The 72,089-nt window shown below is 38.7% G+C and overlaps 2 protein-coding genes across 2 annotated transcripts in view; one reads left to right on the top strand and one right to left on the bottom strand.

Moving 5' to 3' along the window:
• Positions 1-6,975, top strand: part of LOC753742 — an 11,202-nt gene extending 4,227 nt beyond the window's left edge. Inside the window, exons 7-13 of the mRNA XM_030980188.1 lie at positions 1-453; positions 1,145-1,276; positions 1,614-1,733; positions 2,256-2,435; positions 4,019-4,202; positions 4,679-4,917; positions 6,337-6,975. The exon at positions 1-453 is cut by the window's left edge and continues 120 nt beyond it. Coding sequence (XP_030836048.1) covers positions 1-453; positions 1,145-1,276; positions 1,614-1,733; positions 2,256-2,435; positions 4,019-4,202; positions 4,679-4,917; positions 6,337-6,518 — 1,490 coding nt within the window. The 3' untranslated portion in view covers positions 6,519-6,975. The remainder of the gene's footprint in view (positions 454-1,144; positions 1,277-1,613; positions 1,734-2,255; positions 2,436-4,018; positions 4,203-4,678; positions 4,918-6,336) is intronic.
• Positions 6,976-11,724: 4,749 nt separating this feature from the next.
• On the bottom strand, positions 11,725-32,777 carry LOC115918502 (carbohydrate sulfotransferase 14-like). Its single transcript, XM_030980885.1, has 2 exons — positions 31,506-32,777; positions 11,725-15,763 (listed from the first exon to the last, which is right to left on the bottom strand). The coding sequence occupies exons 1-2, from the start codon at positions 32,130-32,132 to the stop codon at positions 14,933-14,935; spliced, it is 1,458 nt and encodes a 485-aa protein (XP_030836745.1). The 5' UTR covers positions 32,133-32,777; the 3' UTR covers positions 11,725-14,932.
• Positions 32,778-72,089: the final 39,312 nt, after the last annotated feature.

Raw genomic sequence — 72,089 nt, 5'->3', positions numbered from 1 at the left:
CCCCTACTCCCCCTCCGACCGGACTTACCGTGTTGACCATGGACGGTTCGACCCAGCAGGCTTTGCTCCCTAACGTACAGGTTCGGATAATCAGACCGGCCATCGAAATTTTCCCCGTGACGACAACGACGATCTCCCCGATTACGAATTCCTCAATGACAAACTCGTCGATGGCGAATTCCTCGATGACGATTTCCTCGATGACGAATTCCTCGATGACGAATACCTCGATGACGGACTCGTCAATGACGAATTCCTCGATGACGAACTCGTCGACAGGGAACTCATCCATGACGAACTCCTCGACGGTGAATGACTCGTTGATCACTGCTTACACCACCGGGGACGGCCTTGCTTTGCTGGATATACCCTTAGACGAGCCCGTCATCGTCGTGGCCTCCAAGACGGGGTATCTGGAGACATCATTCACCTACTGCTTCCAACCAGGAGTGAGTAAGTATGCACTTTGATAATGAATGGAAACAAACCTTGTGTAACACTATCGTGGATTGACAATCAACGTCATTAGGCTGGTTCCACGATCAGCCAGTGCAATGAAATCTCGATTTCCTTCAAACTCTTACTGAGTGAAAATATAGTAACATTGAAGGTAGCAGAGAGTCCAAAAACCCTGTTAACTTCGCGTTGCGTCAACGGCGCTCTGTTGTCCTTATTTGCTCATGGACGGTCATAATGACTGCGTTTATCATCTAACTCTCTCATCAAAATGACGACTAATTTCTAACGGGCTCTAATACGGCGATTAGTTGTTTCTCCACTGCAGTGTCTCATACGAACATGGAATGAGGATGCACACATTATGTTGCTTTAGGGAGATGATTAGAAGGTTGTTTCGCATAACTACGCCCCTTTGTGTCGAGGACGCAAAGAGAGTACTGTTAAAGTGATTGAGGTCGCAATAACGTCCTAATGCCAGATCCCTTAAGTGCTCTAAATAAAATACGGTTCAACATCATAGGAATAAGGGATTATTATCTTTGTGGCAAGACAAGGGAAATATTTAGAACAAACCAAAACATAAATCAACAACAGGGCTGAGAAAGTGGAACCAAACTAGCATATAGGCAGTATGCCATTCCTTTAATATTAAGTCAAATATTCGATTTCATGTTCTTTCTTTCAGAAAATGTTCTTCCAATCTTGATTCATAAGCACTCGTTCACGGAGCAATTCGTCTGGATGTCTGAGGAGGACCATTCTGTAGAGTTCAGACATCCTGAACACAAAATTCCTTACAGACTCGACATCCCAGCAGGTAAAAAAAGATTCACAAACAATGTTCTAATCGAATTCCAGACTTTGGCCATCAAATGTGTTCGTATGTCCGCTCTAGATAAGTGTAGCAAATTTTGTAGCAAATTAATGTTATCGATTTTTTTTTGTATGTTTTTTTTTTTAATTGTAAAATATTTTGTTGTTGATTATGATTGTTTAGAAATATGAAGTTAAAGAAGAAGAAAAAGATTAAAAGGAAAAAAAACAAGAACATCACACGACAAAGTATGGTATCTTGGTTCCAGTGGCAGGTACCCAGGCGGGCAAAACATATAACCTTAATCATTTTTTTATTTCGCAATGTGCATAACTTACAGGGAGTTTGAACGTCACAGATGGGAGTGTCGTCGAGGTTAGATTCTCCGGTGTGCATACAAGTCATCCAACTGAATTGAAAGAAGTTCCTGAGCTGATTGGTGCAACAGAATCACCAGACGGTGAGCCATTTTTTTGTTTTTTTACTGATACTTCTTTCTTTGTTGAGAAACCGAAGCGAGCGAGCATAAACCTTTGACACGATGGGGGATCAAAGTGGCGGCGTCTTTTTGTCATCTGATTTCAAGATACACAAACAAATATAATAAACCATCTTCCGGCCGGAATATATAAATGGTGGTTGACCGAATATTGGTTATTTCCACGTAATTACGACTTTTCAGTACCCTACCGCCTCGTAAATAGTTATCAACCAATTTATTGTTGATCGTTATTGTGGTACACGAACATCCTTGCAAATTTTCACGAATGAGGAGTGAAACAGTACAATATTAGCATTCTTCGTTCAACACGGTCACACAGACTGTCACAGATTAAACTCGGGGCAATTTCAATACCCATAGAAGTCATTTCAGAGTACGTAATGTGTGATGCACAGTGCTATTCAAACTGTATTTAATAGGTTTATTTTAGGAAAATCTTTTCCTCATATACCAACAAATCTTTTTCTTCTCCTAATCAAGGTATGAAATTGACCGGACTAGAGGCCTTTTCGATGGCCGAAGTGACGGTGGTCAACGCGGAGACCGATGATCTTGTCGACGTCGTGCTGCCATTCAACGCCGTATTTCCTCTCGATAGGAAGCCGAGAGGCGCCCATCATGGAACCAAAATCCCAGCCTGGTACTTTGATAAAATGACAGGTAAGAGTTAAGTAGCTCTGAAAATGAAAAGACAACGCTCTCTTTGGGGGGGGGGGAGGAATCTGGAAAAATATTACTTTTAAACATTTTAAATCATAAAGAAATATGTAAGAGCGCTTCTATGACCCCTATTAACAATGTATTTAAAATTATTCAGTTTCAGATTCAATGGCCAATTATACATTCTCCGTCTCTGTATAAACGCATGCAGTGATTTTATCTACGACAGATCAGCATTTTCCCTCCTCGTATCTACGAATACGATAGACCGACATTTTCTCTCATAGACCTGCGCCCGTTTCATAAAACTTGTTATCAATAACAAGATACATCTTTGCAGTTAATTGGCTACAAGCAGATGCGTCATAGAACTGTGGCACTTGTTATTGACGAAATGTTTTATGAAACAGAGCCCAGTCTATTTTCATACATTTCTATATCTATAACAAGTTACTATATTTTGTTTTTACTGTTGTGAGAATAAGCTACAGAAATCCTAAGTAACTCAAATAGAAATACGACACTTGTTATTGATAAAACAGTGCCCTACATGTTATTTTTACTTCAGTAGAGGGGGGGGGGGGGTGCCCACAGGTACATTTTGTTTGTTGCTTAGTTTTGTTTTGTTTCGTATAAACTCTGATATATGTATTGAAGGCGTGGCTGATGTAATTTGGCGGGGGTGGGGGAATGTGTTCTTTGTGCAGCGCCCCCCCTCAAACCCCAATCATCAACTGAACTAGTTCACAAAATATATAACAAAGTTTATCATGGAAGCTTCAAATGAAAAATTATCGACTACACATGTTGCGAGGTATTGTAATAATCAGAAGACAGTTGTCATACATCGTTCCATGCTATGTCGGGCAAGCACGCAGCAAGGATTAAAATGACTAACTATTGTATTAGAAGCTCATGATCTTCATGATTTAAAATTGCAAATATTTCCTCAGCGATGAGAACAAAAAGAAATAGACTGGTTTATTAAGATAATTATTCAAATTAATAGATTTTGCTTTTCTAGGTTCAAGGTTCAAGGTTCATTTTATTTCTTTCTTTCACAACATTTTTACATATAATAATAGAACAACAAAAAAAGCATAAGAAAAAACAATTTAAGTGCAATTTTAAGTCGATATATAATCCAAATGAAAGAAAGTGGAGACCTTAGAAAAGCTGGGCTTGTAAGAGCAAAGTCCCCATATAAAATAATCCATCAATGTTGCACTTTTAAAAATGTTTCTGGGGTCCTCGTGACGAGTTATTCCAATAACCTGTCATTAATGAATTAATTAAAATACTTGGAATCCCGTCTGCATACATTATGTGTTGCTGTGTCGGACAAGCCTTGGGAAAGCTTTCATTTTTTCAAGAACAACTAGTTTGTTAAAAAAAAATGTGCATACAAATCTGAATACGGGAGCAAACCGGTCCATTGTGATTCCGTTCTTTATAACGTGTTAACGTTCAGACTTTACTTGTACTTCTTGCACGAAGCAACGAATGACAAGTGTTCTTTGTACATGTAATTAAATCTCCTATAATATTTCCTTTTCTCATGTTTATGTATTCTTTGTATGCAGGCACTTGGAAAGAAGATGGCATCGGTAAGTTGAAGAATAAGGCCGGAGAGCTAGTGTGGAGCTTCCAGGCCCGTCATTTCACATGGTGGAGCGCCATCCAACCCTGGCCAGAGACATCCTGTCTGATCATCAAGACGTGCTACGAGAAGAACTGCAAACGGGTCGCCAGTTTCGTCCCTGTCGAGTAAGATATGATGTTTATCATGATGATAATAATAATAATATGTCTTGTTTACTAAGGGTAGCTTCATCAGTATTCATACTGTTCTCATCGAGGGTCCTGCAATCATACAATTAGAAATTCTTCCTACCGGTTACCCATTTACCTCATCTGGGTGGAGTATGGCAAATGTAGATTAATGACAGGGAATAGATACCCAAATAATATTGTGCATATCTTCAAAGATATGGTATGTTTCTTTTTAACAACTTTTAACAAAAATATCTTGAAATATTCTTATGTCTATGTTGTGGTGACGACTACTGTTGACCATCAGAGAAGAAAAAGTACATAAAAGGCACCCTTTTATATCTATTTGGAATAAGTTCCTTTGTTTGTTTGTTTATGTACAATGTATGAATTTTTTAGGCCAATAATAAGAATGATACAAATATTGATAAACGATAATATTTATGGATTCTCTTTTTCTTCCTTCCAAGGGTTCATGGCGTCGATTTCTCCTACACCTCGACGAGTGTGACCAGCGGGGAGGGGCAAACCTGCACCCATTTTAAGATGGGCGGTCAGGTCAGGGTTTCATCGCCCTGTTCTAAGAAACCAAAGTTCAGGATTGGCGAACTCGGTGGTACCACGTACTGTCCAGAAAATACTCAGGTGTTGAGGCCGCAAGACCAGACCGAGACTGGGCGATGCGAACAGGTTGTCATCGTAGTCAGAGGTAAGGTGATCCTCACATGGATTAGTCCAGGATCAGGTCGATTTCATTTTAAGCCCCTCTGCACAAGTTGGGCATAGACCTCCCTGCAAGGTCACTGACAGGTGGTTATCTCATCAAATCAGCTCTCAATTAACATAAGGAAAAGGGCATCGTGTGGGATTAACGGGTACCGCTTAGGCATTGTTGACTATATAGAGGGCGCAAGTAGCTAAAATTAGTGCAGTGGGGGATTTAAACAAAAATATACACATCACCGCAATCTCCCCGGACGTTCTGCAAGGCGAAGATGAGTCTAGAATCTGGCCTATTTAATTTTAACGATCTTCACCAACGCAATGCGATCTTTAATCATCTCTTTCTACTATACTTACTTGTTGCCAGCCGAAGATGGCGTGATCCTCGAAGTCGGGCGCCCGGCGAAAACAAATCCTGGACCTGGGCGTACGAGTTCGCTCATAACGCTCATAACGCCATCTTTGGCTGGTTGCAGAAACGGCCAGATTCTGGACGAGCCGAAGATGTGTTGTGATCCCCGAATCTATACGAGCCGAGTTCTGTTGCTGTTGCTGTAAAAAGTTAATTTGCTATGAAAGCAGACAAAAAATAATAATAAAGTCATGAATGTTTTAAATATGAAATCACTAAGTTTATACGAATTATTAATTGGATGTTTGATCAAGGGGTCGTGATTTTCATTCAAACTTTCATCGGTCTACTTCTCAGATTGTTCTGCTTTCCTCTATATAAGTTTGGATTTCCCTTTAAACACATCTGATTGATACACGTATGTAAAATCGTTATAACACCACCCCCGCCCCAAACAGAACAGAAGAATATGTTTATTTATGGAAGCTTCTGGTAGATTGCGTTTGTAGATCCCAGAAGATTTGTATCATTAAAAAACAATACAAATGTTTTCATGTTAGATCATTGATTTTCGAGGAGGAAGGATGATCAACCGATCTTAACTATGGATTATAATATTATGAAATAACATTTTAGAATTATACTACTAATACTACGACTACTACTCATAATAATGATAATGATAATGATTTAAATAAATTTAAAATAACGAGAGTAACAAACACATTTTCCTAAAAAATGCTCTACCATTTACTGACCAAAGCGCTTACATTTTTTTAAAAGGTATTCTCATTTTGGGAAGTTTCTTGGTTTTGTTCTGGATGCCAAAGTTTGAGTATAGACGAGTAGGTTATTTACATGTAGATTGAGGAAATATATTATCATGGATATTTTTTGCCATGCGTATTCATCATCGAGGCTATTTGTTATTGATGTAATGACTGACTGCAGTGCCGGTTGCTAATTCAAGTTCCTTCCACAGTAGCCTAGTCTTGGTAGAAATGATGGTAGAAGATTTTCTGATGAAATAATTCACACTTGTTTCTCCAATAGAGGACTGGACGATGCGCTGTAGCGAGCCGGACATCCACACAAAGGCCGACTCCACACAGTTCGGGATGGGTAGCACCACGTTCTTCGAGTGCCTTGGGGGATACAACCTGGTTGGTCAGCCGCAGAGGGCGTGTCTAGCCTGCGGGAAGTGGAGTGGACCAGACCCGATCTGCACGCGCTGAATGAAAACAATTGTGTAAGATATGAGAAGAAACTGAGACGTCGAATGTATCACTCTTTTTTTCCTGAGGCAATGAATCCTTAGGGTCAAAACATGTAACCAATTCAATTTAATTCGATTCGATTCGATTCAGTTCAATTAAATTCAGTTTACTTCGCTTCAAATCAATTTTATTCAAGGAGAAAAGAGTGACAATCAAACAGATCAAATTTAAACCTTGCCTGATTGTAAACTACCGACAGCTGATTACTTAACAGAAGTATTACTTTTTTCCTGTGGTGTTCGTGATGAAGCTTATGTATTGTGTAGAAGTTCGTAATTAAAGTAGATAATGCATGCTTTAAATAATTGTTGAATGTCAAGCAATGAAACTTTAGGGTCAAAACATGTAACCAATTCAGTCCGATTAAAATCAGTTCAGTCCAATTCAATTAAGTTCAGTTCAATTCAAATCAATTCAATTCTATTCAAAGCAATTCAATTCAATTCAAATCAACTCAATTTAATTTAATTCAATCCAATGTAATTCAATTAACGGAGTTAATAATAATAATAATAACAACATTTATAATGCGCACATATCCACCCCAAGAGATGCTCAAGGCGCCTAATAAGGTAAGTACATTGAACGAAAATAATTTAACATAATTAAATATAATTCAACAACGTTAATTACATCAGATTGTGAAATACACTACGTCTTAACTAAGGAGTTCAGACATTAGATAGGTTATAAGTGATTTTCATACTCTCGGTAAAGGAATATCTAGGGCATGACCCGAAAAGAGAGACACTCAAACTGATAAAATTTAAACCTTGCCTGATTGTAAATGACCGACAGCTGATTACTTTACAGAAGTATAACTATTGTTTCCCGTGATGTTCGTGATGATGCTGACTTATGTATTGTGTATAAATTTTGATTTTAAGTATTATATAATGCATGCTTAAATCATTGTTAAATGTCGAGTAATGTAACTGACTGTTCTACATGTATATATACGAAGTCGCAAGACGTTAAATTGATGCTTATTTGTGTGGTGCTGCTTCTCGATTTCTGCTAGCGACTGATGTTTGTAGTATTTGCAAGTTGGTTATTTTTGTGTGTATTTAGTTCACTCAGAACTAAAACAAAGTCAATTAAAGAAGGTACTAATCATATCTATATTCATCACTAAAGTTGCAATCTAACAGTAAGGTTTTCTAAGGGCCCTTGTCTTAATATCAACTTTGCAGTGTCCAACTTCAAAGTGTAGTATTGTGAAAACTATTGTTGTCATGACAATATACTGCAAGATATATTAAAGGTACTATGTCCTATTTGCAGGCCCCCAAAATGATAAGGTTAAATTCCAACGGGATTTGAAAGATAATACTAATTTAGAACTTCCCTAAAAAAAGGGGCTTGAAAATGTCTTTAAGTGGGAAAATAACGACTATTAGTTGTCAAATCTGATTTTCAGACCATTGTACCGAATGGTCGTCCGTTTTATGCTGCGCAAAGATTCAATCAGTTTAATTTTGGCAATTACAAGAAGTGGGTTATTGATGTAGACAAATGCTTATGTACCCTTTACAGCTCATTATATGTATGTTAAATACCAAAGAAGAAAAAAAGCCAGTCAGTCAATCAATAGTGTTTGACAGTGAAGTCTAGCAAGTAGACAGGTTTTCTTGCATAATTTGAATATTAGGACACTGCTAACGTTTAAATTTCACAGCTAGGACATACATGACATATTCTTAATTCCTGCAAAGTTCTACATAATTTGATGTTGGCTGCAAAAGGGGCATAGTATCTTTAAAACAGAGCAACCCCCCTTTCCAAATATGAGTTGACGTTGCCCGAATACCTGTAATTCAATAATTCCCGGGGTGGAGGCTGCATCCATCGGCCTCCCGACTCGTTTGTCTGCGTAGATGTATTCAGCCAAGCTCACCCTCCAAACTGATATTCGATAAAAGGGAATGAGTCATCAACCATCAAATTAGTATACACGTACATGTAGTGAGGGTGGAGGGTTTTTAAAATTGTCATTTTGCGGTGCTTTAAAAGTGAGAACAAATATGGAATGTGTTTTAGTTTTTTTAGTTTTTCAATTGTTCCTTTGAATAAATATTGTGTGAAAAACAAAACAAAATGGTTTTAATTCATTATTTGAAAGAGATTTTCAGCAGTGTGGAAAGTAATTACAGATGGAGAGAGAGAGAGAGAAAGAGAGAGAGAGAGAGAGAGAGAGAGAAAGAGAGGGAGAGAGAGAAAGAGAGAGAGAGAGGGGGGGGGGGGGGGTACGTAACATTCATTTTTTGTTTCATGTCTATGTCATCATTAAGCCATGAAAAATTAGGCTATTTTGATAATGATACCTCATACCCGTCACGCAGTAGCATTTTCACTATCCAGGCCGACAGATTGGAAAAGAAACAGACCCGGTTAAAAATAGAATGGAAATGTTTTCATCAGTACATCAGGGTAGGTTGTCCTAGTCTTGATAATTTCATTTTCTGGGATGTCAATCTCCTGGGATCATACCTTGGGGAAGGAGGAGGCAGTGAAGAAGGATATTATTCTATAATGATTGACCCAATTAAGTGTTATAAAAACCGTTGGGAAAACGGTTTTTCAAATTTCTAATTCCAATCATAAATATCTTGATAATCAGACAATCAAGTTCACCGCGAAATCATTCAAGCAACGTCACCTAAGCGGGGCACATTCAGTATTTTGGGGTTAGTGTGATCACCACACCGTTGATTGGGATCAGCAAAATTGTTTGGGACCAGCAACCTCGATAACTTTGGCCAGTATGACGTCACATGTTGCCCCTGTTTAGGCCTAGAATTCATACATGGAATGAAAATGAAAATTTGAAGAGAATTGATACAGTGATCAGTTAGGTTATGAAAGCTAAATGCAAATAAGAGAGCAAAGAAACAAAGTGAACGTATTTTTGTGCGAAATATAAACGGGAACAGGAAATCTAGAATCTGGCCGGTTATATAATAGAAGCCTATTTAGTCCACATACTTAAACAAAATTTCAAGTCGTTGCTAAGATACCGAATGTGTTAGCAAAGAGATAATACTAAGATGGAAGAATTGTTGAGTACACTTTAATTTTTAGCCCATGTATTGTTTCACTCAATCATTGAGAAATTATTGTAGATATGTATTGAAATTATGGAAATAAAAACTTCGCTTGAGGATAAGAGAAACAAAAATAATACAAGTCTATATTTCCTACACTTGATTCAAGTGGCCGAAGATGGCGTTATCAACGAACTCGTACGCCCATCAGCCCTATGGCCCAGTTTTCTTTTGTTAAAGCCGGGCGGCGTTATTTTTTTATGCGGCACAGATTGGGGCTTTTTTTAAAAAGGGGTCTTGATTTACAGACTAATACTGGTCGTGTGCGTACTAGACAGTATAAGTAGTAGAGGTCAGTTTTTAATAGTGTTATATTTAATCCACTACCGCATGGAAAATCATTACATCAACAATTAAAATCAAATTGGAAATCTGAAGAGGAGGCAGCACGTCAATAAGGAGAACATCACAATAATTAGTCAATAAAACTTAACTAATTTAAACGAAGAGGAATGTTATCTAAACACATAGTTCGCGATAGATATACAAACTTCTTCGCAGCGCTTATGCGCTAGCTATAAACATGACTAGTCTCACGTACGTGCAGACACTATTCAGAAGGGAAAGAACGTACTTCCCATAGATTTAACACGCGCCATGCCCCAATCTGTGCCGCATAAAAAAATAACGCCGCGCGTCCTAATTTTAGGATCACGCCACCTTCGGCTGACGTTGAGTAAGTAGGGGAGGTTGCATCGCGTTGCTGTGGTGGAGATTATCAAATTAATTCGGCCAGATTCTGGACTAGGGAACAAGCCAAACCAACCTATACAACAAATTAAGACACAAGACAGCCGAAGATGTCAGCTGATACATGTGTTTAACTTGCACACACCGCAAATATTTATTTATTTTTATTTTTTGTTGGGGGGGGGGGGGGGGGTAGTTAACAAAGCGTGCGAATCACTACATGATGGGCGCGGGGGTAGGAGGGGGGGGGGGGGGCGGAAGTTTTGACGTTTCATTAAATTTTAAGAGAAAGAAGACGATTCGTTGTACCGTTCTCGACTCTCAATCCTTGTCTGAATGTTAACGTATATAATCATATCATATAATATACATCAATTATACCTTTCAAAAAACACAGTTGACAAATCATTTCAAAATTGAAAAAACGCAGTAGGCCGAGCTTAAACGTGACGACGTCCTCAGGTAAGGAACCTATAATGGGCGACCAATCCTATGACTAATCAAAAATAAATTAAATTATTATTATTAAATCATTATATTAGATAATCGTGTCCATTGAAACGATAACTTATCCATGATCAGACATGAATTATGAAAATGCCTTAATCCATTGCCTACGGGAAACGGGTGATTCATGGTTTTTTCCCTTTAGATAATAATGAAAATGATAATGATAAAAATAATACAACTAATAATACTACTACTAATAATACTACTACTAATAATAATCATCATTATCGTCATCATAAACAACATAATCACCATCAAAATCATAATCATCAACATCATCATCATCATCAACTTATATTAATAATAATAAATTAATGATAATTATAATAATAATCATCATCATCATCGTTATCATAATCATCACCATTATCATCATAATCAACGCCATCATCGACTTATAATAATAATAATAATAATAAAATAATAATGTTCATGTACCGGGGGAAGTCTCATTGGCATCAAGCTTCATTCTACTTTGAGGCTATAATAATTAAGAGAACAGAAACAATCAAGGCAATTTTCATTTCATACAATATTTATTAGTTCAAATATCACTTTAGACTTTCAAAATATATCAAGCATATGATTCGCACAAAATTAATTTGTTCATACATGTACATGACCAGAATTTCGAAAGGTATACGCAACACATTTTTTTAAAATTAGCATTCCCATTAGTGACTCTAGTGATCACAATTTGTGTAGTTCGAGCTCGGAAGTCTCGGCAGACAGACTGATTTTTCTTCTTTGCCTCAAACTCTTGGGTCCCTAGTCGAATAAAATGTAATTTTAAATGTAATATTGTTCGAAATTAGTTTTACCAAAAGTAGGTTAGTTTCTGTTTGTTAATCGTGAAATTCGTTTGTTCGACATACGTATGAATCGATATGAACCCATTGTCAGTGGTTAATTTCAATAGGTCACTGACCTATAAGTTCATAGAGACATGCAACTTTCAAACATAAAAATCATCATGAACCATTGTCATAGTAAGGTTGTTACCCCATTCGTTCATGTAAACATAGCCATGTCGTGATACTCAAGCATCCACTGGTCAAATTAGGTTTTACATGTACCTCACGAATACTAGTGCTAATTTATGTCGAATATACTTGAAAATAAACATTGTGTAGTTGTGTAGCACATATAATAGTCCAGGATATAGGTAGCCCAAGCCTACCTGAGAAAAGAGGAAATTCTACCTTTGTCGAAGTTCATTATGTTATAATCTGGAAAGTTTTATTCCGGTAACATGTACGACAGTCTCTGAAAGTAGACGGTAGAATTTCAACTTGGAATATTTGGGACTGGAATCTGTTTGCGAGTTTAATCAGACAGAGAGCACGATTGCAGTTTACATTAGCAAAATAATGTCCAAATTCGATACTGAAATTACGAATAGTGCATGTGTATTCAGTTTAAATACCCCTGCATAAACACAGCTAAATCAACATAAAAGACAAGATAATTGCTCTTGAAAAAGCAAGCATTTCATGTCAATATCAGAATGCAAGTAATATCAGGTATGGAAAAAAATATTAGAACACTCTTTTTATATTCAAAATTTTAAACTTGGTATAGTAGTCTAGCATTATCATAACCATACAGTATTGCTCAGTGATGTACGACTGTTCCTATACTAAACTATCACAATTGCTTTCCTCTCTCCTTCCTAGTTATTTTGAAGCACAGGTTGATAAGCCAAAACTGATAACTTTTAAATAATTATAGGAGAAAACTATATAATATTATTCTTAAAATTGGTAATAGACAGGCATCGTTAGAATTATAGACGTGATATCAAACACAACATAGACTTACATATAGATACTGTCAGTACATACCACATCGAATACATAATTTCACTAAAAAATATATGAAAAAACACATCCTCATCACTAAGCAAGTGGTTACACGAGTTACGCAAAACAGAAATGCAAATATTCCTTCCCAATCAAATTCATGTAAATTCAATGAAATGTACAACGGGAAATGACATTTAATAAAACTAGATCGATTGAACATTTCATCGAGTACTGCTAATGCTTAAAATAACAATATATTAGCTCACAACATATTTGCTCATAATGTATTTATAACTGGCCTAAGATCAATACTAATATCATGCTATGTTTACTAAAAAGATTAATCAAAGTAAACCAAAGTGACCAACGAAATTCCATGACCCCCATCTCCCAACAGTAACGTATAAGCGTGTCAAGGCAGTTAGTTGCCCCCAAAATAAACAAAAAATAAATGAAATAAAACAAGAAAGATATAGTTCAAATAAGGCGGCGGTGGTGACAAACGTCATTCAGCATTACTTAAATGCACTCGAACAACAAATGGTTTTAAGCAAATGGTCCTCGAAAGTTACGTCTAAGAGTTGTGATTACAAATACAACCTTCAAGAGTAAAAACTCTAGTTTCAATTGATTTTCAACAAAGTTTTACTGTCCTGTTTCTCCCATTTTTCTTTTTTAAAATTAAATTATCCATCTACAAAAACGTTACACTGAGGTACACTGTATATAAACTACTCAGTAACAGTATTCCACAGTGCCAGTTAAAATCAATACTGCGTAAGATACATATTTTCAAGAATTTTTCATAATCATAGCGCCAATTTCTAAGTGAATAAAAACTAAATACAGTATAATTATTCACTATTCAAACTATGATGATAAAAATTTAAACACACACATGGACATATAAATCAATTTCGTTCGTCAATGTTATTTTTCATTGACCAGTAATAGCCATTTCATAGTGATTCCGGAATGATCACGAACTCGTGTGCCTATACAAGTATATTGTGTACAATCCCATTTCAGCCTGCATTACACATCATGAGGGCCGTTCCCATCACTTACACCAACTCTTCCAAACTCCGCGGAGTGTTTGCTTGTGAGAATGCCCCCTATTTCTTTTCTCCATAATCCGTCCTGCGCCTGCGTGAACATTGTCCATTTGCAATATCGGCATCAAGGCCAACTTTTTCAGTCCCCCTGATTCCGTTCGTGTTTTAAAGTGCACGATACGAACTACTAATGTGGCAAATATAAATTAACTAGATCCATTATCAGTAAAAACAAAACCCTGTCATTATGTTTTTTCTAGGGCAGGGCATTAAGTCATTAACCTAGATGGTTAATTTCGGATCACTACAACAGTTTGTCAACAATTTGAACCAACTGGACAGTGTTCATTCCCGTGTATCCCATCAATCACACACAAACACGAATTGAAAACACTTTGACATCTCCTAGATCGAATGGTCATTAGCGAAAATGATAGACAGGGATACTCCGTCAAACTACACTTGATTCTAAAGAGCTCATTGGGTTCGTAGCCGGTAGCGACGTTACATCATTTTAGATGGGGGTTGTCAGATCAAATTTGCAAATACTTATGCAACCTCCGTCCTCCCCTTCCCGAACAAGGCCTAGTAAGCCTGTAGAGAAGGACCAAATATTCCGAAATTCACCGGGGGTATAAGGGGGCGTTATAATTTGAAAAATGTAGGGACGAACACGAATTAATAAAGTAACCTAACTTGAGAAAACTGAAGGGGTGCCATTCGGCTACTATCCCTCGGCTCTAGCCATCGCTCAGCTGGTAAAGTATGGTAATCAAGATGTATTTCTGTATCTAGGGTCAAATGTCTTGGGAAAAGAGGCGCATGCATACCAAACATACTTTGGGGGACCCGGGGAACGTCTGCACGTGTACTAGAATCAATGGTGAGCGGCGTTAACCCATTGCTTACTGGAACCTGGTGGTCCCTGTGTTAGTCTCTGGGAAATAGATAATTCAGTAGTCAACGGGTTAAGAGAAGTGCTCACGAAAGACGTCAAATCACAAAGACACTTCGTCAAATTCTGCAAACTTGAGGTTACGGGGATTTAAAGGACACTGTGTGTGTAATAATAACAATGATATCTTTGGTTTCATATTTAGCTGACCACATATAATGATTTAGAATATCTTTAACTAGATTTCTCATCGATATTTTCATTTGAAACAATGCAAAAACATAAACATCAATGAATGTCTCTTAGGTTAAGATCATAAACCTTTTGGTCTTGTGATGTCAGAAATTGGAGGCGGGTATCCAAATAGGATGTAGTCCTTCGCGTACTTATCCACGACCTGTTTCATGTACGTAGGATGGACATTGTTCAGCTGTTGATTTTTCTTCTCATCGGTCGTAGGTTTATACCAGCTCTGTCTCGCCGGAAAATAGGCGTCACTGCTCCCACGGACTTTATTGATGATCAACGTAGCATCCTCCGACAACTGCTCAAAGGATCCGACGAAGTCGTATTTCATGGCGCAGGGTTGACACAGCTCATGCATGGGTCTCCAGTGGGGATCCATCCTTCGGGTGTCGCTGTCCACCAGGAAACGCAAGAACTCCTCGAAGGTAATCATTGACTGATCCGAACCTTCAATCAACTTACCAGGTTTGCGGTACTTCTCGATGATCTTCGGACCGTACTTGGCGTTGTACGAACCGATATTTTCCCCGAACTTATTCCTGTACGCCGACAGTAACCTCTCGGTCGGGTCCCGGACGAACATGAACTTGTAGTAGGTCTTGAGCCTGAGCTGGATTTCTTCATCGCTGAAATCGTGGAGGAAGACCAAGTCTTTACGGTGGTCCATCTTCATCGGCGTCTCCAAGTCGGGCACCTTGTTGTTCATGTATTTGATGACACGCTTCCAGTTGGAGCACGCTACTTTAGGCACGAAGCAGTACATAAATTTGTGCGCGTCGTCTACGAGTACTTGAGCGTCGAGAGTCCTTCTTTGCTCGCTGTTCAACAGAGAGAAGTGGTTCAGTTCCTCCACCGCGCACAAGGATTTGATGGTTGTGTTACGGACATTGCGTGTGACCTGCAGAAAGACAAAACAGATATGGAATAGTTAATTTCACAGACGATGACACGGCCAAAACTTTAATCCTCGAAAACAGACATTTGTTTTCCTTCATAACTTGAACTCATAGTGTGCCATTAATATTTTCAAGAAGAAAAACAAGAAGTAAGAAAGACACATTTCCAAGATGAGGTGATTTATGAAGAACAGAAAGAAAGTGGTTTACCGTAGTAAAACCATGATCTAAATAAATATTATAATTCTGTATTTCGGGTGCAATAACACTGGGCATAAAGAGAAAGAAGGAAAGAAAATAAAACCCCTGATTTATCGCTGAGAACAAACAATCCTCGACTTCGAAGAAAAGAAAAACAGAAATTCTGAAGACATAACTCTTCCTTTGTGTGGTTGTTCGTGTTAACCACGTCAGCTGGACTGAAATTGCACTCCAGGGCTTCTAAAGTTTACTCTAAGGTCAAGTTGATAACCCTTCTCTGTTCAGTATTACTTCACAGCTTTCGCTACCGGAGTAAAAAGTGATTTAAGCTTATATTCCACACAGACAAGATGCATTCTGAAGTGCCTTTTGAAAGACGCTTTCGATTCGGAAGTGGAGAATACGTGACCGTGATCAAGGGATCATGGCAACTATGTCCCTGTATGTATAGAGTTCCAAGATATTAGACTTTTGAATCATCGGGCATCCTGTATGTTTTCTTCAGATTCTAGGACATGTACACCCCACTCCTCAGACTACGGGAGTATGGGTACTATGAAAAATCAGGTGCACACCCATTGGTCCTGTCTTATAAAGAGTTGCGATTGATATCAATTGCGAATATGTACATTATAGATCGGAGACTGCAAACTTGCGATTGGTTGGAGGACTCTTTATAATAAGACGGGGCCCTGGACTATCTCCTGATGTCTAAGACACTAGCCCGGACAACTACCCTTAAGGTCATTACCCCCACACCATCTTAGATTGACCACATCCCAATTTGCGTAGTTTCTCCTGCATAATTGCTCTAGGGGTGATCGTCTTGAGGGGTGGTTGTCCAGAGGTTAGTTGGGATTGGTGTTCGGAAGATAACTGCCCTTGGGATAGTTGTCCGGGGAGGAATTGGCCTCTATCTTCGGACCGTGTCGGGAGCATGGGCATTGGGACATTACAACCAGTTCATCTGCAAACCGTCTCGGTTTCAATGGTGAAACTCTGAAGCCATGTATGCAGCGCAAATAGGGCTTGCAACCCCGCATATGATTTGACCAAGGAGTTATTCCTTGATTTGACGCATTTCTTGACATTCTTTATTTCTGTGGCCAAAGCAATCACAATTCGAGAGAAATGTATCGGAATATTCAATTGTCGATATGGCTTTGTCAAATGTGATTTAAAGCGGTTGTAAAGTCCGAATTACAAAAGAAATAGAACTAGAAGTGGGGTGACATGGAGAGAGGAAAAGAGATTACACAATACGGTACATGCTGTCAAAGTTGAGTGGTAGATAAACTAAACAAACTTGTCTGACTAATGGAGAGAGTCCCGTTGAGGTCATGGAGAGATATGCGGAGAAAAATGCAGCGGCTACGCCACATAGGGGCGTTGATCTATTGTCAGGACCAGATGGTTGGGGAGGGGGTAAACAATTAAAAACAAATGTAGTCGTTACATTAGTTGTAGTTGAACATTTCAAAGATTACACAATCAATTTTCTTGAGAGGGGGATGGGAGGAGGTGGTGGTGGTGGTGGTGGTGGTGGGAGGGGGGGGGGGGTATGTGCCCCAGCCCTACCCTGTATTAACATCACTGGCGCAACGACGAGAAAGAATGCACCAGGAGAGAAAACATGTTTACATTGTACATGTTCATCTCCGTGATGCTATTCAGGCCTTTATCAGTTTCCCTTTCATTTCATAATAAAAGAGAAAATCTGGATTAAAAAATTAATTGTGTAATTCATTAGACCTCTTGTTTCCTTTTTTTATTTACAAAATGACAAGAAATGCATTCATGATTTCTCTAATTTTTAGGCAAATCTTAACTGTACGTTGTTTCCTTTTGCTTGACGAGAAACTGTATTGGCAACAATAGTTGTATACACTGCCTGTACATTGTACGTGGACGTGCAGGCCTTCACTTAATACACCGCGCATCAAGAACTGGAGTGGTATTGCAGACGGAGACAGCATTATAATCAAAGTGTTTACTACCAACACGATAAGATTAAAAACAGACCTGTCATCTAAACGAGTAGACCAGCCAGGACTTATTCTTATTATCAAACAGTGCCAGATTTAATACTGTCAAAGAAAATGTAATGTGAACCCCTGTGATACTCTCTCTCTCTCTCTCTCTCTCTCTCTTTCTCTCCTTTTGCCTCCCCTGGGGCGACGCCATTTATTAAAAACGTAATCTGTATTATTCCAGACAGTAAACACGAATGACGAAGCAAATACTTGTCAGTGCTATTGTTCCGCAGGTATGTTAGTGGCTGATCTCTTGAAGTGCATGACGCTGAAAATGAGACATTTTCAACATTGATATTATTTGCATAATGGTTATGGATAGATGCTTTGTTTACACACTGTAGTCTCAACGGCGTCCATATTGTTCTCTCCTTGAGGGCTCTACAAATACAACCATGTTTTGTTTAGCGTTTTGATATTGTATTAAATGTCTTGACAAAAGAGAATATGTGATTCCATCGACTCTACCATACTATTTGAATATTTGTTATGACAATGAACGATACTGTGGTACGTTATTTTATGTAGCGTCACATGGCATTAACATCGTAAATAAATGATCATCAGCACCGGGTTAAATTATTTTAATAAAGAAAAGTGAACTTGAACCCAGGGCCCTACTCTCTCTCTCTCTCTCTCTCTCTTTCTTCGTCGGCTCTACATAATCATCAAGGAACCATCCCGATTCTCCGTCCAACATATACATGTACGTGTCAACTTGTCAAGATCAAGTTCCCATCTTTTCTGCGTCCCAAATGCCCCCTCCTTCTTCGCAAGACATCTCTGGATACCTCCAGAGACCCTTTCAGCTGCTGGCTGGAATGTTGACGAGAGCAGACATTAGTAAAGTGATATCTGGTCGGAGGGGTCAAAGCTCGATAACTCGCGTATGTTTCATCTCAGCTAAGGCCAGCTGTACCTCCGATATTTAATCTATGTAGTAGTGATGGATATTCCAATAGTACTCCGATATCTCTTGGAGTCTTGCACATCCATCATTCCTATACCATGTCTCTGATCATTGTCCTCAGCTGCCCGGTTTGTATTCCTCAATGAATCATCCCTCTTTAGGCAAGCCAAATAGATCGGCTTGTCATCTGTGAGTTCGGGGACATTCTCTGAAAGGGTTCTTTACTTTAGATGTCCCATGGACATGCTTGTCCCAGTGGACTTGGTCGTCCTGAAATATGGCAATGCTAAGCCATGGTGATTTAAGGGCAAGGCGCCATTGAGGCCAAAGCGGACGCCACGACGCTCGCATTTTACGTACGCGTTGTTAAACAAAATACGAACAAACAAATGTAACAACAAAAACAACAACAAAACAGAACAATGATTGTAAGGAAAGCCTACAAAGATAATCTTTCGAATTGAATAGTGGATACGCTTCTGGCTCTTGTATTGTAAGCCGAATGGAAGACGCAAAATGATTATTATATACCAAGGAAAGTGGACCCAATCACAGATTGACAATAACTTTTCTATTAATGCGTGCAATATCAGTCCACCCCCTCCCAAACAAAACAAAAAAGTTCATGGCATGCACTGTTTGGGAGGGGGTGGACTGATATTCAATGGAAAAAAGGGTTAACGCTTAGTTAGCAAGCACAGGCTCTAATTTGGCACTTTGACCACAATTGCTAAATCCTTTAGTGGAGCCTGTATTTGCAGTGTCTGGCTGTGTCAAACAAGGGTAAGACAGAGCCTAGTGTAGTCCCTATAGTGCAGAAATTGTTTCGCACAACGATTGGCAAGGGGTTGTGCCTGCAAAGTGCAAACTAGTAAACATCCGGGAGTTGGGGAGTTGTGAGGGAGGGGGGGGGGGGGGATTGGAGACGGCCTATAACGACGTGTTATATTCGTGAAATGTAAAGGACAAAAGCACAGCGGTAATACAAGATGACAGACAACATCTCAAACCCAGTATCGCCCTCCACGCTCATAGTCCTAGCAAAGCCATTACACGATGTAGGAACAGTTACAGCCTGATATCAAGTTGGTTGTAATAGAAGCAGAACTATGAGATAAACGTGTCAGTGATAGTTTGAGCAAAAACTGATTAAATGTAAACAAAAAGTTAAGAATTTTTGCAGGAGCAATCAATCAAACACGAATTGGCCACTCTGTGACGTATCGTTCGAGCTTCCCTCCCACTTTTCGTGTACACGTCAACGTCTATATTTCCCCTCAGAAAATTTTGCTCAAAATTTCACTTTAATATTTGTTTCTTTCATTTTCTTGGTTTAATTGAATTGATTTGGAGTCTTAAGATGATAAGAAATAGACTGAGCCTTGCTGAAATTGAAATGCACTGCATTATACAGCAATGTGTATTATGGGACTGCGCAAACACGTGACATGAAAGTTTGGTCCAAAATAGCTATTTCTTGCAAGTTGTCACATTTCGAATAAGAGTGCTGTTCAAGAGCCATCCTTTTCGGGGGTGGGAGGTTTCCCAATCCGGTTCATGGGGAAAACTTCTTGTCGCCCCTTTGAGCGAAGAAAAAAACGCCCTCATCCGCCCCTTTCGGACAATCTTGAATTCGCTTTTGAATGAATTTCGGTCAATGGAACCATATTGAAAGCAGATTTTTAGGAGCAGATGTTCACGCAATCGAACCGTTTAATGACCCGAATCATGTGTTGTTATCAATCATGAATGCAAACATACAGGTTTATCCCATCTCGGCTTTTCCAGCTGCGAAGCAGCGCCAAAATGCATCCGCCACACCGCCTGACGATTGAATTGACCCGAGAACTATTCTCCGAAAACTGTTCCACAAACACCACCATTAACACGTGGCATTTGAGAAAAATAAAAATACATAGTCTAGTTCAAGGATAGCACGATGTATTATTTTCTTCGCAGACATCATACATCATTCGTATGCTGTCTGACGTTTCCCATCTCGAAACAAATTGTGTTGTACCGAGTCTGGATTGTGTAGATTTAAAGGGATCGTTTAACAATGTTAAATCTGAGATACACGGCCCTATGTGTTATCAGTGTCTGTGATATGGTGTAATATTGAAGCCTTGAAAAAAATTGCGCTTCAAAATGATCAAGAAGTGCCTCAAAAAAGTAAAAATCTTTGAGTGATCGGTTTTAGCATACTCGTTTCCCCCAATAGACTGTATGGTTTTGAAAACCGTCAGGCGAACGGTTTTCAAAATTTGTAATTTCAATCATAAATATCTTGATAATCAGACAGGCGATCGGCTTGTAAAAGTCATGGGGTTCCTGACTGACCTAAAGGTTTGTAATTATCATTGCATCATGAGCTAAATCCAGAATTTTGTTTCAGAATCTGAGACAAAGTTACCGGATCCCTTTAAACCACCTCTGACTTTGAGTATGTCTGGGTTGACGATGCCCTCCATTCTACTACTTAAAGAATTAGGCCTCCATTTTCATTGATACTTTTGAGATGGGGTTAAAAACATCGCGTCCCCCTTTCAAATGTTTCTGTCGACGAAACTGGGATTTTAGGGCCTTGTCGGCTAATTTCAAATACTGACCTCCTTTAAACTAACTTATCGAGACTCCTTCAGTTCGTAGCGTCCTGTTGTCGTTTCTGGGCAATGATGTTGCATACAACTTACAATTGATGGTACCTTTGCCGTCAGTATGAACCAGTGGCGTACGCAGGATTTTTTCAAGGGAGGGGTTTTAAAATCGGGCCCAAAATTTTCTCTCGAAAATTTGAAAATCGCGCCGGCCGAAAAGTCGCTTCAGTTGGGGGGGGGGGGGGGGGGGGGTAAGAGGACAAAAAAAAAGAAGGGGGGTTTAACCCCAACCCCCCCCCCTTCGTACTCGCCTGTGGACAACACATATATACTTTTTATTAAATGAAATTTCATTGATGTTTTTAATGATATTTTATTTGATTTGCATTTGTTTCATTAATTGCTTTCATAGAACGTATCAATGAGAATTTAAAAAAAAGGAGCACATTTTTTGTCATTATTCGGCGAATGCTTTCATTTTGATATTCTAGTAACATTAAAAAGCTATTATGCCAGTACCTGCTAATCACCTTATTGAGGCTATGTGAAATTCTGGCGTGTAATACAGGTGTATGTATTGAACACAAGCATGGTTTTAATTTATTTTGCTAGGTTACTGCAATGGAGCGATGAGTTTTCAATATCGTGAGTTAATCGTAATGCCTGACTGGCAATTATGCAAATTATTTGGGCTGGCATTGAATCAATAATTTAACACGGACTAAATGTCGGTCGCATGCTGTCCGGTGTAAGTCTGTGGCATAGAATATTATGTTTATATGATATGATTTTAACGTGGAAATTATCAAATGAGTGAGAAAAGAATCATGATGATGGTATGTAGCTCTGTCAAAATAAGTTGGTCTTTTATATATTTATATATTTCCATTTTGAACGATGTGCACCAGGCATGGTTCTTTGTGAATGCTTTTTGTTATCTTTGTGTATGTGTGTGTGTGCGTGTAGGAGCGGGGGTTGGGGCACGGGGGAATTGGAGTTAATTGTGTACTTGTGTCTCGCTTAATAAATTCACTTATAATTTAGTGAAGGGCTTGAAGATTCTTTTTTAGGGGGGAGGGTTGAAGAAATAGGGAGGGGTGGTTGAATCCCAAGCAACACCCCCTCCTTCTAAAACCGCTACAGATGTGCCCTTTTCAAGCATCGCGTATCCCAAGGAGCCAGGACAAGAATAACACCAGCTACCAGAGAGTCATTGTCAAGGATAACGAGGCTCTAAAAAGATATTTATCGGGTCACCAGTCCGCCTGGGTATCAAAACACAGTCTTAAATCCTGACATCTGTGTCCAAACAAATATGAAATATCTACATTGTTGATGTTGAGGAATGCTTTTTATTTTAAATTCGCTCGTACGATAGATGCAAAGCATTGTCTTTACATTCAAAACACAAGTATTCAAGGTTATTTTGTTTGTAAAAAATCCGACTTTTTCCTTAAAATGCAATTCTTCATTCTCATAGTTCAGCACATGAAGATGATATGCATTAAATGTAACGTAAAAGAAAGAAGCCGCGGAAATATATGTAAAAGTTAACATGAGTTTAAAAAAGGTTTTATCTTTTATTTTCCCTAAGCAACGAAAGAAGAGAGGGAAGTATATACATGTAGTATGAAAACCAAGAAAAACATAGGGGAAAATCGAGAAGAGAAAAGTGTCACTGTCAACTCTATTACGTAGAGATTAAACCCCGATATACATGTATTTTGTAAATATTTTACGAAAGCCAAAAATACCTCCAATACTTGTCTCAAAGTTTTAGCAATTCCGGGACCATGTACTGCAATTACTGAGTATGGAAAATATGCAAATGCGACAATTGTTCTTGATTGGTTTGATTAACTTGCCCAAGAGTTATGTAATACATTTTTTAAAACTGTATTCCCTACAACGTTTTGTATTTGCTATGACGTTTGGCCTGACGAGGGGATAGTTTAGCGCGAAAGATCAAAAGAACACTAAAATGAACATTCCAAGACACGGGAAAAGCATAACTGTAAGTACTGTTTGTTTCTGAAGGGACTCAGGCCTACTGTAAAGTGTAAGTACTATTACACACCGTTGAAAGCGTTAAGACTGGCCTTCGGCATTCCATTGTCCACGGAACACAAAACAGGTCAGACTTTACAAAGGTCAAGCGTTCTGGAGAAAGGGGTTCATGAATGAAAGGGAGAAGGGGAATGGGTAAACAGACACACCCCTCTCAAGACAGATGAGCACACCATTGGTATAAGACCTAATCATACAACCTGTGCTAAGCACGTCTAAACCAACATAACAATTTACTTAAAGGGGGTTAAGACTTTGAAGAGGGAGTGGCGTGATGGTAGAGGAGGAGGGGTAACAGACATTCGTTAAATTTAACATACATTTAACGAGTAATACATAGGTCTACATGTATAGGCCTTCAGGGTAGTTATGTTCGACTGACCTTTGTACATTATAAATGTCAACACGAACAATATATTAAAAAAGCAATGTATCCCCAAAGAGGGAAGGGAGAGAGGGGTGGAGTACATGAGCAAAAAGGCGTTCTTAAAGGTAAAGACCAGTTATGGTCATGCGATTGCATTGTGAAAGAAACGTTGTGGAATCGATCAGAAAAGGTTGATCATCTAGCATCTAGCATCTGCAAGGTTCTGGAATCATCAAAATGATAAGAAATTTGGCCCATTCTTCGTAAAGTTACAAGCACTATACACAGAAAGATGTATATAAGACTACCCTATATCTCTCACAGTCCATGAGAGAAACAAATTTACCAAATATATGAATTAGTAGGCGGTTTCCCGGAATTTTTTTATCATCATGTATTAGTCAAAACATATTCTTTCACATGATTGGTAATGAGAGCTTCCATTTCATTTTTTGAAATTTGGGCGTTTCCAATACTGGTCTTTACCTTTGAATGATTATCGTTGAACGACGTACCGAAAAGTACTCGGCTAGGGGACTAGGTGACAAAACAAACAGAACAATACATATTTCAATATGAGGGCGAGAGAAGGGGGGGGGGGGGGGGGGGGGGGGGTCATGGCGATATATGTGGACATGTACATTGGGGGAGGGAGCAAACATACATGTGTTATCTGTAATGTATGACTTCTGAAACAAATCAAAACAAAATCGAGGGACGAGTATAGTAGGTCACAAGGGTGTATTCAGAATTATCATAAAGTGGGGGCGGAGGGGTGTAGGAGGTGCTCATGCCCTCTTGAGTGGAAGAGAGGGGATTGTACGGGTCAAACAAATCCTTACATTTGTTTTTTTGGGGGTAATCAATTTTTCGTGGATGTTAATTGTCACCCCCTTGGAAAAAACGGCTCGCCTGTGTGGTTTCATGAAATAAAATTTGAATAATCATTAACAAAAAACAAAAAAAGGTCAGGCAATAATTTATTTATATTCTAATATATACGCTATAGAGCCGAGCGGTGGCTAACATAATTCATGTTTATTTAAATGACAATTATCCGCCCTCGACGTGCAGTGTCGTGAAAAAGTCAAGGGCCTTATAACATGTAATTAGAACAGTTTCAGTGGTAGATCCAGGGGGTCACCGGGGTCGAGAAAGGGGCGCTTAGTGCCACTTACTCGTATCATAATAACTAACTAAATAAATAAAAACATATATATATATATAACATTATTAAATATACATATCCTATGTAAGATCAAAAAGATTTATAATCTTATCCTCGTATCACAGATTTTCAGACGCCACCCCCCCCCCACCGAACCAGAGAATCCTGGACCCGCCACCATGTTTGACCACTTCACGATGGTACACGCCTTCCATGTGGAACCACTTCAGAACAGATGGTAAAAACTTTCCTCATGTCTTTCAACTTGATCGAGGGGTGGTTTGTTTGCATCGTGTCCTTCGCGACCAATTTGGAACTATAGCCTCTTTTCCAAACGTGAAAGTTAAAAACGTGTCAGCGCATTGTTATACCGTCGTTCTCAATCAAGCTGTGCCCCAGTCAACACCGACTCCTACCCGACCGATACCCGACACAGTATTGGTGGTTTGGAGTAACTTAATTGATTTAAAAAAGAAACAAGATGGGAATATTTCTATTCACCCCCTATGGATTACATTAAGGTGCCCTGAGATAAAATATAATATCAAAGACCAACTCCTAACCGACTTCTAACCGACAAAGTTTTGGTGATCCACAGTAACTTAATTTTGTTTTATAGAGATTAAACATTTTTCCACCCCCTGCGGATTATAATAAGGTGTCCTGGAATCTAGAGATGTGGTCGAAACTGTGTCGGATTTACTAAATTGATCCATGAGGTTTTACTTCAAGAACTTACCAACATGGTCTTGCACTGTACTGTATTGTCTGCGACAGAAATCATGTGCATGTAGGGTTTATTTTGCTTCGCTTTTCTTATTTGTATACACAAGTTAAGTTCAAGCACCGACAAAGACACCTTACCGACATATCAATAGAGTGTCTTATCATCACCTACTTCACTCCTGTGGAGTGTTTCACAAAAACTAAGACCGACTTAAGTTGGACTTGAACTACATGTGTGGCAGGCCGTTCATGCCACTGGTTGCTCTCACCGTGGGTCTGTCAATTATGATCTGTGAGAGAGCCGGGGAGTGTTTCACAAAGACTAAGATCGAGTTAAGTTGGAATTGAACTATGGCAGGCCGTTCAACTTCATACCACTGGTTGCTCTCACCACTCCTGGCATTGGTACATGTACATGTACATGTATGTCAAGGGACGTACAATGTACACATCGAGAAGTAACTTATTTGTCTCAAAGAACTATCAAAAAATGTAAATTCTGTAGATTTGTGACGTCCCTTGACAGACTAATGATGAGAGAAACCTGTGGCATGAATGGCCTGTCATAGTTCAAATCCAACGTCAGTCGATCTTATTCTTTGTGAAACACCCCCCCCCCCCGTTCTGAAATGGATAATCGATGAGATACTTATAGTCGATGGGCATAAAGTCTCGCTGCTCATTATACACAAAGTAATTAAATGTGATTTTGTTGTTGTTGATAATTATCTTGTTCCCTATTTTTGTTGTAAACGAGTAGTTCTAATATCATCATCATATCAATAAATATGGAGTAAATTAGCGTTACCAACTGAATATATTCAATACTGTTTGCACTACATTATACATGTACAATACATTGCCATGCTTGCATTTCATACATGTAGATGGGTCTCTGAAACTGAAATTCGTTATAATAATTGTGAGCAATGCCATAACATATAATCCAAATACACCCCCTCCTATTCAAGGGAAAGTCCATCCTGATATTAAGTTGGTGTTCGTAAAAGCAGGAATATGAGAGAAACAAATTAGTAATTTTTTGAGCAATATCAGAATAATGGGGAAGTGAAGAAAAGCATCAGCAACGCTGGATGAGCGCAGCGAGAACACCGGCAGCGGTGTGAAGGGTGTTGAGTACGAAGTGATCGCGTTGTATAAAACGGAAGTAACGTGGCATTACTGTCTTGGCAATGAGCCTGCAAACACCTGGCGATCGAAGTCATTTTCAATGTAATGCGCTTGTAATATACTATAAGCGCAGCTGCTACGTCAGACCTACACATATACATGTATGTCTTTTTTAATACGCTCTTCAGCACCTCCGCGATCTCGATGCGGAAGTTTTGAATGATATTCAAAATGTTGTGGCGACTAGGGGATAGGTTCAAGAAACGATGGAGAAAGTTTAAAATATCAAGCAAAGATCTACAACAACGCTTTTTCGATTATGGGGATCGCAACAAATCGTCATACAGTGTATTGAGACGGGGGTATTAAATCCGCCAGTCACGTGAATGCTTACGTACAAGAATACAAGACCTTGCTAAAAAATCAAATCATCAAACCAACCAATCATTCTGACCGGGTTTCTTTTTATTTTACATCACATCACATGTGAGGTAACGAGTGTACATGGTTTACTACTTTGAGCTATTAATAAACTGGTGTAGGGATTACACTTTAGGTACAGTTAAAAGTTCTTCTATTTCTTCTTTCATAATACCGTACAGTATACTACCGTGTGAAATTGGTGGATCACAACACCATTGTTAATGTTAAAGATAAAGGTGAGTTCTGGTAATGCGATTGCATTGTGAAAAATAAATGGTGTGGAATGGATCAGAAACAGTTGATCATGTGTAGCATGTAAATATTGGTGTGCACTGCAAGGCTCTGGAGTCATCAAAATCATCATAAATTTGGCCGAGTCTTGGTAAAGTAACAAGCACTGTACACAGAAAGCTATATATGGGACAACACACATGGTGTCGGGGCTAGTACTGCCTTGATTTCCTTGTCTTTCTATGCTCATTGCTAAGCCAGTATACATTTTATGCAAAAACTGTTTGGCACATGTCATTTATTTGTAATCTTGAACATTCAGTGTAAGTTTCGTTTGATTATGTGAGAATTAATTTTCTTTTTTTTAACCAGAACTGGAGTTTATCTTTAAAGGCACAATTTCTTTGGAACCATCAACCTTGACAGCTTGGGACGCTGGTTTGAGGTCTCTATTGTCCACAGGAAAGATTGCAGTCTGATTTTTATCCCCAAGATTCTTTTCCAAATTTGCACAAGCGAGGGTCGGTTTATGGTTCACTATTTATATTACGGGGTAGATTACAGCAAGAGTTCCGAGATTTATATCTGAAAATTGATTTATCCATATCCCTGAAAAACTACATGAATGAGAGAAAATATATATATGTTGGTTATCTTTGGATATATAAATAAGAGAGGGAAGTGAAATTCAATTTCACATAATAACCTTGTTCTGTATCCCTGAAAAATACAGGGATAACATTACAAGAAATATAACTAAATAAAAAAGTCAGTTACTTTTCATAATTAAAGTTGATATCAAGAAAAGACCTATTTCCCTAATTAGCTAACCAACAACGATAGATCCCTAAGAGCCTAGGCCTGTCTTCATCAGCTCAAGTTTGCCAAATAACCCGCTATTTTCACGCCCGGATATTATCCCGAAGCTCGAAATTGCGTCTTCACCAGACTGATAGGCTCATCACAAACTAGCTCGGACGTGCTCAAATTAACCCGCTATTTCCCAAATAGTGGGATACATGATTGGGAGTGGGGTATGCATCCTCCAGAATATCGTTGTCATTACTGATTTTATGAACAATTTATTAATCTGTTTAATCACTCATTTAGTTGCTTATCGTATTCATTTGCTCATAATCAATATAATAACGTTAACTGTGAAATCAGATATCAATATAAAGCACTACTGAAATTGATCAATAAAGTTAAGGCAGCCGACACCGGCAATTTTTGTTATGTGATTATTGGCACTCATCGTCATAATTGGAAAAACAAAACCAAAGATTACTAGTACAACTATAAATGTGAAGGACACTTTTGCTGTCATGTTTACGGAAGTATTGTCAATTGCTGAGAGAAGAGAATGACCATTAGCGTTCTAACTTCACGCACAATAGTTTGTAAAAAGCAAACGCCTGATTTTGATTCAATAATGAAAATGAAATCATATTTATTTTTCATTTCAGCCCGTACTACAACGATTCAGCCAATTAAAACCGCCCATACGTATAGTAGTGGTTGCAACTTTTAACCATTCTTTAGTATTCCTGGTTTGTCCGATTTCGTTCAGACTTTCAATAATCTGATTCTCTGACAAGGTTGGCTTTCCCTTTAACTTTTTTACCAACGAATCCCGTCAATCTTAAAATAATAATGAGATTTCTTGTGCCTTCCAAAACAGCATTTCAATTTTTTTGGTCAACTTCCTCATTCTAATTCTTGCCAAATATACGTCAGAAATATAAAGACACACAAAAAAGAGAAAGCCACTGAGTAAAACCTTTTTTACTTGCACCATGTTAATAGCATTGCACCATGCACCTGGCTCTCGTAAACACTCACACTCATCAGTCTGCAAGAATCTTCAACTGTGAAGGAGCTAGACTTAACCCCAAAGAAGAAGAAGAAGAAGATCAAACACCAGACAACATACCCCTTTCCTCCATCTTGATATGCATGCATAGTGGTAACGATGACAAATATTTACCCGTTATCGAAATATATCGTTAAAGATAGTATGTCCCTTTTGCAGCCAACATCAAATTCTGTAGAAATTTGCAGGAATTATGAATATGTCATGTATGTCCTAGTAATGAAATTTAAACGTTAGCAGTGTCCTGATATTCAAATTATGCAAGGAAACCCGTTTACTTGCTAGACTTCACTGTCAGACACTATTGAGAGACTGAGCTGTAAAGGGTTTAAGAGTATTTGTCTACATCAATAACCCACTTCTTGTAATTGCCAAAATCAAACTAATTGAATCTTTGCGCAGCATAAAACGTACGACCAATCGGTACAATAGTCTGAAAATCAGACTATTACTTACTGGCTCTATAGCTCTTAAGTCGATTTGACAACTAATAGTCTTTATTTTCCCACTTAAAGACATTTTCATGCCCCCTTTTTTAAGGAAGTTCTAAATTATTACTATCTTTAAAATGCCGTTGAAATTTATTTCATTTTTTGTTGGCCTGCAAATGGGACATAGTACCTTTTAGTTGAGTTATTGAGAGAAACTCTCTGGAAGCAATTGATTGTCGGTTATCGGTAAACAAGGATTGGAGAATAATGTGAGCTTTGGAATCACCATGAAGCGGCACTTAACTGGAAGAAGAAGAACGGAACTCAAGTCTTCACATACAGATGCACTGCATACATAAATGGGTATATGGGACTATGGTTTTTTACTAGCTAGTAAAATCCATGATGTGACTACACAAACGTGTGGCACGAGAGTTCGATCCGAATTTTTCATCTGTTTCTCGTCATATTTCGAATATAATATGAGGACACTATAGAAGGGCAATATTATTCAAGAGAAATTTCTTTTACGAAAGCTTTTCCCAAAATACATTAGAAGAAAAGAAAAAAATCATCAACAATTCTCCCGTTTACAAAAAGTAATTCGACCTTCTATTTAACTTTTGGTGAATTATGTTGATTAATTGCCAGTAGAGTATAGACATTCATAGAGAGTGCACTATGTAATATGGTTACTTCTATTGTATTGGTATAAAACGCAATTAAACGAACTAGGCGTGTCAGTACACATTGCAATTCAACCATGACGACGCATAACAGCTTTAGAATTTATATGTTCCGTGGAAAATAGCCATTCATTTTGAGATAACGCAGATTGAAACTGACGTCATAGTCATGAATTACCTTTACCTTTACCGCAAATACTGGAAGAATGCTGAGACAGCAGTCGAGCTTCCAGGTCTATTTTCTTGGTCTATCTTCTTGTACTCATACTCTTTAATAATAATTCTCATTATATGCAAGGGAGGCAGAGGGGCAAGAGGTTGCATCTTGACGGGACAATGTACCATGTACAATGTCCCAGGAGCAAAGAAATTGAAAAAATCAGTTCGAGTATTGAGAGATATAACACTGTTCCTTCCAGCAACGATCAAGCCTGGTTTTGGAAAACTTTACTTTAGCTTTTGAAAGTATGATAGAAAGGAGAGGAAGGCTGCAGAAATTATGCTCTCGTGTGAAGAAAATAAGTACAGCTCATTGATGAGATGGTGGTGTAAAGACGGCCCGGAAACAAAATATATGACAACCCCATGCATGTATGAGTAGAATAACCCACAAAGAACCAACAACTAAGCCAGATTACTTGACAACACACTAAATTATGAGAAGGATGAATATACGAGCTGAAACTGAAAGCCTTACTGCTGAGAACACATCATTCTCCCACAATCGTGGGTTAAGGAAAAGGTTAAGGAAAAAGTCAACGGAATCCATGGATAGGCTCTAGACCGAAAAAGGGGGATAGGAACAAGACCGAAAAGGGGGGTCGTGATCGAGTGAGGTACAAGTGAGAGATAAGTGAAATTTTGTGTAATAGTATAAGGGAGGGGTGGACCCCGTGTTACCTCTTTTTCGTCCATTGTGCAGGCAGCATTGATTTGTCCAGTGGTGTCGCGATCAACATTATAACCACGTCCATAGGGAGAGGGTCTGGCGCATCCCTTCATGCCGTTAGGTAGCTTGATCCTGACCGGCGCGGATTCTACCCGTCGTTCATCTGGTCGGCGAGCCACCTCTTTGGGGGCTTCACGTACAGGGGCCCTCGCAGGCAACCTCGGTTCTTCCCTCTCCACGTATCTCTGCCTATCTCTTTCCCTGTCCCTCTCCGTTTCTCTTACTCTTTCCCTTTCACCGAGCCTTCTCTCGGCATCCTGTCTCGCCTTGGCTTCTTTCGCCGCCCTTTCTCTCATCTTGTCCTCTTCCCGTTGCAGGGCCGCCTCGGCCGGGTCGTACTCCACTAGGACCAAGGGCTCATCCTGGACCTCGGTGTCGTGCTCGGAAGACCCCGCCCGCCGATCGACCTCGATGAACGGCGATGACTGGCGAGATTTTTCCAACGAGGGCAAAGCTACGAGAAGAGTGCAAAAAGTGATGGCGAAACAGAGACAGAAAACATGGGCCACCGTCCGACTGACTCTGATAGTGTAATATCTCTTCACCATAGTGCACGATGGTCCTGGTATTTGTTTCATGAGGAAAGTCGGCACTGCTTCACTTCTATACTAAATATACTTAGAACCACGTTGTGACACGTATGATCGTACTCCAATAAATCTTGAACATTCGTATATTCCGCCGACAGGACATTGACTATATGCCTTTTTCACGCCGATTTGTTCCCCAAATATACCACAAACGCATACAACCAAGTTCCAGAGAGAGTGAATAATATATGCGTCTATTAAGAAGACGAATGCCTTTTGAAAGCCCAACTTACGACACCCATCGATGAGTAGTGGAGCGTGGTATGTTTGATAAGTTCTTTTGTGTTTGGGGCTAGGCCTTACTCCCATTGGTTCTTCTGCCCGATAATCTCTTCTCATCTATTGTTCCTGGATCGTCTCTGAGTCGGTGGTGTTCGCCCGGTATAGCTTTTCTTTGAAGAAAAAAGTCTCAAGGATCACGGAAGTGCGTGAGGAGAAAAACAGTGAAAAGAGAGGGGGAGAGAGAGAATAGACAAACAAACAACAGAATCGGAGAGTTTATTGCAGAGAACGAGATTAGGGCTGACTTGTGATGTAAATTGTGAGAGAAAAGAAACCAGTCATGATAATGTCACAACACGGCTCTTCTCCTTCTCTCTCTCTCTCTCTCTCTCTATCTCGAGTCTAATCCAAAAAATTGGAATCCGGACCGGCCATAAAGGTTAGAACAATGATAGAACCAAACGCACGCATTTCAATGACATATTCAACGTCATGCGTCGCATACGGTGTATCTGACGATTCTTGAAATAGTACAGGTAGGGATTTACGAAGGATCTCAAAATGTTGATCCCCCACTCGGAAAAAGAAGGTACCAGCTCATAATCTTGAAATAAGAAATACCAGGAAAGGATGATAATCATAGGGTACCGTAAAATGCATCATGCATTTTATATCGATCTCCTTGAAACGTCGCTTATACATACCTTTACCAATTAATTTTTCAGAATTGAGGGTACCATGAAAAATCACATTTATACCGTATTCAGTTTCATAGCTCAGATGACCTATTTATCTAGAAAGGGGCCTTCTTGAGAGAAGTTGATTAAAGATAATCTTGAGTTCTGGTAAAAAAAGAAAATGAATTCTCACAGAATCTAACGAAACTTACACTGAATATTCAAGATTACAAATAAATGACATGTGCCAAACAATTTTGGAAGAAATGTATACTGGCTGAGTAATGAGCATAGAAAGATAACGAAATCAGGGTAGTACCAGCCCCGACAACATGTTTGTTGTCCCATGTACAGCTTTCCGTGTAAATGATTGTTACTTTACCAAGACTGCCAAATTTATGGTGATTTTGATGACTCCAGAACCTTGCATTACACACCATTACTTACATGTTATATGATCAACTGTTCTGATCCATTCCACACCTTTTCTTTCACAATGCAATCGCATTACCAGAACTCAAGTTTATCTTGAAGTTCACTGGTTGATAGGTATGGTGGCGTGGTCTAGCAAGATGTAACCTGCTTTACCCCAAAATAGTAGTTGTCATATGAAATTGTTACGAAAAATTGCCTAAAATAAGTGATAAATTGGTATTTTGTTCTTCTCCATTTTCCATTAACTTCAGCAGATCCAATTGTGAAATGTTAACGATTTTTCTTTGTGACAAAGATCATTAATCAAGCTTTCCAATGACGTTGGCGGCATCTAATCGCAGACATCAAAGGTAACAGAAGTTTAATACAGCACACCTGCAGATTCTATTGTGCAACCTTAGAAAACGGCATCTGCTTGAAATAATTTGTTGCTAGTTGGGACTCCAGCTCTAAAAATTCCTTGGTTAGACACACTCCGACGCGCTGTTTTTGTTGGTGTTTGCCTGACAAAGCAACGTGCGACGAGGTCCACCTATCCATGTGTACTGACACCGACGCCAATAGCTTGTTCTCAGTGAAAGTGACTCGGTAACATTGTTGAAGGCTGATGAAAAAACTGCGTAATTTTTGTATGAAATGTAACTCAATATGTTCCTTCTACTGTACTAATCCTTTAACATGCAAGAACTCCTGATTTTTTTTCTTCAAACCACACATATATTTATGGTTTTCTTTGGCGTCACTGTGCGATGCGCTCTTTTCCATGAAAATTAAACATAAGACAGGCTTTTAAATGTCTGGAATTGTATATAGAACCGATTCATTGCTTTGTAACGATTTACATTCACCTAAAATGTAATTAAATTGTAGAAATATAGTTGGGAGAATTAAGGAATCAATCAGATCAGTTTCCCCAATTTTTATCGTTTGCAGTGGTCTGCTTTCATTCAAACTTCAGATTATCTTTACTTGTACTAACCTAACTTGTACATGTAGCATTGAAGTCACTACCTTAGCACGGCCATTTCCTCCCATCTGAACAATGTTACCAAGTCCCTTTAAAAGCATGAACTGTTCAAATTTGAAAGTACAATGCAATAAGCCAGTTTGTAGAAACTAGCTGCGCATTGGCAGATAAAATGTTTTGTACAATAATTGTAAAACCCATTGGCCCGAATTCACAAAGGAGGTTTGTTGACCTTGGTTTTCGTACATCATGACGCGTTTTACACGTTTTTTTTTACAAACCTGGTTTGTAAAGAACAAAAGGAGGTTTGAGCTCAAACCTTGCTTTGTGAATTCGGGCCGTTGCTATGTAACCATACGTCACTACCGATGGTACATTCTCCTATACAGGGGCGGTCGAGCGACTTCCAAAGTGGGGGGGCACCAACAAAAAAGGGCACTTTCTGAAGAAAAAAGGGCACCTACAGTGGGAAATCTCAAAGCGAAAATATACAATTTTTTAGACATTGGTACATACCCCTGCATTGTGATTACATTATCAGGGATGATTTCAATATTTGTTTCTCTTCATACATCATACAAGATATCGCTTAAGCATCATACTTTACAGTTGGGTGGGATGTCTGAATATGCATTTACGAGCGAGCGAAGCGAGCGAGAAAAATTTTAAAGATCTGCGAGGTCGCAGTGCGAAAAATTACATCTTATAAAGAGGAAAAAAGCCAATCGTGATGGGGTTATAAGCACATTCTCTTAACGGAAGACTGAAAAGACCTTTGATAACTAACATAATTATATCATCTTTAAATGCGAGCGAGCGCAGCGAGCGAACTTTGGGGGAAATTGCTCTTAGTCGCTTTAAATAAGGGGCATGTTTAATGATTTCATGAAAAGGGGACAATTATCGAAAGGGATAAGACACTTATTAGAAAAGAAAAGGAGCACGTGTCAAAGTACAAAGGATAATTATAAGAGGTGAACATGAGGCATTTTTTTCACCTGAAAAGAGGCACTCACCTGATGAAAAAGAGGCGTTTACGAAAATGGGAAATAGGCATTTGTTGACGGAAAAAGGGCACCCATCAGATTTTGATAGGGGCATTTATAAGAGGTGAAAAGGGGACAGGTCCCTTATTAGAAAGGAAAAGGGGCACGTATCATTATTAAAAAGGGAATTATCAGAGGTGAAAAGAGGCACTGACCAGATATGAAAAGGGGCACTTATGAAAATGTAAAAGGGGCACTTATAATAAAGGAAAATGTGCATTTGTTGAATGAAAAGGGAGCACCGTTCAAATTTTAAAAAAGGGCCGTTATGAGAAGGGGAGGGAGCTTTTTCTTTTTAATGGGGGCACTTATCATAAGGAAAAGGGGCACTTATTAGAAAGGGAAAGCGGTAGTTATGAGAAGGGGAAGGAGCTCTCTCTTTTTAATGGGGGCACTTATCATAAGGAAAAGGGGCACTTATTAGAAGAAAAAAAGGGGCACATGTTAAAATTAAAGGTGTGCTCATCCGAGTTTAAAAAAGGGGTAGTTATTAAAAGGAGAAGGGGCACTTCTTACAAAGGAAAAAAGGGGCAGTTGTCAAAGTAAAAGGAGCACCTCTCAGTTTTGAATAGGGCAATTATCAGAGGTGAAGGGGGCACTTATCAAAAGTGAAAAGGGGCACTTCTCGTACCTGAAAAGAGGCACTTACTAGAGATTAAAAAGGGCACTTATTAAAGATAATTTCAAGATTTATGAGAATGGAAAATGGACACTTATTGCAAAGGAAAATGGGAACATGTCGAAGGAAAAGGGGCACGTGTCAAAAATAAAAAGGGCACTCGTCAGAGGTGAAAAGGGGGAAGGGGCACTTTTATTTAGTAATAGGGGCACTTGTCAAAGTAAAAGGGGCACTTTTCCTATGTAAAAGGGGCACTTCTTACAAAATAAAAGGGGCACTTTTCCTATGTAAAAAGGGGCACTTTTGGGGTATCTGAAAAAGTGGGGGGGCACTGTGCCCCCCTGCCCCCCCGGGAGAACCGCCTCTGCTCCTATAATACACATTGGTGGAGTATTCTTTTCAAGAGGCCAACCAAAATGTATTCATGAGGCACTTCCATCACTTTCGCAGAGTCTGCAGTGACGAAAATTCTAAAATTCTAAAATGCACAAAGTGGGACGTCTCCATGTTAAAACAGTATGTGATTATTTGGGGTCGTTATAATTATGTATCGCGTGCCATCTCCAAACTGGTATATTATATTGGTTGAGCTGCACAATATATTTAAAAAGATCGAGAGAAAAAAATCATTAAAATGAATACCGTGAACAACAAGAGCAAAGTGGTACATTGTGTAATGTGTACCAATATACCATTTTTTTAAAGGCAACAACCGGCAAAAGGATGGAGAAAGAAGGCGGCAATGTATGGGAAATAAAAGTAGATTATATGCAGATATCTTTTGATGGAGGGAAGGATGTGAGTTAACTCGACTTGGCCCAGTGGTTGGTTAGTGGATCTTCTGAAATGTACATACCGAGTTCGAGACCAAGTTCCAGAAGATGTCATACAGCTTATGAAATACTGTACGTGTTATTGTTGTTTATTTTAACATGTGCGACATGGGTGAGCCCCCTCATCCCCGTTCAGCACTGCTTAAAACGAAGACTTGGCACAAAATGTAATCGGCCTGTTTGGCCCACAGATAATCGCCCCTTAGCTCATTAATGTTCTCAAATAGAATTTAACTTGATATATGACACAAACATATTTTGTTTGTTTTGGTATGTCAGGCTATGTGGCTTGGGACTTTGCAAACAATGCTTTGAGCCACTATGTGATATAACCATTGAAGAATTGTATTCTCAAGTACCGGATCATTCAATATAAGAAATGGGGCGAGGCGGAATTTTAGTCACGTGTCTCACATCACAATTTTTGTTCCAGACTACACTGTTAAAGGATACTACACTACATACTTTCTCCAAGATAGAAACATTCATGTGGAGGGCCTCATGTTATCATTTCAGCGATTAAATCAAATCCTTCACAAGCGATGAATAATGTTTCCTTTATTTACATTCGCTGTAAAGCGAGTTCTATTCCCTGCCTAAATACATGGAATTCTCAGTAAAAAGTTCAGATCAAATTTCGGGAAATGCAAAGATTTGTTTTTCTTTCCGTTGGCACAATTTCTAATCTTGTTGAGCCTAAAGGCTAAGGAGTGTCCTCAAATCCTTTCTCCCCTAAGTTTCCTCAGCAATGACTTAAAGATGAAGTTGAGTTCTGGTCATGCGATTGCATTGTGAAAGAAAAGGTGTGGAAGGATCAGAAACAGTTGATCATGGAGCATGTAAGTATTGGTGTGCACTGCAAGGTTCTGGAATCATCAAAATCATAATAAATTTGACCGAGTCTTGGTAAAGTAACAAACACTCACATAGAAAGCTACATATGGGACAACACACATGCTGTCGGGGATGGTACTACCTTGGTTTCCTTGTCTTTCTATGCTCATTACTCAGCCAGTATACATTTCCTTCCAAAATTGTTTGGAACATGTCATTTATTTGTAATCTTGAACATTCAGTGTAAGTTTCGTTTGATTCTGTGAGAATTTTTTTTTTTTTTACCAGTACTGGAGTTTATCTTTAATGTTGCTGAGTTGAATAGTAGAACAGTAGAACTACTATATCATTATCGATGTAGGGTAAAATGTTATGCTGAATACTAGTATTGCTATTGTATTGCGAAGGAAACTTCTGAATTTAAACGTTGATTGTGGGATATAGTATACAGGGGGGAGTGTGTGTGATACGAATTGTCAAATTGACCAGGAATTTTACTGAATATCATACCATTGAAAATTACTGTACACAGTTATAAATGTATGGGACTACAATGACATGTTTGGGGAAGGCTTTGGACTATTACTAGTCATAATTTTGGTCATGAGGGTATTTCAAAGGCGATCCTATTCATGTGACATAGCTACTGCTTTATTCTTTAACGTGAACAAAAATAAAATGGGGGAAAAGAGGAAAGTTTGCCTTAAAGGTAATACAAAGTTTTGGGAAATTTTGGAAATTGGGTGGATAGTGGTTCTTTACAATTTTGATATATTTGGATGCCCCTGTGGATGTATAATAAGCACTAGAAAATTTAGCCCCTAAAACACTACTGCTTTCGAGAAAAATTGAATATAAAAATTTACCGGTGCTCCGGGTAAATTTTGATAAATTTCAAATAGCGCCTACGGCCGTACAATGGTAGCTGCGACCATGACAATTTCAGAATATGTAGTTGTGATATATAATTTCCAAACGGGAATAGATAATCGGTTGATTTTAGTCAAGTTGTTGTTGTAGGTAATAGTTTAATGGCGTTCATTCAGTATTGAATATATACGCCATATCTTTAATTTTATAAGAAAATCATAAGAAAACTGTTATACAAAAGAAAACTGAGGATAAAGATTTGTAATGATATAATTAATTAATCAGTAACGCAATTTATTAGGAGTCTCTGGATGGTTTGCAACTTCGTGTTTCTGCTTTTTTTAAAGTTTAATCTGGTCAGCCCGGTTCCGATTGCATGGAAAACTAGCTTTGCCCGATTTGAAACAGGCTTCTCGGCTATTCGGCGTGCGTGCGCAGTGATCTTTTAATTTTGTAACGCACGGTGCCTAGATCACTCAGAAACAAAGAAACACTAAATTGAGACATATCGTACAGGGGCGCTCCTGAAACCGAATTTCCAATCCATTCAAGTAAATTGTTATACAAATCTTATCACATTATCACTATTTGTAAGAACATTGTTTTATAGCTTAATTAATATCTTGACATTGAGAGGGAGCTATACAACATAACGAGTTTATTATTAACAATTTCATAACTTTAGACTCGAGTTCAACCGCGACAATGATCAATGAATATTGTAGGATGGCATATGCTTCCAATATATTCATTTGAACCAAATTCATGACCCCATACCAAAACTTTGTATTAGCTTTAATTGACTGTAACATCAATATTATTGTGAAGCTGGAAAGGAATGCTTTAAAAATTATCGAATAACATTTAACGATACTATGTCCCTTTTGCAGCCAACTTCAAATTCTGTAGAACTTTGCATGAATTATGAATATGTCAGGTATGACATTTAAAGTTAGCAGTGTCCTAATATTCAAATTATGCAAAGAAACTCGTTTACTTGCTAGACTTCACTGTCAGACATTATTGAGTGACTGACTGACTTTTTTCTTCTTTGGTAATAACATACATAAAATGAGTTGTACATGGTACATGAGCATTTGTCTACATCAATAACCCACTTCTTGTAATGGCCAACATTAAACTGATTGAATCTTTGTGCAGCATAAAACTTACGACCATTCGGTACAATGGTCTGAAAATCAGACTATCACTTACTGGTTCTACAGCTCTTAAGTCGATTTGACAACTGATAGTCGTTATTTTCCCACTTAAAGACATTTTCAAGCCCCCCCCTCTTTTTTTAGGGAAGTTCTAAATTAGTATTATCTTTCAAATGCCGTTGGAATTTAACCTTTTCATTTGTTTGGCACAGGTGCGGATCCACGGGGGGGGGGGAAAGGGGCCCGACCCCCCCCCCCCCCAGGCCTTTTTTTTTTTAATTATTAAAAAAAAAAAAAAAAAAAAAAAAAAAAAAAAAAAAAAAAAACGTTTTTTAATATAAATTGTTGTAGCTAGTGCCCACATCCCCCCCCCCCCACTGAGCGAAAAACGGTCTGCGCAATTTACGAATTTCCGGGTGCAAAAATGAAGAAAAAAATGCTCATTACCCCCCGCTTATTCAGCGGCCGGCTGAGTCGTTGCGAAATTTTGGTCGGCGCGATTTTCAAATTTTAGGCCCCCCCCCCCCCCCTATCGGCAAATCCTGGATCCGCCACTGGTTTGGCATGCATAGTACCTTTAAACTACAGGCAATTTTTTTTTGTATTTACAACATTTATTTTCTTCTCAACAGTACAATATGAAACACAATGTTTATATAAATTATATATGTAACAATGATCTCAACATAGAGTATACATAACAGTAAATAATTCAGAAACATGATAAAAGATAAATAGTTGCTCTTCATTATCACATAATCACGCGTCAAATGTCGAAAGTTTTCGTTTTGGTCCTAAAGTTTGATATTGAATATTGGGCTCTGGCACCACTTGGGAGGTGTTATCTTGCAGATGGATGGCATTTGTTTTTGACTTTTAAGGATTCCGAAACTATCGTCATGTGACATTTTAACTACCAACTGACATACATCAGATAAAAGCTGAACAAAGACAGGTTTCTGTCCGGGTCTTCCCATTTCCGTGTGTATACTGTCAGCGAAAAAGACATCCGATATGCCGGTTTTACCCCCAATTTCATTATCAAAGAAGTAATGTAACATCAAAGGAGATTCAAATGCAATTCTCAATCATTTGTTATCTCATAAGGGTCGTCATTTTAGTTTCAATATCACACGACTTCAAAAAACCCTCTTAATACAAGGTCATCATTTCCTGGTGTATTGCCCAGATAAGACATCCGGTTCGCACCCGGTCTGCATTTTAAGCCCAAAGTGTAGTATCAAACAATAAGACCCAGACAAAAAACATTCGGTACGTGGCATATTATATAAGAGAGTAAACATTAAATCGTCAGCATTTATATGATGTGAGTCATTCTTCAGTTTAAACGCCATACGTTAGCTTCTGAGCGTTCAAAGTTGAACAATAATCCGTGTCCATTTTGGTGTGAATTTATTCATTCAAACATCAACACTTTACGGAGTACGCCAAATAATTATATTGGTTTTAGCCCTAAGTTAAATACCAACCAATGAGGATCTTTGGACAAACAACTGTTTGAAGAATAAAAGGGATATACACTTATATAAACATGCGTTTGAATTTCATAATTTTACAACAAGCTTGATTAACCCTTTTTTCCGGATTTTTACGCACTTTTCTTGAATCATTGGTAACCATTGGTGAATCAGGTGGGTGATCAAACCAGCATCGAATATTGAATGTTTACCTGGCCTGCTTCAGCCCATACCCCAAAATCATTCATCATTTCGGGGGTAATCTATGGAAGCTTAAAAGTGCCACCCAGATGTTGAGATAATTATCTTCGGAAGTCGACATCTTGCTAGCGAAAAGATCAGATGACGAGATCTCGGATCTCATCATGTCGACATCCTGTAGAAGAGATGATCAGATGACAAGATCCCGGATCTCATTATGTCGACATCCTGTAGAAGAGATGATCAGATGACAAGATCCCGGATCTCATCATGTCGACATCATTTAGAAGAGATGATCAGATGACAAGATCCCGGATCTCATCATGTCGACATCTTTTAGAAGAGATGATCAGATAACAAGATCCTGGATCTCATCATGTCGACATCCTGTAGAAGAAATGATCAGATGAGAAGATTCCGGATCTCATCATGTCGACATCTTTTAGAAGAGATGATCAGATAACAAGATCCTGGATCTCATCATGTCGACATCCTTTTGAAGAGATGACCAGATGACAAGATCCCGAATCTCATCATGTCGACATCTTTCAGAAGAGATGATCAGTTGAAAAGATCCCCGATCTCATCATGTTGACATCCTTTTGAAGAGATGATCAGATGACAAGATCCCGGATCTCATCATGTCGACATCCATTAGAAGAGATGATCAGATGACAAGATCCCAGATCTCATCATGTCGACATCCTTTAGAAGAGATGATCAGATGACAAGATCTCGGATCTCATCATGTCGACATCCTTTTGAAGAGATGATCAGATGACAAGATCCCGGATCTCATCATGTCGACATCCTTTAGAAGAGATGATCAGATGACAAGATCTTGGATTTTGTCATGTGGACAACCTGGACATAGAAGAAATGATATCGACATGATGAGATCCGTGATCTTGTCATCTGATCATCTCTTCTAAAAGATGTCGACATGATGAGGTCTGGGATCTTGTCATCTGATCATTTCTTCTACAGGATGTCGACATGATGAGATCCGGGATCTTGTCATCTGATCATCTCTTCTAAAGGATGTCGACATGATGAGATCCGGGATCTTGTCATCTGATCATCTCTTCTAAAGGATGTCGACATGATGAGATCCGGGATCTTGTCATCTGATCATCTATTCTAAAAGATGTCGACATGATGAGATCCAGGATCTTGTCATCTGATCATCTCTCCTACAGGATGTCGACATGATAAGATCCGGGATCTTCTCATCTTCTCATCTATTCTAAAGGATGTCGACATGATGAGATCCGTGATCTTGTCATCTGATCATCTATTCTAAAAGATGTCGACATGATGAGATCCGGGATCTTGTCATCTGATCATCTATTCTAAATGATGTCGACATGATGAGATCCGGGATCTTGTCATCTGATCATCTCTTCTAAAAGATGTCGACATGATGAGATCCGGGATCTTGTCATCTGATCATCTCTTCTAAAAGATGTCGACATGATGAGATCCGGGATCTTGTCATCTGATCATCTCTTCTACAGGATGTCGACATGATGAGATCCGAGATCTCGTCATCTGATCTTTTCGCTAGCAAGATGTCGACATGATGAGATCCGAGATCTCGTCATCTGATCTTATCGCTAGCAAGATGTCGACTTCCGAAGATAATTATCTCAACATCTGGGTGGCACTTTTAAGCTTCCATAGTAATCCCTATCCGCAGGCTCTATTGTTTGGAACCAGTGACATGGACGGCGAGTGAATATGTTGTTAGCGCAGATATCCAGGGAACAAGAGAATATCTCCATGGATACTCAAATGACGTGCCAGCGATCTAAAGAAAGGCGATATCACACACACACACACACACACATGACAAAAATATCCAGTTGCGATTATCAACTCTTTGTAAGACAGGGCCCATATATACATAAACTTTTGCGTTAAATGCCTCGATTAAAGTGACAAATCATCTAATCCGTCTCCGTGACGAATGTTTAAAAAACGACGGAAACACTCTCGGCGGTCTCGCCTGCATAACGCAATTCAATATGATAAACCAGAACGTCAATGACGTAGCGCACATCCGCATCTCGCAACAACAAATATCGTAAATTTTATGTGGTACACTTTTGAACTGGTCAAAAAATAAAAATTTGATGCCCTGGAAGGGACATAATTTCATTTCATTTGCATAAAGTACCATAAATAATCAACGGAGCAAAATCTCAAAATTCTGGGTAGAATTTTAGTGTTCCAAATTTAGCTGATGTTCATAGTGTTAGTGCAATCTAAAATATTTCTAATTGTAGTCAACATGGGCAGTTAAGTACGTTGACACGCATGCTCAGTCGGCGTTCGTCGTGTTCTCGTCCACTCAACCTAAAAGTCCCTAGTGTTAAATCTGAGATGCACGGCCCTACGTGTTACCAGTGTCTGTGATATGGTGTTATATTGAAGCCCTAAAAAGAATTGCTCTTCAAAATGATCAAGTGCCTCAAAAAAGTAAAAACCTTTGAGTGACCGGTTTTTACCATACTCGTTTCCCCCAATAGACTGTACACTCTAAGAAAAAAGGGTGCAAAAAAAGAGTTTGCACCCTTTACATAAAAATGAACCCTATTGAAGGAAAAGGGGTTCAAAAAAGGGTGCAATGTAAGATTTTGCACCCTTCCCACAAAAATGAGCCCTAACAACCCCAAAAGGTGCAAAATAAATGTTTGCATATTGCATGCATATTCATGATTACTTTCCACGTGTTCACATAAAAATACATTTATCATATGATTTGTTAAGCAAATTATGACAATGCACATCAATTTTGTGATTTGTATTTTCCTTCGGCAATCATTAACCAATAGATTATTTTGTCTGATCATGTTACAATTACATTCACGTTTTAGCAATATATATATTGATTATATGATTACTAACCAAGAAACATCATGCATGTTTAATATGTATATGTGTACGAGCAAATGTCAAGAGTATGCCTCGATGATGGGTGCAGGAGTGCACCTTTTAAAGGATGCAGGATTGAACCCCTTTAATAAGGTGCTGCTATTGCATCGGTTTGCACCCCTAAAGGAGCAGGATTGAACCATTAAGGGTACTAACATGTCTCTTAAAAGGTGCATTCTGGCACCCTCCTAAAGGGTGCAGGATTTAACCCCTAAAGGTGCTGCTATTGTTGCATCGGTTTGCACCCCTAAAGGTGCAGGATTGAACCATAAAGGGTACTAACATTTCCCCCAAAAGGTTCAATCTGGCACCCTTTTGAAGGGTGCAGGATTGCACCTTTAAAAAGGGTGCAGGATTTAACCCCTAAAGGTGCTGCTATTGTTGCATCGGTTTGAACCCCTAAAGGTGCATAGTTGCACCATTTTTTCTTAGTGTGTAGTGTAATGAAAACTGTTTGGCAAACGCAAAATTTGATTTCGACTTTCAATCATAAATATTTTTTTTAAGGATCTAAGACAAAGTTACCGGATCCCTTTAAACGCCATACGTTAGTTTCTTAGCATTTAAAGTGAAAAATTATCCGTGTCCATTTTGGTGTAAATTGATTCAAAAATCAACACTCTACGGAGTACGCCCAATAATTATATTGGTTTCAGCCCTAAGTTAAATATCAATCAAACATATGTTTGAAGAATAAAAGGGATGTACACTGATATAAACATGCGTTTGAATTTCATAATTTTACAACAAGCTTGATTAACCCTTTTTTCCAGATTTTTACGCACTTTTCTTGAATCATTGGTAACCATTGGTGAATCAGGTGGGTGATCAAACCAGTGACATGGACGGCGAGTGAATATGTTGTTAGCGCTACGGGAACAAGAGAACATCTCCATGGATACTCAAATGACGTGACAGCATCAACAAGGGAAACGCTCTCGGCGGTCTCGCCTGCATAACGCAATGTAATATTATAAACCAGAACGTCAATGACGTAGCACTCATCCGCATCTCGCAACAACAAATATCGTAAATTTTATGTGGTACACTTTTGAACTGGTCAAAAAATAAAAATTTGATGCCCTGGAAGGGACATAATTTCATTTCATTTGCATAAAGTACCATAAATAATCAATGGAGCAAAATCTCAAAATTCTGTGTAGAAGTTTAGTGTTCCAAATTTAGCTCTACCAGATAGGGCAAACCAAATCAAAATCGGTCAAGAAATGAGGGAGAGGAAGCAATGTTTGTTATTTTTGGAATAAATTTGCATAAATTACCATAATTAATTAATGGAGAACAATTTCAAAATTATGTGTAGAAGTTTAGTGTACCAAAGTTAGCTCTACGATATAAAGCAAACCAAATCAAAATCGGTCATGAAATGAAGAAGCTTTTTTTTGTGATTTTGAATAAATTTGCATAAATTAGCATAGATAATGAATTTTACAATTCTGTGTAAAATTTTTAAATCCCCCTCCTAGCCCTATCATATGAAACAATTAGAATCAAAATCGGTTGAAAAATAACGAAGAAGCATTTTGAAAATCTTGATGTTGTTGCCACAACAAAGTCTAAGTTTGTTGACCGTAAATGACCTTTGACCTTAACTTAGTGACCTGAAATTCTAGTCATGTGATTGGGGAGACCTAATAACCCTATAGTCCAAGTTTCATTGACTAAGAACTTATACTTTAAAAATTATATTAAAAATTCAAAAAATTTTGATGTTGACGCCGCCGTCGCCGCCGTCACCGGAAAACCGGCGCCTATGTCTCGCTTTTTGCTACGCAGGCGAGACAAAAATTCAAAAACTTAACCTTAGGTTAAGTTTTTGATGATGATGCTACAACATAGTCCAAGTCTGTTGACCTGAAATGACCTTTGACCTTGACTTTGTGATCTGAAATTCTACTCACATGATTGGGGATACTTGATTACCCTATAGTCAAAGTTTCATTGACTAAGAACTTATACTTTAAAAATTATATAAAATATTCAAAAACTTAACCTCAGGTTAAGTTTTTGATGTTGACGCCGCCGTCGCCGTCACCGGAAAAGCGGCGCCAAAAAATCTTTTCGAAGGGGGGGGGGGGGGCGTTTCTTTTCTGAAATAACTACTTAAGATTTAGAATTGTAGAGCGTTTATTGCATACATAAAATCGCTCACCAATGAACCGTCTCACTCTATTCCCATTTTTTGCCAATTTTTTTGTTTTTCGGTCGTTTCCTTTGCAAGAATATATTTTTTCGTCAGAGTCGTGTATCGTGTGTATGACGGGGGGGGGGGGGGGGGGGGGGGGGTGATGGTCACAGTAAATGAAATGTTGGAAGAGGCGTATAACTTCTTCTCGTGTTCTCTTTTCTAATATTTTCCGAATATTTATCGTTATTGGATTGGGGAAAGGAGGGGGGGGGGGTGCACATTCTCCCTAGAGTGTCGTATAGCCGAGAACCCAGGGACAGATCCTTCAATTATGGTTATTATTATTCTATTACTAGTAATAATCACTACTAGTACCACTATTACCTTTACTATTACTATTTCTATTACTAAACTGTTACTGTTATACGTACCTGTATTTGCGTCATATTAATCTTGCGTCTCCCGTGTTTGTGGCGGGCATCTCGCGCCGATGTCTCGTTGAGGTTCGTGAAGGGATCGTTGTCCGTCGCCACGCTGGGTAGATTATGGAAGGAATATCCGCGGCCTTTGCCATCATTGCTCTCTGTCGTAGACAACCGTCGGCTCAAGAGTTTTCTCCTTAGGATGGTCACGTTCTGGCCGTGTAATCCCAGGGCGCAGACGACGAAGATGCAACATACCGAGGACATCACCAGGGCGAGGAAGTACACAAAGCGACCTCCCCGAGGCATCGTGTCATAGGATGCAAACTTCTTGGTCGAATTCGTCAAGTTTAAAATGATTCATCAATATCAATGTAAGGGAAAGGTGGGTTGCGGAACGACTAGTAGATACTGGCTATCATTCCGATAAGCTAGGCCGGACCGCCTCAGTGTCTCACGCTTGAATATTCCACTTTTTAATATAATTTCCAACTTAACAGCGCTTGTGATTTGAGGATTTCAGAATATAAAATGGTCTGAATGAGAGAATAAATGCATTTCAGCTATTCAAGGATCTCACCTGGGTGTTCTTTATAATATTCCTAACAAACTAACTCGCAGGGGCCTAAAAAGCGGTAAATAGAAACGTGCTTCTTTAATTACATCGTCAACAACATTCCGATTTTTCTGGTGTAGTACACGACGGCATCTTTACTTCATTTACAAAACCTCCTTCGCCTGTAGAACTGTGTCAACATGTCATCAGCCCAGATGAGACCTCAGGGTCACGCTGCATTCTCATGAAGTGATACCACGATGAGGAGAAAAAGATGTGCAGTCGTCACCTGGGACTATTCTCGGCAGCCTCGGTCACATTAGAAACAAAAGACTGAGTAATTGGACTCGATGGGGATCTCGCCGCGACACAGCGTAACTACCATACCAACCGAAGATGTCGGGATCCGGGGTCGGGATCGTGTTGTATACATACATGGACCGGGTTATATTGACACAGTGTAGTTACTTGATTTACAGCAGTGGTGTTGCCCGTGACCCTGGTATCAAAATAGATTAAACCAAACCGAGGTAGACCAAAAATAGGGGAGCACGACGGCCAAGAGATATTCAGCAGTAGTCAAGGTAGTATACTGGAACATGAGCTTGAGGGCAAACGAAGGCTGAAAAGCTGTATTTCTTTTCGCGAACTAAAATGCTATTCAGCATACATGCATTTTACAAAAACAATGGTATTCCAATGAATTATTCCATTCTAAGGGAAGATGATGCTCCAATAAATACATACTTAGAACGTCTTGGGTAACGGCATGAACATGGCCTGGTCACGATGATACATATCCCAAACTCAGCTGAATGGAGCAAGCAACTGATTTCAACACATATATGTAAAGATGAAAACAGTTATCAAGTCGGCTACAGTTCTCACAACAGATGAAACCACGAAGAAACGTGAATAAGGGATATCATTTATTAATCCGATAGCAAATCCTTTGCGTCGAGATTAATATCACATGAAACAAAATATAGCGAAGTTCTTTACAGACCATGTACTTGGCTCAAAGGTGTCTGTTTAACGAGTAGGTATAAACACTATTGTCTGTTTGCATTCATTGCCATAAACGGACGTTTCGTTTTGAGATAAAGTGCCCTATACAAAAAATGTCACCGACGTAAACGTAGACATCCGTTGATTTTGCTGAGCCGTGAACGATTGCAGAGAACGAGAAAGATATCAATGGCCGCGTTCAAGTTGTTATTTCCTCATTGTCTATATTTCCTTCCTTTCTTGGCCCGAGTTGGTTCAGTTCATTCTCAAATACATAGTCACATTCACCATGCCTCCAATTATGTTTTATCAAATTGGGGCCACGACACAGCGTTATATATAAATCAATGCGATGCTGAACTTGAAGGGGAGAATAAGTTTGCGATTAGTCAGCAAAGTCTAGCTCCAGATGTAGAAGATTTAAAGAAATTCCCGGCTGGCCGAACGGTACTTCGATCATTGCCTCGAGCCGCCAGCTGCGAGCGCCCCAAGGAGTAGAGTGCCCCTCTCCAGGAATCAAACGCCAACATCCACTCGTGTTTTATGAGAGAAACATATGGATGCAGGAGAGAATCTGGCTCGAATGAGCGGTACTAGTGGTGGCAGTGATGATGGAGCGCAGATTGGTAATTCGGGAAGTCGTTTGCAGTCTGCGCATCACAGTTCCCTATGCGTCCAATGCGAGCTCCAACTCCGAGCCTCGCATGTGCAGACCACAACGCTAGCTGTTTCACTTTCGGCGATAGACGTGGAGTTATCAGTGGCGTAGCGATGGTTGGGGTTAAGGGGGGGGGGCTGGGGCGGGGCAGGGATGAATCAACCGGGGATGGGAGGGGGGGGGGTCTGACTGAGGTCTCATCAATTTCTCCAACATTAATACTGATCCCAAAGAAACGATATCAAACGAGATGTAATCAGATAAAGCCTTCTGCGCGATATCAAATAGCTTGAATGCAATAAACAACTACTATTAGATTATTTATACACGTATCATTTACACATGAGACTGCACAATTAGGTTTAAAAACGTGAGAAAATGTCACTTTAAAAATTGTCATTGTCATGGGACTGTCGAGATGAATAGTATTTCTGAGTGAACATGATGAAGGTTAGAGCAAAGGGGGGGGGGGGATTAACAAATAAATATATATATTATAAGTGTCTCTATCGAGCGATCTTCGTGGGATGGGTAACTATTTCTTACATCACAATACAATCTCATTTAGGTTACATGCTAAAGCCAGTACCCTCTGACTCTGTCGATTTCGAGACTGATTTGCAAGAATAAGGAGGATTCCTAGCGAACTGCGAACCCCTCTCCTCTCCCCGATGCCCGACGGAGACCAGACGAAGGGGGCGTGGCCAACGGGACAATGCCCATAAAAGAGTGTTAGCTGGAAGAGCCTGTGGCTGCGAAGTACGAAGGCAAGGTCAAAACCGAAAGGCTGGCTAGCACCCTCCGAGGTAAGAAATCAAGGTCGTGTTACGAAAGCTGTGAATGGGTATCACAACCAATTTGAAGTAATCAAACTCACTGGGGAGGTGGGACCATTTAGTGCCTTTGTAGGCACTGGTATAAACTTACCCAGAAGTTCATCGAATTCGGTCTCCCTCGTCAGAGGTGGATCCAGGATTTTTGATACCGAAGGGGCGGGCGAGGAGCGTCCGCCGCATCATACTGCAAACATACATGGGCAGGATCATGGACCTTCAATTTCAGTGGCGTATAGTCCAGTCACTGAGCTGAGGGGGCACTGGCATCAACATTAGGAGGTGGGGGGATGGGGGAGCATAAGAAAATTAAATGCCAATCTACTAAATCTAAAATGTTACTAATGAGGGGTGGGGGTGTGGAAGGGTCCTATCGTTTTCTTTTCTCTAATACTCGACTTCCGTTCCTTTTACTCTCATTTTCTACTATTCTTTCCCTTTCCTGTAGATTCAATGGTGGGGGGGGGGGGGTAGGTGTCTTCATTACTCCTGTAGCTTATCCACTGGTCATCTTAGCTCCATAGAGTAGAACTTTCATGAGAGGGGGTGGTCAGCAAAATACAAATCCTTGATAATGTTTTAATGTGTGAGTTCTTAGAATTACAGGGGAAGGGAAGTATCCTTGTAATCCCTCTCTGCTACCAATGTTGAGTCACACACGTTTCCACTGTACAAACACCCTATTCAAACAGTATTAGTCGTAGTATTGTTCCATGATCTAATTGTGCTACGTATTTTTCGTTTCTGGGTTTTCTCAGTTATGACGGAAAAGATTCGTTTCATACAGGGTTGTATATAAACATATTTGCAGTAATTCTATGAATGTATAATTTAAAAAAATTCTTAAGGAAAAGTAGGACATTTTGCCATTTTGTGTTTGATTGATCGCACCTTCAAATATTCAATAACTTTCTCATTTTTTAAATCGATTTTTACACAAACTTTCACCGACATGTTTCTCTCGTTTAGCTTCTATGAAAACTAACTTGATATCTGAGTGGACACCCCCTTTAATACATGTACAAACTACATTCTGCGCGTTTACTTCCTTTCCATGCAAAAGACAGCATTTCCTAACTCTATCAAACATTTCCGCTTCAAAGTTGTTAAAGACATCTATGCTTTATCCAAAATTCACACAAAAAAGGAAAATATTCACGTCCCTTTAAAAAATGATGACAATCACGGAGTGTCTTGAATAAACATGGTTGTCTCGTAGAATGGGTGCACAACAAAAGGTCGTGTCGCACTCCACGTATCCAGAGTCAGCATAACAAGCGTTACACATCACCCCCATCTCGCCTCGCATGGTGCTAGAAGTCATTACGCACAATATCAAATGAAAATAAATTCATAACTTTTAGGACAATCAGGCCATTGTTCACGTGTGAGTATATTTTGACATGAAATGGTAGCTTGTTTATTGTCAAAATAAAATGACCCTCCTTAGTTTGGTTTGTATTTTAGGGAGCTCGGTCGTGTTTCCCCTCCATTTGTGCAATAACTGATGACGTTCTTTAGAATGCAATAAGCAATATAGCTGCCCATACTCAGACAACATGCTTCTTGGTCGATTTAGCATCTTTATTTTCTTAAAGAAGATGTCGAGTCATAGATTGTGTGTGACCTAAATCCCGAATAAAAATCAGCAATACTTGGTATGAATTATATGAATAACAATAACATCCTAAAATGGGCACGTAGATGTAGGACTATACTTGTCTAAAACTTTACAAAGGCTACGTTTATGAAGTACAGTAAGTTGACAAGAATCATAATTTGTTTACCTATTGAAATAGAAGGTTGAGTTCTGGGCAGAGGTGAACAAATAATTTGTGAGCGATTTCATTGTTGTTATGCAAGTGTGGAAGAATATCAGAGAAACAATGTTCCTGAAAAGCATGGCTCTTCAAATGCCTTCATATTCTAAATATGACATGTAACAGCTTAAAAATTTTGGCCTCATTTTACGCCACATGTTTGTGTAGTCCCATATACACCTTTATGTGCACAGTGCTTGTTACTTTTACCAAGACTGGGCCAAATTTCTTATCATTTTGATGATTCCAGGACCTTTCATTACACACCAATACTTATATGTTGCATGATCAACTTTTTCTGATCGTTTTCACACCGTTTCTTTCACAATGCAATCTGCGCATGACCTGGCACATGTATCACAAATCCTTTTTTCAATGACAAATGACAAAAATCAGTAACAAATCTGCTGATAACCAATCAGAAGCAAGGATTTCAGTAGCTTATAACAGAAACTGTCATTTGTCATTGATGACAACTTTTGTGAAACGCCCCTAGAACTCAACCTTCACACGATCACAACGACTTTCGAGAAATCCTCTCAAGGCAATATCAATAGCCTTGCCCTTCAGCTATCAAAGTGTGCAAACATTTCAAAGACGTAAATACGCAATCTGAAAAGGATTTCTATTTCATAATAGGGTACAAATATTTCCGCCACACGACAACGACGTATTACGTAACAGGAACACGATTTGTCATCTCTCGAAACTCTTGTCTTCACAATCGTGTATATAGAGAGAGGTATATGAACCTCGCAGGTATCACTTTTGAAATATACAGGTACCTGTCTTTTAAATCAGTTTTACAAAAGTAATGTAAAAGCTAGGTTTCGAGAAGCCAGAAATCATAATGGTAGAAGTCGACATAAACTTTACCTTACAAAACGTTATTAATTTTTCAACAAACTTCACAGAAAGTTGCAGACATATTCAAAAATTCCAAACTTGTTAGGAATAAGTCGAGCATGTGAATTGTCCTATCACAACGATATAAGACAGATCTCCATGGTCCTATTCAGCACGTATAGGGCCATACATAATACATTACACGCATACATGTATACATGTACTCGTATGTAAATACAAAATCTTAACCGAATCGAGTACAATGGTAAAAAGTCGACATTTGGGTATTCATTTGAAAATGGTGAAATATAAAGATGATTATACTGAATTGGGTTGATATTAAATTGACGCAGCTCGGAAACTAGAAATGTCAAAAACAACAATTCAAGATAAAATTGAAATCGGATCATGCGCTTTCATTGTGAAAGATACTGCCTGGAAATGGAAGGAAAGGGTTGATAATATAGCACATGTTAAGGATTGGTGCCTAGTACGAGGTTTTTGGAATCATCAAAATGATGGGAAATTTGCCAAGTCTTGTTGAAAGTCACATGCACCATACACGGAAATAAAAATGGGACTACAAGAACATGTGGCATGAACACCGTTGCGTTGTGGTCCACAATTCATAGCTGTCACTTGTCATAACTATTTCGAATATGATGGTATTTTGAGAGCCTTTCTTTTAAGGGGACATCTTTTCTATGACAGTCTTTGGCATTAACATAACAAGAATGGAAAGGCTAACAACTTATGTTTCATCTTTCTCAGACCTAGCCTTCTCGTTAACCACACGTATTGACAACACCGTCGCATTATGTCACGCCCCAGCTATTATATACATATGATCTATATAGCCGTGTGCGTCATTGTGTGACTAGTGTGATTGTGAGACTTATTTTTGATCTGTTATTATTGTATTTTGTTGTATGTTGGAAGTTTGTCGAAGGAAAATCAATCAATCAATCGACATTACCTGAACACGATTTCTGTAGGCAATAGTAACGCGCGTGCAGAGAATGGAATCTTCCATACTTAGATTACAAGAGTGAAAAATCTCTCAAATTAATTGTCATCTTTTTAAAAGCCCAATCGTCTGCTTAACCACTAATGTCGACACCACCGTGGCATTATATCCCGCCCCAGCTATTATAATTAAAAAGGTGATCTATCGCCTCGTGCGTCATATTTGTGACAAGTGGGAACATTATAATGGCATAACCATGAACCAGCACATGATTTTTGCAGGCAATGCAAGGGGATAGAGAATAGAATCTTCCACATAAACAGAGTGAAAAAATCTAACCAATTAATTTTCATCATTCTCAGAGACTCAGAACCTAATCGCCTTTTTAACCACTTATGTGGACACCGCTGTCGCATTATACGCCGCCCTCCCCAGCTATTAATATATGCAGGTGATCTAGATTCTACACTATAGCCTTGTTCGTTATATTAAGAAAATTGGGAATATTACAATGACATAAACTGAGCATGATTTATGCAGGCAATGCAAGGGAGTAGAGAATAGAATATGCCTTTGATTTGATTGTTTTAAAGTCTTTGAAATGGCGTTGGATAATTTTTCACCACATTCTTATTAGGGCCCAAGATATTATTTACTTTCCCGCGCGTGTGAAATTAAAACCTTTCCTAAAACAAAAGGCATTATAATCACACATGCTTGTCGAGCCGGAATTAATTGTGTATCTTAGGAGGCGCTAAACTTCGATTTATCTACTACCCCCCCCCCCGACGCCCATCATCATGTCATCGTAACATCGGTATGTCACATGGTTTGAAATAGGTGGTCATGATTGTTTCAATTTGTTAGACTATTAATTAATCTATTGCCCCACACCGACTCCTCACCCCTGACGCCACTATCATCCTGTAACCATACTATCGATATATTATATCGTATGGTTTAGAATAGTTGTTCATGTTTGTTTTAATTTATTCAGACTACCGGAAGATGGTTTGCCCTCCGCTGAATAGTAAATATAGACATAAGTAAAATGAGCAATAACGTGATCGCATGGACTTTCGAGAAATCTACACCCTATTGCACTGCTTCTAGAGTTTACATTTGGATTATGCTATTGACACATACAAAAGAGTTGCACAAGGCTTAATTTGCTTTCCTTAAAGACCGTCACCACTACTGGGCAAGAAGGGATTAGACCACACATCGAGCCATCGAGGTCACTGTGACAGGTGGCTATCTCATTAACTCAGCTCTCATTTAACATAAGAAAAAGAGGATCATGGGGGACCAACAGGCACCGATTGGGAAAGTTTTCTATATAGAGGGAGCAAGTAGCTACAAGTATGGCAGTGTGCCTTTAATATGTTGATTTTCCCAATGTCTTGGTGATCGTGTTAGCTATAATTATCTAGCAAGCGTAACAGAGGAATTTCAACATATTAAGTTAAATGCGCCCTATCCTTTCCTTTCAAGAATGAAAATTTATTTAAAAACACCCACGTAACTACCTGCGTGGCCACTAAAAATAAGCAGACCGTGACCACTTGTGTGCTATTGAAAGTCTGAAGATGGAATTCTTCGGTTTGGAGAGCCACTTACAGACAATAATTGGTTAATAGGATCTTTTTTTAAGACGCCATTGGTCACGATTGTTTACAGACAACAATTAAGGAGTTCTGGTAAAGCAATTATTTGTGATGTTTTTCCTTCTTTTTATGTCAGTTTGAAAGAGAATAATGATAGACATGTCCACTAAAAGAGGATTGCTCTTCAATTAAAAGCCCACATAGGCCTATTCAAAATATGACAAGAAATAGCTGAGGCGTTTAGACCAAACCGTCACGCCAAGTCTGGGTATAGTCCCAGAAATACATTTCTGTGTGCGGTGCATTTGCCTTTTTCAGTGAGAATGGTAAATTTCTTATTAATTTAATGATTCGCAAACATCTCACAGTACAAGTCTGTGCAGTGTGGTACTGCAAAACCTTTTCCCCATTTCTTCTAGACATTTTCTTTCACAAGTATATGATCAAGGCCACGTAACATAAAACTTAGCAATGATTATGGAACGATTGATTATTTTGCGACTGAATGAACAAAGGGAACACTGTATTCAATCTCACTTGTTACGGTACCCGGGACCCAACATTATCTATTATGTGCACCTCTAGAAATGGATTTTATGAGTGCTATGTGCCCTTTTATTTCGAAGATTTAGGCCTACACGACAATGAAGTCTGACAATGAATCGGTTAATAATGATACCCGCTTATAACGTGTTATAGGACTTATATTTCAAAGACGGAAAAGGGGATTGCTTAGCTTTAACATTCCTGTATATTCTTCCTAAGGAGTTGGGTAATACAATAATTACACGCACATCCTACAGTTGAATAACAAAAAGCTAAACCGTTAAACACGTCAATCATTGGTCCAACGCCAGTCGATTTGTTGGTTACTGTATCATTTTTCACAACAACAATGTTTGTCGTTTACAAAACGTATATACATTATACGGTATCATAAACATCAACATTAAACATGAGCAAGAGCATAGTCGCGCATTAAGAGGTGATGATACAAAAGGGCTACAACTTAAGCATAGCTAAGCATGTAGTTTGATATGCTTGCAGCCCAGAGACATTAAGATCATAACAAACTATATCCAGCATTCCAGCTATCAATGGAATTGCCAACCATTTCACAGGTTATAGTAGGTTCAAACTTCAAGGAGGTTCAATCAAAATAAGTCGTGGCAGGTAAATGTTTCATAAATGTACAATGTTGAATTAGCAGGTACAAAGTAAGTACACCGTGTAACATACTGTACATAATTCAACAACATACAGTTTTTCGTTTGCTTAGCAACGATTTCACCTTTACTTTAGAATTCGCTTCCCAATATTTGTATTCATGTTGCAGATTAGTATTCCCTTCATGTTCCTCCCCTCTCTCTCCCTCTCACTCTTTCTTTCGTCTTTCTTTACATTCAGCCAGTCAGACTGTTTGTATTTCTGTCTGTCTTTATGTCTAATGGCATGCCTCTGTTGCTCTCTCCCTCTTTCTCTCCCCATCTGTTGTTCCATTTACATTCCACTTGTACGGATGTGGATCCAATATGGAAATGTTGTGCACATGCGAGCCATGTGCGGTTCATAGAAAATCAACCAACCATATCCGGTTCAACGTCACATTTGGCCCCAATCACGACAATACAAATCGTTTGAAATCATATTTGTTCATACTTTATGAGGGATTCAGGCGGCTTGTTCAGAACAGATGCCGTGGTCAAAAGTTCACTTCTTACCACCTGTTTCCCCTGCAGCATTATTTGAATTAATATTTCTCATCATTATGTGTATTTGGTTGAAATCGAACCGTTATACTCAAGTTCGATTATTTTATCCAAACATAATTAACACATCTCCAAACCTGATTAAAGCTCATCTTGATCTCTGGTATGGGCATCGTATACCGAGAGTAAATTTACTACCAATGATTATGAAGTTTGAGCACCTGACTAAACCAAGCTCTCATACCTCTGTTTATAATGATGTACAATTGTTCTGTATTAAATTATTTTGTTTACTTTATCTAACTTTCTTCCTCTTCTTCTAATTGAACCTTTATTTCGTCTGTCCTTTTCATTCCCTGTCTGGTCCATTTCCTTGTGAATTTTTTTTGGCAGTACTATTTTGTATATTACTGTATTACATCGAACCATTTTTTGGGGGTAAATCTAATTTGTTTTAGTCTTTGGCTGCTACTTCGAATGGATGTTTTAATCAATGAACCAGTTCAAATCAATGAACCAGTTCACATCAATTCAAATCAAAACTTGTGTTTCATGAAAAATATGGATTTCATCATTTGTGTTTGTTAGATAGTTTGTTTGTCATAATAAAAAATGACACGATTAGATGCAACTACATGGCTGCACATTCCTTAACTTAAAGATCCCCCCCCCCCCCCACCGTCATGTACAAACTTAGACATGTCACATACTGCCGCATTCCAATATAGATTTAACGAAATTGAAATGTCATTTTTAAATAACTTTCAAATGAGAGTAAACTGTAACGTTACACCTACACGGTTAGCGGTACAAAGCTTTGTACATACAGGTGCCACGGTCAAGTTTGTTTAACATGCCATGCCTGCCGTGTGATGAAGAAGGATAATTAGTATGTTAAAGGATCACGTGCACTCCACAGCGATTGGCTAATATTTCATTGATTTCTCTTTAGTTTTTAATAGGAAAGCACAATTAAAAAGCGCCACTCTTCATAATGTCCATTAATCAGCGATTGGCTGATATTCCACAGCTCCAGTCTCACCTCAGGTGCATTCCCCCTCTCCCTAATAGAAAAGCACTTTTGTATACATGTAGGAATAAAAAAAAAACGCCGCTCAACGAATCTCCAACTTACTTGCATCGACAGAGGGCGCTATGGCACATAACATTTGATGCAACAATGATTTCTTGCGAAGCATTCGTAGTCAGCTTAGCAGGTCACATTGTTTTTGCCATAATGACAAGAGTGAACGAGTATACTTATGTCCATTACAAATGAGGCGTCCGTATTCTTGCTGGGGTGACGTATGGCTTCGTCAAAAACTGGTGCTGCGTCATACGAGTGTACGTGCGCTATCGTAAAGAAAATGAATACAACGAACATTGTGAACATTGCGTTGAATCACTGGCGCATGCACTAATTGGCCGTTTTGAACATGATCAGCGTAAATAATAACGCATCAAAATGACGCTTCATGTGTAACAGGAATTAGATTCGAGGACAATAACGTACAGTAAAGACCTGGAAATTAAATACAAGACAACCGTAGAACAAAATGTATAGTAAAGATTATTTTGCGATGGTATGCAGATTCGTGTCGATGGAGGCGCCTTGGTGGACAGCCGTCCTTTTGACTATTCCCTTTTTTCAGATTTTAAAATTTGTTATGTAGCCCTGTGTTGTGCATATTCCATACTTTTGGTAGTGGATAAGAAAAGAAAGAGAGGGGGAGGGGGGGGGGGGCGGGGGTCCACATGAACACCTTTATTCATCCCGACACTAGTTTTGTTGTGTAATGCCTTATGAACGATGTCAGTTTCTAGTTGATGAATCTTACGTTCCCAAGCGAACATCGTGTGCCATAGAGGGCAAAATGATCAAGCGCCAGTTTGATGTATTTTTAATAGATAGACGTTATCATATAAAACTTAAGAAACACGTTTCCTGAATAATACTGGTTAAAGCCACACTGTACTACTTGTAGCTACTTGCTCCCTCTATATAGAAAGCAATGTCTAATCGGTGACCATAGGTCCCCCATGATCCTCTTTTTCTTATGTTAATTAAGAGCTGAGTTGATGAGATAACCACCTGACCAGTGATCTTGCAGGGGGATTATTCCCTCCTATAAACTAGTACAGATAGCAATTGTTTAAGGGATATATTTCGTGATTTGGATCTAGTTTGATTTAATATACATAAAGGCAGAATAAAATAAGGAGGAAATATCACTACCACCAAAAGGCGCTTCCTGGTACTATGAATAACGTGGGAAATGACGAACTTCTGGAAAATGAGAAAAGATAAAGTTACCGCAAACGATATCGAAGCAATCATTCGAAGAAGAAAAAAATAATGGAAGTGTCAACGAAACCCTTGACCAAGAATAGAAGGCAAGAGGAAGCGGTTGCTTAGTCGACGGAAACAAGCGAAGTTGAAAAATAGAGAGGACAGGTGAATATCTGACACGAGGACTCTGACAAGTTCACAATAAAGTGGATTTATTTCATACAAATATGGATCTCTGTCGAGTTGAAAGCATGAAAGCAACATATGGGAAACCATTATACATAGCTTGTAGAGCAGAAGGGGGGGGGGGGGGGAGCAGAGTTGTGTCAAGGGAAGTCGAGCTCCTTCGTCTAGTTCGGAGGTCAAATTCCCGGAGCGTTGAATTAGCTCCATTTCATAGAGATTATAACGGGATGTAATGGCTGTTTTTCTCCTTGGGGACCTAGTGAAGATGTAATCCATTAACCTGTTATTAATCATATGAATGAAGTACAATACTTGGAACTACTCGGAATACAGTCTGCACAGATTATTTGTTGTAATGTCGGGCAAGTCTGGGACAACCTATCAAGTTGTCAAGAACAACCCTTGTTTAAAAAGTATGCAAAACGTTTGAATATGTTACTAAACCGGTATATTGACACTGGGGTGAGTGCACACGTCTGTGTGTGTCACAACTGTCTCTCTGCATTAGCTATGGGTAGGGTGAAACTATGTGGTCACATCCATTTTAACCCAACGAACATACAATACTGTTTCACATTCATTCAATCAACGGATGATTCTAATGAGAGGAAATCAGTTGCGTGATGGTCACTACCTGTACGTAGACTCTCCATTCAGACCATGTACCAACTGCGGAAGAGGGTACTATGATGGAAAACACTGCTTGCTTGATTTCCAGGGGCGACAAAGCTCGGAGTTCGGAAAACACCGTATTTTCCCTTAAAGTGTCTGTGGGGAGGGGAGGGGTGGGGGTAATAGGCCGAGAATATGGAAGGGGTTGTAGTACGCCATCCACGGTACACATCTGGACAAGATGCCCTTCTTTATTTTCCGCCTATCTGGTATTCTATTCTGGTCGGGAGAGGGAAGAGGGAGGGGTGGGGGGGGGGGGGGCCCCGCAAAACTTCTAACCCCGTGCTCGCCCCTTCGATTCCAATGCCTAATTATTAAAATGGTTTAAATCCAGTCTTTATTTCCTTGCTCCATTTGGGAAAGGGCAATTCGCTTAATGACAATTGATTTGAATACATAGTGACATTATTTTAGTCTCGCTCAAAATACTCCTTTGATAAACCCTTGTTTGGTCAAAAAGCCCCTAGCCCCCCCCCCCCCCTTCACCTTACAAAACATACATGCATATGCCAGCAAAATATTAGTGCTTGTAGCCCCTGCATTTTCAGCGGAGTGCCCCGACTTATAAGCAAAGTGGATTCTACTTTCAATTCCCCCAAAGAAAGGCAAAGAGTAACAAACCTAACGTTTCCCAAACATGAAACATGACAATTTCGTCGAGGGTGAAAATAACTGCATGGCATCAGTCTGCATAGGAAAGAGGCTCATACTCATGACATTTGGACGAATAGGTCAGTCAACGAGGGAAGTGGTCTCTGTAGTGTCGAGAGGAAATATTGGGAAATAATTTTCCCTTTCCTTTCGACGAACAAATACAGACAAATAGGGTAATATGTATGACAACGAGAAATGTCGCACATCTTAACGAATAGTACTAAAATAGATCAATATGTGTTACTGTAGAATGCACAATAACGCACTCTATTTAACAATTATTTGGTACTTAAATAGTTGTTATGATATGAATAATTAACGAACAGCACAGTTTTTCAATTATTAAATCGAATTTGAATAACTCTTAATTCCAGTCGTAGTAACTTGAAAGTTTGTCATAAAATGATAACCATTTAGATAAAGGCTTTCTAACAACTTCTGACGAATTCCACTTTTATAATCATACCTGGGATTAGAAAATAGTTGAAATTTATATTGAGTCGGAAAAACATGAACATCTCACACATTCTTAAAGGGGAAGTTAACTCTGATATTCAGTTGATGTTAATATAGGCAGAAAATGTGAGCAACGGGTCGATGAAAGTTTGAGCAAATTCCGATTAAAAATAAGAAAGCTATGAATTTTTGAAGTTGCGATCAATCAAATACTAATTTCTTTTTAGGACAAAGCAAATGGGATGGGAGCTCGCAAGATTCAGAATTTGCTCACTGACCTGTTCCTCTCTTTTTTCTGCTCATTTAAAAACCAACTTAATATCAGGGTGGACTTCCATTTAAAAAACAAAATCACCCCTCTTCTTTAGTTCCCCTCCGCTGATACCTGACCCCCCTTCCTCCACACACTCGCTAAAAAGTCTTACCTTGTCTGAGCTTCATCCTTATCCATCACTATCATCATGTGCATGCAAACGTAAAAAAAGAACATAGTAATTCACAATTCGGTAATGGACCTCCTTCATAAGTGCGGATAAGGGTAGGAGTCAATGTATTTATCATGCCCACAAAAATGCTATTATTCTACAACATTGTTACTGTTGGGCAATCAGTCGTTTCATTTCTAATTCACACTTTCTTATTCTATTTTCATTTTTATGACGGTTAAACACGAACATGAATACTTACAGAAAATTCTCGATTCGGCCCTATTTTCTATTTGTCAATGAACTCTGCAACACTTTAAATTGACAGTTAAATGACCGTCCTTGGCGATGTTACCATTTCCTGCTGTCTTAGTTACAAAGCGAACACATTCACTTCCTAAACTTCCTATAAAGCAATCACTGATTATCTTTTTGTGTACTAGATGTACTGAAAGGGATTGGGTATATTTGTCTCAGATTCTGAAACAAAATCTTGGATTTAGCTCATGCTGCAATGATATTTACAAAACGTTATGTCAGTCAGGAACCCCATGACTTTTTAGCCGATTGCCTGTCTGATTATCAAGATATTATGGGACATGATCATATTTATGATTGGAAATCGAAGTTTAAAAATTCGTCACTTCCTAACGGTTTTTATAACACTATATTCCTTCGGGGAAAATGAATATGGTAAAATCAGTTACTCAAAGATTTGTACTTTTTTGAGGCACTTCATGATAATTTTGGAGCGCAATTTTTTAGGGCTTCAATATTACACCATATCACAGACACTGATAAAACGTAGGGCCATAGATCTCAGATTTAACGATGCCTTTATATATTTGCAAACTATACTCCTTTCTCAAAGCTATCATGAACGATTGTTTTGAGTTTGTTGGCACACGTTTAGGGATACACTACCTGCATGTCGATGCACAACGCCAAGATCAGTACTTCATGTTACTTTTCATGCAAGGATGGACACATGTAAATATTCGATTCTCGTAGCTCGTGTCTACGTCGGTCATTATACGCGGTGTTCTGGCATTAGAACAGCTACCATAAATACAGATTCTCCCGAAATCGATTTCAAACACCTGGGTGGAGAGTGGTAAATGTGGATTAATTTAATGTACAAGGTTTCTGATAATCTGATTGGTACTGAAAAGTAACTGAATTCCACTCAAACTTCCGAAGTAACTCGATTTCGAAACCGTAACCATGGTAACATGGGAAACTAGAGCTCCTCACCCAGTACACCCCCTCTCTCTCTCTCTCTCACTCTCTCTCTCTTTCTCTCTCTCACACACACACACACACTCTCTCTCTCTCTCTCTTTCTCACTCACACACACACACACACACACACTCTCTCTCTCACTCTCTCTCGATTTAATAGGGACTGCATGTCTCAACTGCATCTCCGTTACGAGCTGAGAAAATGAAAAATAAAATATTTGCAAATAATGAAGTCCCTTTGACGGTGTGCTCGTCTCTTCTCACAAGTCACATTTTTTCCTTTTGATTTTGAATTTTTTGTTTGTTTGTTGTGCTTTCTTTCCCCTCTCTCTATGTCGTCTGCACTTGCGCAGATGGCATACCATCGATGGAAGCTAAGATTCCACAAGGACGAAGAAAAATCAAATATTACCAGTTTTTTACACTGAAAAATATGAGGGGGAAAAGATGGTTGAAGTTGGTTGTTTACATTGAAAATAGGGAAATCGGTTGAGAAAAACAAGCATGTTTTCGCGATTATCCCACTCTTTTCCTCAAAACATTTATTCAATTGGAAAGATAGCATCTTGACATAAAATATTATTACTACAAATATCCTCATTGCACTTTTTAAACAAATAAACATCTCAGATACTTGAGTAGAACCAAGGAGGATATTATTCTTTGGTAGTACCCTGGTAGAAGTAGAACTAAGCCAACATGTACAGGTCTATATTCACTTGTAGGCCAGGTTCACTGGATAAAAAAGAGAACGCAAGCAAGAATTCTCGTTTTCTCAGAGATGGAGCATAAATGTCTTCAGAGTTCAGAGTTCAACAATACATATCCCTAGGTATAGTGGCGTAAGGCGGGTCAATCCATTGACGAGGTACTGGCGCTATGGGGGAGGGGGCAGGGTCCCCTGAAGGTCAAGATAGGTTCATATGTACCCATATTGTGATAGGCCTATCAGTAGACACACGGAAGTCACTCTCATTTTCCGGTCACTAAATTCGTTAACGAGAATTCAGTAAAAGACAATGGAGTTTATATTAATCAACTAATCAAAATGTTCAGGAAGTACATGTGTATGTAGGCCCATTATGTAATGCAGCAACAGTAGCATACATACATACATGTATGTGGAGCAGTATGTAGTGGATTGCACAAATCCGTATTTATAGTCTAACAGTTCAGACCCTCTGTTTGGTGCATTACGACGATTGATGAGTGAATAGGTCCATGGTTTATCCTGCAACAAGTGAAAACTACAACCTACAAGTTGACTGTCCAGGCTACATCGTCCACTTCACATCTTTTTGGTTGGGCTTTGGATGGTTGTACAACTTTTCTACAGAGGAGTGGAAATCCGTACTGTTTATGAGTCTCATTACAGATGACAGGTACTCCGCTTTTGAGAAGAAGATCCGCCCTTAGGAGTGGAATCCACTCTCCACAGAGTAATTCAATCCATTTGTTACTGTAGAGTGGACTCCAATTTTATATGGAGATAATTTAACTACAAAATTAAATGACTCCCAATTCAACGAATCTTTAAAAGAGTGTACATTTACTTCCATGCCTCTAGAAGAGAAGCATCTGGAAGTAAGCGGTAACTTCAGTCCTATTATTCTGTTAAATACATAATAAAGCTCTGTTTCATAGAATTTGTAATCAATAACAAGTTGCGTAGTATAGACCGTTTTGGAATCTTTGAAAATGATAAAATAAGAAATTTGCTCCATAAAGCTGGAAGTCGCATGTACTGCACATACAAATAGGGTAGGTGTAGGGAATTGGAGATCGTAGGGAATTGGAGACCACCAAGCTTGAACCCATCACTGTCTGTCCGTGTTGGCAACACTAGTGTTTAACAACACTACTGCATGTATTCAATTAATTTCGAAGACTACAATGCGTTCTTTCTCCGAGAAAATTGGCAAAATTGACCAAGGTAAAGCAATTTTGATCGTAAAATTTTGCTCTGATATAAAAACACAATTTTCACTGAATATTGTGGTGTATGCAGAATTTAGGGGTGGCTCTTAAAAAGTAGTTTTAAAAGGAAGTTTATGAGGTGTGCCATTGTGTGTTGTGAATGGGTGTTGCAATGCACATTATGAATGGTGTCTGATCAGAAATGTGTGTAGGCAATGGGTGACACGAGGTCCAAGATGGGGGTCGTTTGTTGTTTGCTTAAAGGTACTGTCTATGTCCCTTTTGCAGCCGACCTCAAATTCTGTAGAACTTTGCAGGAATTATGAATATGTCATGTATGTCCTATCTGTGAAATGTAAACGTTAGCAGTGTCCTAATATTCAAATTATGCAAGGAAACCCGATAACTTGCTAGACTTCACTGTCAGACACTATTGAGTGACTGACTGGCTTTTTTCTTCTTTGGTAATAACTTAAATAAAATGAGCTGGAAAGGGTAAATGAGCTGTAAAGGGTACATGAGCATTTGTCTACATCAATAACTCACTTCTTGTGATGGCCAAAATTAAACTGATTTAATTTTTGCGCAGCATAAAACGTATGACCATTCGGTACAATGGTCTAAAAATCAAGACTATTATTTATTGGCTCTATAGCCTCTAAGTCGATTTCATTTCATTTCATTTTTATTTTTTCATTTCCAACAAAAAAACAATACATAATAACAAATACAATGTAAAATGTATATAAAACATAGTTACATTGGTAATAAACAAATCTTAATAATAATTTATACATTTTAGGAAGACAAAAAAGAAAACAAAAGAATTTTTAAAATTTAACTGCATTTATATTTTGAGGAAATGGAGAGGTCCACTGAAAAGCAAAGCTTGTAAATTGTGGACCCCTCATATAATAATGAGTGTGAAAAAAATATGGAATACATAATCAATGAAAGAAGAATAGTGGCCAACAGAGAACTAGTTATTTGACAACTAATAGTCGTTATTTTCCCACTTTAAGACATTTTCAAGCCCCACCTTTTTTAGGGAAGTTCTAAATTAGTATTATCTTTCAAATGCCGTTGGAATTTAACCTTTTTATTTTTTTGGCCTGCAAATGGGACATAGTACCTTTAAGGGTGTCCAATTCCCCACACCCAACCTATGTATACGGCATGACCGTTTGGTCCAAACACTTCAGTTTTTTTCTAGTCATATTTCGAATATGATGGCATTTGAAGAGCGTCATTTTAATTGGACATTTCAGTTATGATTTTCTTCCAAACTGATGTTTAAAAGCATGAAAAAGCTCACAAATTTATTCATTTCCTTTTGTTTGTTTTTCTTCTTCTAGAACTCAACTTTCCCTTTAAACGGAATTCTCATACGTCACTCTGGCAGGCAAACGAGGAAGTCGCCAGCATAAGTGGCTCACCATACTTCTCCTTGCTTTCCTTGGCATGGAATATATAGGCCCCTCTCTCTTCCGACTCTCTCTCTCTCTCTCTCTTTCATACTACACACGTACCAATTAAAGGTATTACAAAGTTTTGGGAAATTTTGAAAAATGGGTGGATAGTGATTCTTTGCAAATTTGATATACTTAGATGCCCCTTTGGATGTATTACAAACACTAGAATCTTTAGCCCCTAAAACACTTCCGCTTTCGAGAAAAATTGAATATAAAGATTGACCGGTGCTCCCGGTAAATTTTGATGAATTTCAAATAGCTCCTACGGCCGTACAATGGTAGCTGCGGCCATGAAAATCTCATAATGTAGTTGTGGTATATGATTTCCGAACGGGAATAGTTAATCGGTCGATTTTAGTCAATAAACATTGTTTCATAGCTTAATTAATATCTTGACCTTGAGAGGGAGCTATACAACAAAAAGTGTTTATTATTTACAATTTCATAATTACTGTAGACTCGATTTCGACCGTGACAACGATCAGTGAATATTGTAGGATCGCATATGCTTCCAATATGTTCATTTGAACCAAATTCATGACCCCATACCAAAACTTTGTATTACCTTTAACCTATAAATCACCATTCAAGTCCAGAGACACTATTTAACCATGGACCTATCCACGATTTGTAAACAAACGGTTTTCGTGAATGATGTAGGTAGGCCTAGATCTATCCGTGCATGTCTTGCGCACGCTTGATCTATTTATAATGTCATCACTGAATCACAGTGATATATATTTGTTAAGGTAATACAAACAATGAAACAAAGAACATAAGTGGTTTGCTAGTTTGCAAGTTGCAACGATAAAAAAGAAAGTACGAAAGTGAGATGGTGTATGTCTGATGTAGATGTTAGATTAGATCTTAATACCTGTCACTTTTACTCGTACATGCACCATTTACACCTAACACCATGGTAACACACGTCGTCAGCCTACCTCTAAATAATTTGCAGTAAAACCTTTACTAGTTTGTCACCAACTATCGTTTCTTCCTATATTATTCATATCATTTTCATATCATTTAGGACTACTGCCAAAGAACTAAGTGCAAATAAAAGAGAGAAAGACAGAGAGCGAGAGGGAGAGGAGAGATATTGAGAAAAGGGTGAGAGAGACAAAAAAAAAAAAAAAATGGATAATGTGAGTGAGAGAGAGAGAGAGAGAAAGAGAGAAGGATAGAAAGAGACAGAGGGGGATGGGAGCAAGAGGTGGCGAAACAGAGAGAGAGAGAGAGAGAGAGAGAGAAAGAGAGAAAGAGCGAGAAACAGAGAAAAAGTATGAGAGCATCAATATTCTTAGCTATCTATTTTTAACAAAATACACATTATGTTTGATGGTCTGGAAGGGAGGCCAGACGCAGACGTTACTGAGGGCTATTTGAGTTGACCTTCGTGTGTTGCACGATTCAACGTTTTGTATATCAGCATGGACACTGTTGTTGTTAAGGTCCACGATATCATGCTGCAACGTGGCTCAACTTAATAACCGCCTCCCGGCTTCAAGAAAAACAAAACAGATTCAATTAACAGAACACGCCTTACTTCTTCAATGCACTAGCTCCTGCACCTGATTCATTGAAAGTTGTTGATCTTCATACTGTTTGTTTTCTTGTTATTGTTGTTGTCGTTGTGGTTGACGTAGTAGTTGTTGTAAGTAAGTTAAGAATCAGATTCAGATTCATCATTAACAGAACAGGCCCAATGAACTGGCTCCTGTTTCATTAACAGTTGTTGATCATCATACTGTGTGTTTTGTTGTTGTGGTTGATGTAGTACAGTAGTAGTTGTTGTTGCTAGTTAGTTTAGAAACAGATTCAGATTCATCACTGGCAGAACAGGCCTTCATCAATGAACTAGCTCTTGTTTCATTGAAGGTTGTTGATCTTAATACTGTGTGTTTTGATGTTGTTGTTGTGTTTGATATAGTTGTCGTTGCTGCTATATCGTACAGATTCAGACTCATCATTGACAGAACGGGCCTTATCAATGAACTACAAATGTAGCTCCTGTTTTATTGAAAGTTGTTGATCTTCAAAATATGTCTTTTGTTTTTTGTTTTTGTTGTGGTCGATGTAGTAGTTGTTGTTGCTAGTTAGTTAAGAAACAGATTCAGGTTCATCATTAACAGAACAGGCCCTACTTCATGATCAATGACCGTACTAAATAGCTCCTGTTTCATTGAAAGTTGTTGATCTTCATACTGTGTGTTTCGTTGTTGTTGTGGTTGATGTAGTTGTTGTTTTTGTTGTGTTTGATGTAGTAGTTGTTGTTGTGTTCGATGTAGTAGCTTCTGTTGTATTTGATGTAGTTGTTGTTGTTGTGTTTGATGTAGTAGTTGCCGTTGTGTTTGATGTAGTAGTATTTCATGTAGTAGTTGTTGTTGTGTTTCATGTAGAAGTTGTTGTTGTGTTTCATGTAGAAGTTGTTGTTGTGTTTGATGTAGTAGTTGTTGTTGTCGCTGGTTAGTTAATAGTTTTAACCCTAGTGGATTCATTTTGCATCCAGTTCCACCAGTGCTCTATTCCTTGATAATTATGATGCATTAAATTCCAAGTGCTTTTATTTTTAGCAAAGAAAATACACCCTCTATACAGAGAGGAACCTGCCATGGGTAGGGGTTGTCATGGCATGGTTGTGCTTGAAAACTATCGTTGAAGCAGATTGTCACCTAGTCTTTTGGGAAATGGGTCACCGTGGCCCTCGTAAAACAATGACTTACCTCAACTTTAATACGTCTCATCCTAGCAGAAAGCTGATTCCCATCAGTCATAGATTCCACATCAAAGTTCATATCTGACTCTGGTGATAACAATGTCGATGTCATCAGCATACACGTCAAAGTTAGGAGACATAACCCACCGAGGAACATGCCCCTGGATCGCGTGTTTCGGAATAGTACTGCACCGCTTCGTATGAGCAGACGGCACGCCGAGTCCTCAGTTCCCGCCATAACTCCTTGACATATATATCTGATATGTTCCGTAATTCCACCCCCTGTTCCAAATGTTCCTCGACCTCCCCCTCCTCCTCCTCCCATTGTTCCATTCACAGTTTTTCTGGGATTCGGCTGCAGAAGATCGAACACACCACTGTCGGAAAAGTTTTGCTCCTCCGTGCCCGGGCTTGTAAAGTCCGCGCTCGTATCGAGCAATCGTGCATGAGAGTCGTTTTCATTGTTGTCCTCGCGGCACACTCTCTCCTCTTTCTCCATTTAAATCTCAGCGTTTACCTGTCTGTCACAATGCGGTCTGTTTCTCCATGGATGGCTTTTCAAACGGGTTGACACTGGATTGTTGTTAATCGAGAAATATCACTGTAAACAGCACAATAACACCGGTTTCATGACTAAGCCACATGACAGGATCCAATCTGAAAAGTTGAATTCCGTTTGTGTTGACACTCAGAACAACACAGCATGCACTTGCACTGATAATCGGGAATCCTGTTCGAAGTCTGAGTCGTTAGTTCGCAGTCAAGAACTTTCACTGATATTTTGGTTAATCATCCTCAATTTTGGATCATTGTTCAGAGAGTGAAGGTTCAAAAACATTATTTAAGATACCTACAACAACTTCACGTGTCAAAGGTCAATGGAAAACGTCACACAAATTGCACAACAGAAAGTGGATGTCTTTCACTTGCCATTTCGAGTCAGGATTTTTAGACTAGCGGGTGGCGAAGCCCGTGACCCCGTGCTCAACACGCTGACTTAGCGCAAAATTATTAGCACAGGATATCGTACGTTTGGTGTCCCCAAGTGCTTCTCAACAACTTTTCACGAAGGTCCTGTCTGCTCGAGCGTTGGAAAAGTTGACTCATGCTGTGCGCGAATATAATATATTTGCCCTGTTTCCGACTTTTCAATGACAATCTCACAACAGAAATGCAAAACTACTGTAATTCCGTACCGCTGTTCGTTTGTGAGCAGGTGTGGCCATTTTCTTCACTTATTTTTGGCTTGATTTATCCATCACGAGCGCTCTCTCTCTCTCTCCATACTTTATAGCGTCAAACATATAATTTTCTTTCTACGTGACCCCGAGTTCTTGACCCTGAGTGTCTGAATTTAGACCTCTTGTTTCCCTTTTCTCTTTCTCCTAGCTGCCCCCCCCCCCCCCACATCCGTCTTCCACACCATGACATTAAAAAAGTACATCAGTTTATAGTTATACAAAATTTACATTCATGTGCACGAATAGTATTTCAGAGGGTGCTTTAGAAAACAGAAATTAAACGAAATCAACTCGTATCAAGTCAAATCAAAATAAAAGAAAGCAAAACAAGTCCAACCCAATCAATTCAATCAATCAAAGCAACATAATCTAATCAAATAAATAAATTCAAATTAAATGAAATAGCATCAAAACAAAACAAATCAAATCAAATCAAAACAAATTAAATCAAATCAAAACGAAACAAAACAAAATAAAATAACTCAACTCAAATCAAATTAAGTCAAGTCAAGTCAAAACAAAACAAAAGAAATAATAATAATAATAATAATAATAATAGTGGCAACTTGTATTGCGCACAGGTCCACCTTTCGGTGCTCAAGTCAAATCAAATCAAATCAAATCGTACGTTCAGTTCCAATTCAGACATTATTATGTGTTACTTGGACATCTCCGCTTTGACAAAGAGACATAAGTATGTGAACAAGGAAAAAGGGGGAAATAAGAAAAAGAGGACCAAGAAGAGAAATGAAGAAGAACTAAAAGTAGAAGAAGAGAAAAGCATAAAAAAAGAAGAAACAAAGAGAGTTCAAAATGAATAGAAAATCTTCAGTTGTACAATAAACTCGTTTCAATATAATTATTAGCGACAATATTATTTTGCTCACTCTCCAAATAAAGTCGGGCGAGGTAAAGATGGCGCTATTCTACTCCGCTTGATCTTATAGTATTGTACATATTGAACTCGATTACACTTTTCCAATCAACAGTGTTTCGTTGTTTAGGAGTAAAAGACGGGAGGGGTGGGTGAGGTGGAGCGGTAGGGATCCCGACTATTTTTGTCATTACCATAATTAGGGGAACAATCACCTCAAGATTGGCGGAAATAAAATGACGTCAATCATACGCACTTTAATGCAATACATAATTATGACACCAATGTTTGTTTGAGTTCAGCTTTGCAATCGAATGATTTTGTGCGATATAAAGACATCTTTCATTTCAATAATTACAAATAGAAGGTCAAATGTTTGAACTATGATACAACTGGTCAGAGTGTCTTTCATGGCATTATACGTCTGAGCAATAAAATTGGAGAAATACTGTATTTTTGTTTCATTTTCATAATCACATAAAATGGTAAGTTCCCCATGACACCAATAAACTTCGAACACGTTACGTGACGTAATAATTTCTATGTACAGGAGCATTAATGTTAAAGTTTGATATATTGTATTTGCAAAGATATTTAAGCAAATCTTAAACTTAGTGTAAAACCCAATACGGTGATATTAATATCATTTATGCCCAGACATATCGCTTTATAGCACCAATATTACTTCTAAGTTATTAATTTCCTATTTCACCAGTTTTAATTCTGAAGCATCACTTTCGTATTACATCAGTATTACTTCCGTGTTACACTAGACTTACATTTAAAGTATTAATCTAATACTTCTAAAGTGCTGTACTTCTAAAATGTATTTATAGAGGAAGATTAGCTGGACGTATGAAGATGGCATCGGAAACATGTGCCCTCTCCGAAAGCTATCCGAAAAATAGTCGAGCGTCCTCTTGCGGGGTATCTTGCGGTAGGGTCCATGT

The sequence above is a fragment of the Strongylocentrotus purpuratus genome, unplaced genomic scaffold (genome assembly GCF_000002235.5).
Source record: "Strongylocentrotus purpuratus isolate Spur 01 unplaced genomic scaffold, Spur_5.0 spur5_scaffold_11, whole genome shotgun sequence".
NCBI classification, from domain to species: domain Eukaryota; kingdom Metazoa; phylum Echinodermata; class Echinoidea; order Camarodonta; family Strongylocentrotidae; genus Strongylocentrotus; species Strongylocentrotus purpuratus.
Note: the sequence above shows the minus strand (reverse complement) of the source record. Positions and strands in the feature narration are given on the sequence as shown.

What these genes read in the sequence shown, in the direction of transcription:
- LOC115918502 (XM_030980885.1), bottom strand. Translation starts at nt 32,132, where the DNA reads ATGAAACAAATACCAGGACCATCGTGCACTATGGTGAAGAGATATTAC. An exon ending in GCACAATGGACGAAAAAGAG is followed by an intron (nt 15,764 to 31,505) that starts GTAACACGGGGT and finishes GTCTTTCTGCAG; the next exon opens with GTCACACGCAATGTCCGTAA.